The sequence below is a fragment of the Ailuropoda melanoleuca genome, chromosome X (genome assembly GCF_002007445.2).
Source record: "Ailuropoda melanoleuca isolate Jingjing chromosome X, ASM200744v2, whole genome shotgun sequence".
Taxonomy (NCBI): Eukaryota; Metazoa; Chordata; class Mammalia; order Carnivora; family Ursidae; genus Ailuropoda; species Ailuropoda melanoleuca.
The window spans coordinates 45,526,927-45,593,204 of record NC_048238.1 but is presented as its reverse complement, the minus strand read 5'-3'; the positions used below and the strand labels follow the sequence as shown (position 1 = coordinate 45,593,204).

The 66,278-nt window shown below is 40.4% G+C and overlaps 1 pseudogene; it reads right to left on the bottom strand.

Annotated features, from left to right (window-relative positions):
* Nucleotides 1–7,474: 7,474 nt before the first annotated feature.
* LOC100481893 lies at nt 7,475–36,795 on the bottom strand (annotated as a pseudogene).
* Nucleotides 36,796–66,278: the final 29,483 nt, after the last annotated feature.

Here is a 66,278-nt window from a genome sequence, read left to right as displayed (position 1 = left end):
ATGAACATCTCCAGCGCTGAGTATCGAGGTACGAAGCGGGGAGCCGTGAAACCGCGCACAGATATCGGAAGCTAAACAGAAGGGGGAGGGAGCCGCCGTCTCAGGGCTCCGGGAAGCGGTAGCCACCTGCAAGGGGGAGCGGACAGACCGCGGACCCGCACGCTTGAGACAGCAGGCTGAGAAGGGAGCTCCGGGAGCGCACGCGGGACGGCTGGCGGTTGGCGGGCCACCTGCACGGGGGAGCAGGCGGACTCGCGGACGGCACCCGCGAGACAACAGACTTAGAACGCGAGCTCCAGGAGCGCGCGCGCAGGGCGGCTGGCGGGCCACCTGCACCGGGGAGCGGGCGGACCGCGGACCCGCACTCTGGAAACGGCAGACTGAGTCCGTGAGCCGGGAGCGTGCACCACCAAGCATCTCACGGAGCTCCGGAGCTCCGGTGTGCTCACTGGATCGAGGCTGAGACCGGGAGCTCCGGGAGCGTCCGCGGGGCGGCTGGCGGCTGGAGGGCCACCTGCACGGGGGAGCAGGCGGACTCGCGGTCAGCACCCGTGAGACACCAGACTGAGACGGGGAGCTCCGGGAGCCCGCGCGGGGCGGCTGGCGGCGGGCGGGGTTGGAAACACAAAGGACAGAGACGTGCCGGCCCTGGAAGTGAGGGCTGGGACGCCGGGTGTGGGGCGCACAGCCCGGGATGCTGCAGGGTTGAGCAGCACCAACAGAAACAGAGTTAAAGTGGCCAGAACATCAGTGGAGAACGATCCGCGATCCCTCTGTTCTGAGACAGAGGCTGAATTTCAGCCGCTGCTGCTCTCTCAGAAGAGGCATAGCAAACCGCCAGGGAAAGCCGCCAGAGAACAAAAGCCCGGAAATACCGGCTCACAGGGTGCCCATCCCCATCCCCCCTCGCAAGGGACACAGAGACTCTACCCAAACAGGGTTTTCTGAGTACCTGCAGGCAGGCCCCTCCCCCAGAAGGCAGGCTGAAAAATCAAGAAGCCCACAACCCGGAGCGCCTGAGTGGCGCAGTCACCAAGCACCTGTCTTCGGATTAGGGTGTGATCACAACGCTCCGTAAGGAGTCCTTCATCGGGCTTCTCCACCGGGAACCTGCTTCTTCCTCTCCCACTCCTCTGCTTGGGTTCCCTTTCTTGCTGACTGTCTCTCTCTCTCTCAAATAAATAAATAAACTCTTTAAGGAAGAAGCCCACATCCCTAAGATCTCTATAAAACAAGGGCGCACGGCCTGGGTCCCAGTCAACACTTGGGCTCTGGACAACCCTGCAATCTCTCTTCATCAGAATGACGAGAAGGAGAAGTCCCCCCCAGCAAAGAAAAGATAATGAGTCTGTGGCCTCTGCCACAGAATTGGCCTCGGCCACAGAATTAATACATATGGATGTATCCCAATTATCAGAAATGGAATTCAGAGCAACAATGGTCAAGATGATGAGTAAACTTGAAAAAAGCATCAGAGAAAGCGTTGCTGAGAATATAGAATCCCTAAGGGCAGAAATGAGAGCGAATCTGACAGAAATTAAAAATTCTATGAGCCAAATGCAGTCAAAACTAGAGGCTCTGACGGCCAGGGTCACCGAGGCAGAGGAACGCGTTAGCGAATTGGAGGATGGGTTAGTAGAAGAAAAAACGAAAATAGAAGCTGGTCTTAAAAAAATCCACGCCCACGAATGTAGATTACGGGAGATTACTGACTCTATGAAACGATCCAATGTCAGAATCATCGGCATCCCTGAAGGGGTGGAGAAAAACAGAGGTCTAGAAGAGATATTTGAACAAATTGTAGCTGAAAACTTCCCTAATCTAGCAAGGGAAACAAGCATTCGTGTCCAAGAGGCAGAGAGGACCCCATCCAAGCTCAACCAGGACAAACCTACGCCACGGCATGTCATAGTGCAATTCGCAAATATTAGATCCAAGGATACAGTATTGAAAGCGGCCAGGGCAAAGAAATTTCTCACGTACCAAGGCAAAGGTATCAGGATTACGTCAGACCTGTCTACAGAGACCTGGAATGAGAGAAAGGCTTGGGGGGGCATTTTTAAAGCTCTTTCAGAGAAAAACATGCAGCCAAGGATCCTTTATCCAGCAAAGCTGTCATTCAGAATTGATGGAGAAATAAAGACGTTCCAAAATCGCCAATCATTAACCAATTTCGTAACCACGAAACCAGCCCTACAGGAGATATTAAGGGGGGCTCTATAAAGGTAAAAAGGCCCCAAGAGTGATACAGAGCAGCAAGTCACAACCGATACAAAGACTTTAAAGAGAAATGGCATCATTAAAATCATATCTGTCAATAATCTCTATCAATCTAAATGGCTTAAACTCTCCCATAAAACGCCACAGGGTTGCAGATTGGATAAAAAGACATGACCCATCCATTTGCTGTCTACAAGAGACTCATTTTGAACCCAAAGATGCATTCAGACTTAGAGTAAGGGGATGGAGTACCATCTTCCACGCAAATGGACCTCAAAAGAAAGCTGGAGTAGCAATTCTCATATCAGATAGACTGGATTTTAAACTAGAGGCCATAGAGAGAGATACAGAAGGGCACTATATTATTCTTAAAGGAAGTATTCAACAAGTGGATATGACAATTATTAATATATATGCCCCCAACAGGGGAGCAGCAAGATACACAAGCCAACTCTTAACCAAAATAAAGAGACATATAGATAAGAACACAGTAATAGTAGGGGACCTCAACACCCCACTATCAGAAATAGACAGAACACCCTGGCAAAAACTAAGCAAAGAATCAAAGGCTTTGAATGCCATACTCGACGAGTTGGACCTCATAGATATATATAGAACACTACACCCCAGAACCAAAGAATACTCATTCTATTCAAATGCCCATGGAACATTCTCAAGAATAGATCATGCTCTGGGACACAAAACAGGTCTCAGCCAATACCAAAAGATTGAAATTATCCCCTGCATATTCTCAGACCACAACGCTCTGAAATTGGAACTCAACCACAAGGAAAAACCTGGAAGAAACTCAAACACTTGGAGGCTAAGAACCATCCTGCTCAAGAATGACTCGATAAACCAGGAAATCAAAAAACAAATTAAACAATTTATGGAGACCAACGAGAATGAATACACAACGGTCCAAAACCTATGGGATACTGCAAAGGCAGTCCTAAGGGGGAAATACATAGCCATCCAAGCCTCACTCAAAAGAATAGAAAAATCTAAAATGCAGTTTCTATATTCTCACCTCAAGAAACTGGAACAGCAACAGAGGGACAGGCCTAACCCACTGACAAGGAAGGAGTTGACCAAGATTAGAGCAGAAATCAATGAATTAGAGACCAGAACCACAGTAGAGCAGATCAACAGGACTAGAAGCTGGTTCTTTGAGAGAATCCATAAAATTGATAGACCACTGGCAAAACTTGTCCAAAAACAAAGAGAAAGGACTGAGATTATTAAAATTATGACTGAAAAGGGAGAGGTCACGACCAGCACCATTGAAATTGCAAGGATTATTAGAAACTTTTATCAACAGCTATATGCCAAAAAACTAAACAATCTGGAAGAGATGGAGGCCTTCCTGGAAACCTATAAACTACCAAGACTGAAACAGGAAGAAATAGATTTCTTAAATAGGCCAATTAACTATGAAGAAATTGAGTCAGTGATAAACAACCTTCCAAATAATAAAACTCCAGGCCCAGACGGTTTTCCTGGGGAATTCTACCAAACATTCAAAGAAGAAATAATACCTATTCTCCTAAAGCTATTTCAAAAAATAGAAACAGAAGGAAAGCTACCAAACTCATTCTATGAGGCTAATATTACCTTGATCCCCAAACCAGGCAAAGACCCCCTCAAAAAGGAGAATTACAGACCGATTTCTCTAATGAATATGGATGCCAAAATCCTCAACAAGATCCTTGCTAATAGAATCCAACAGTACATTAAAAGGATTATCCATCATGACCAAGTGGGATTCATACCTGGGATGCAAGCATGGTTCAACACTCGCAAATCAATCAATGTGATACATCATATCAACAAGAAAAGACTCAAGAACCATATGATCCTCTCAATTGATGCAGAAAAAGCATTTGACAAAATACAGCATCCTTTCCTGATTAAAACCCTTCAGAGTGTAGGAATAGAGGGTACATTTCTCAATCTCATAAAAGCCATCTATGAAAAGCCTACTGCAAGCATTATTCTCAATGGGGAAAAGCTGGAAGCCTTTCCCTTAAGATCAGGAACACGACAAGGATGCCCACTCTCGCCACTATTATTCAACATAGTACTAGAAGTCCTTGCAACAGCAATCAGAAGACAAAAAGGGATCAAAGGTATCCAAATCGGCAAAGAAGAAGTCAAACTGTCTCTCTTTGCAGATGACATGATACTCTATATGGAAAACCCAAAGGAATCCACTCCCAAACTATTAGAAGTTATAGAACAATTCAGTAAGGTGGCAGGATACAAAATCAATGCCCAGAAATCAGTTGCATTTCTATACACGAATAACGAGACTGAAGAAAGAGAAATTAGGGAATCCATCCCATTTACAATAACACCAAAAACCATGCGTTACCTTGGAATTAACTTAACCAGAGACGTAAAGGACCTATATCCTAGAAACTATAGATCACTTTTGAAAGATATTGAGGAAGACATAAAAAGATGGAAAAATATTCCATGCTCATGGATTGGAAGAATTAACATAGTTAAAATGTCCATACTACCCAGAGCAATCTACACTTTCAATGCTATCCCGATCAAAATACCGAGGACATTTTTCAAAGAACTGGAACAAATAGTCCTTAAATTTGTATGGAACCAGAAAAGGCCCCGAATCTCCAAGGAACTGTTGAAAAGGAAAAACAAAGCTGGGGGCATCACAATGCCGGATTTCGAGCTGTACTACAAAGCTGTGATCACAAAGACAGCATGGTACTGGCACAAAAACAGACACATCGACCAATGGAACAGAATAGAGAACCCAGAAATGGACCCTCGGCTCTTTGGGCAACTAATCTTTGATAAAGCAGGAAAAAACATCCGGTGGAAAAAAGACAGTCTCTTCAATAAATGGTGCTGGGAAAATTGGACAGCTACATGCAAAAGAATGAAACTTGACCACTCTCTCACACCATACACAAAAATAAACTCCAAATGGATGAAAGACCTCAATGTGAGACAGGAATCCATCAAAATTCTAGAGGAGAACATAGGCAACAACTTCTATGACATCGGCCAGAGCAACCTTTTTCACGACACATCTCCAAAGGCAAGAGAAATAAAAGATAAAATGAACTTATGGGACTTTATCAGGATAAAGAGCTTCTGCACAGCCAAGGAAACAGTCAAAAAAACTAAGAGACAGCCCACGGAATGGGAGAATATATTTGCAAAGGACACCACAGATAAAGGACTGGTATCCAAGATCTACAAAGAACTTCTCAAACTCAATACACGAGAAACAAATAAACAAATCATAAAATGGGCAGAAGATATGAACAGACACTTTTCCAATGAAGACATACAAATGGCTAACAGACACATGAAAAAATGTTCAAAATCATTAGCCATCAGGGAAATTCAAATCAAAACCACACTGAGATACCACCTTACGCCAGTTAGAATGGCAAAGATAGACAAGGCAAGAAACAACAATTGTTGGAGAGGATGTGGAGAAAGGGGATCCCTCCTACATTGTTGGTGGGAATGCAAGTTGGTACAGCCACTCTGGAAAACAGTGTGGAGGTCCCTTAAAAAGTTAAAAATTGAACTACCCTATGACCCAGCCATTGCACTACTGGGTGTTTACCCCAAAGATACAGACGTAGTAAAGAGAAGGGCCATATGCACCCCAATGTTCATAGCTGGGAATCTGGGGATGTACTGTATGGTGATTAACACAATATAATAAAATAAAATTAAAAAAAAAAAGAAGTTGTGGTCCATATATACAATGGAATATTATTTAGCTATCAAAGAGAACGATTTCTCAGCATTTGCTGCGACATGGACGGCACTAGAGGAGATAACGCTAAGTGAAATAAGTCAAGCAGAGAAAGACAATTATCATATGATTTCTCTCATCTATGGAATATAAGAACTAGGAAGATTGGTAGGGGAAGAAAAGGATAAAGAAAGGGGTGTAATCAGAAGGGGGAATGAAGCACGAGAGACTATGGACTCTGAGAATCAAACTGAGGGCTTCAGAGGGGAGGGGGGTGGGGGAATGGGATAGGCTGGTGATGGGTAGTAACGAGGGCANCTGGTGATGGGTAGTAACGAGGGCACGTATTGCATGGTGCACTGGGTGTTATACGGAACTAATGAATCATGGAACTTTACATCAAAAACCAGGGATGTACTGTATGGTGACTAACATAATATAGTAAAAAAATATTTAAAAAATAATAAATAAAATAACTGAGGCTGAGCATTTCAAAAAAAAAGATGGTAAATGTTCTTGTGAAGACTCACATCTGACTGAGTTAGGGAAACACATTCTCGTGTCCACAGGACAAAGGATACAAAGAAGTAATTGGGGATACACTGTTATAGGGTCGTTTCACTACACATGAAGAGGGATAATATTATTTGATGGTAGATTCCAATTAATTAAAACCATGTATGATAAATCCAAGGGCAACAACTAAGAAAATAAATTAAAAAGAGGTAAAAATTGTCAGTCAATGGTTGTGAAAAAATTAAAACACAAAAAGTATTTAATTAACTCAAAGAAAAGTACACAGGGCTGCCTCTCCCATAGAAAGGACAACCAGATAGTATCTCTGTCGAATAAATAAATAAAATCTTTAAAAAAAAAATAAGGAAGTGTACAAAGAGAAAAATCACTGTAACAACCACCAAGGTGAAGAAACGAAGAGGAAGATTAGGCAGGTAGAGGAAGAAAGTTTTTTTACTGCAATTATAGAAGCAATACACAGCTCTTAACAAAAAAATGAGGTATGATCTTAAAAACACAATGAAGAAGGAAAAAAGAAACATTTTAATCACTTATAGTGATAAAATTATGGCAAAAAATGGTGCACTTATATCTTAAATCAAGGGTAACTCTTTCTATAGTTGATTTCATGACTTACATATAAGTATTGCAAACTCAAGTGTTGAACAAACAAGTTATCTTTGGATTTGGGGGAAAATCATGGCAGGGTTATTTTACTTCTCAAATTCTCTGATGAGATCACAAGATGAAATCCCAGTCCATATTATCTACATCAGAAAGCAGGTGAACCCAGAAGAAAATGTATTTTCACAATTGACGAAGGTTATTTTACTTGGTCTGGTAAAATTAGAGGAGTCTAGAGAGTAACATGGAGAAATTAAATCAGTTAAATGTCATGAAAACTAAAATATGCAACTGAACCCCTGACACAGTCTTCTAGTCACACAGAGATGTTGATCCTCTGCACAATAACCACAGGAGGGGCATCTGAGAATGGGGAGTGACATTGAAAAACCAGTCAGTGGCACCAGCATGAACACACAGGTGCTCATATAGGGCTCCTGTAGGCAACTCCCATACTCTTCTATAGGAAACTGCTTCCCACTGCCAACCAGTAAGGGAGGAGGTTTATCCTGCCAGGCTGCTTCAACAGCTGCTCCAATTATGGCACCCCATGGTGAACCAAATATCTTCCAAGGCCTCCTCCCTCCTCTCTTTTTTTGGAGTCTATACCTTTAGAACCTCCCTTGAGATATTGTGATGAGCTGCCCTAGCATTTAAATTTAATCAACTCTTCACTGGCAGGACAAAAATCAATACCAGTAGATAAACCTGCATTTTAAAATTATGTTCCTTTGAAGTGCACTCTGGACTCTGAAATGCACATCTATTTGGTATTCATGATTGAGGCAACACATCAGAAATTTCTTCAAGAGAGTGTGATATTCCCTTGTTAAGGAGTGAAACTTACTTACCTGTAGGTTACCTCAATTGAATGTTTAACTCAAAACAGTGTGATGTGTGGCTACTTCTCCTGTGCATCCTCTTTTTTCAGATTCTTGAAACTGGATCTCATCATTGATCTCATCATTGATTTCCTCTCAATAATTCAACTCTACTACACACATGCATTCTATCAGACCTAGTTCTTCTTTGTGGAGGCAGTCAATAAAATGGGACAAAAGCACACAGAAATTACAAAGAGATTCACAGGACATGAATATTTTGTGTATTTTTGACATTAAGATAAGGGGTAAAAACAAAATCTCAAGGAAGGAAGACAACTGGCATCATTTGAACCATATCATGGGGATTTAGGAATTATTGTTACACAGTCATCTTTTGTATAGACTAGCAAGCCCCAACATGCCCCAAAGGAATGCTAAAATTATCAGCAGGAAAGGCTAGGACCTTCCTGGGATTAGATCAGTTTTCACATTGATAGGATTTCCAATCATAGTTCTGTCCTTATTATTTCTCTGACTATTGCTTCCTCTTTAGTTCCCAAAAGGATTCTGTGCCCAGAATGTGGCAACATCAGCGTTTGTGCCTGAATCCATTCAGATCTCTGTCCTGTGAGGATGAGAATCTCAGCTTTCTTTTAACCACTATTTTAGGAAACTCTGAAATATTATTTTGCTTTCCTGCTGCATCTCCAGTTGGAGCTTCTCCCCCACCTCCTGCAATTGAAGCACTTCTTCTGGCAGAAGGCCAGGCCAGTTGGTATCCAGGCTAAGGGTTAAGGCACTGAGGCCCTGCACCAACATTTCCCAGAAGGAAGGATGTAGGGCTGATTTCCTGTCTGCAGGCATCTTAGAGACATTTGGCCTATGGCTCTGGCAATATCAACATTGACATTCACATCTGAAATCTATTCTAATCTTTATCACCTGTGGAAGAGATTCTGGTTTTCCTTTGACCCTGGTAAGGTGCCACATGATCTAGGTATCTTCATCTCATATGCCCCAGAAATATTGTCTTCCTCTGATTGGACACTGATCTTTCCCACCACCTCTCTTATAGGCTTTTCTCATCTCTGTACCACTTCTGGAGCAGCCTTTCTGTTAGAAGGTGCCAGGACTGGGATTCAGGTCACTGAGGCTCATAATTAGCAATTCTGAGAAGGAAGGATGACAGGCTGCTGTGATTTTCTGGGAAGTCTCTTTAGAAATCATCAGGCAAATTTTAGAAATCAACATTGAGCTTCCAGTTAAGGAATGAATAAGTCACAGGGATGAAAGGTACAACATAGGAAATATAGTCCATGGTATTGTAATAGCATTGTATGGTGACAGATAGTAGTCCCACTTGCAAGCACAACATAACGTATAGACTTGTTGAATCACTATGTCATACCCAAGAGACTAATGTCACATTGTGTTTTAACCATACTTCAGTTAGAATAAATAAATAAATAAATAAATAAATAAATAAATAAATAAAACTTCTTTATTGGAAAGAAGAAAGAAGAAGGACAGAGAAAGAAGAAAGAACGAAAGAAAGAAAGAAAGAAAGAAAGAAAGAAAGAAAGAAGGAAGGAAGGAAGGAAGGAAGGAAGGAAGGAAGGAAGGAAGGAAAGAAGGAAGGGTTAAATTATGTTTCTGCAGTGGATCCATGGAGGTCTTGTCCATGCTTACAATTCCACCTGGCCCTCGGGTCTATACAGGAAGGTGAAGATGAAGGCTATCAAAAAGCTGGAAGGAAGTGAGGGACAAGCATGGCCAGAAGAACCCAGACTGCAACAAGTGATAAAAGAAGAAAGAAAACCCAGTGTTATTTCTCTGACTTAACCATTTTGTGCTTTTGTTTCATACGTGCAAAATGGGAAAAATAATGGGACCTACCTCCTAGGTTTGAAGCATTGCATGAAATAATACATCTCAGTAGCTTAGAATAGTGCATGGCACATCATAAGCATTTCAGAAACAGTAACTTAGGTTCTGTTTTTTGCATGTCAGTTCATGCAACTGGTGTCTTGTAGGGGATGACATTAATTCCTGGCTTACATTTCCACGCTCATTCACTAGGTGTAATTGTAAGTGTACCTAATAGATAATAATATCTATTTTTCTATAAGCATTTATATAATTTCATAGGGCAGCATTTTATTGAATTCCAATAATTTGCACCCTGGATCCTCCATTCTTTTGATTTTTCACCCTCATAAACATTGGTTTGACTTGCTGTCCAAAAAGTGCTCAGCTACCTGTAGAAATCCGTCAGTGGCTTGCAGTGAGAACACAGATGCACTTACTTTTCTCTAACGAAATGTACAATGTGGTTTTTAGGATCTTGGCACATGATTCTCTAGTAAGGAGCTTTCCGTGACTATGAGGGGGTTTCTCTCCTCTCTTTCTGAGCATCCAACATACATTCCAAGAAGTGGCCAACGATAGTAAACAACCTACAACACTGTTGCTAATCTTTTCCCTGATCTATCCCTTTTTTTTTAAATTTTATTTTATTATATTATGTTAATCACCATACAGTACACCCCCAGATTCCGATGTAAAGTTCGATGCTTCATTAGTTGCGTATAACACCCAGTGCACCATGCAATACGTGCCCTCCCTACTACCCATCACCAGTCTATCCCATTCCCCCACCCCCTCCCCTCTGAAGTCTTCAGTTTGTTTCTCATAGTCCATAGTCTCTCATGTTTCATTCCCCCTTCTGATTACCCCCCTTTTCTTTATCCCTTTCTTCCCCTACCGATCATCCTAGTTCTTATGTTCCATAGATGAGAGAAATCATATGATACTTGTCTGTCTCTGCTTGACTTATTTCACTTAGCATTATCTCCTCCAGTGCCGTCCATGTTGCAGCAAATGTTGAGAATTCGTTCTTTCTGATAGCTGAGTAATATTCCATTGTATATATGGACCACAGCTTCTTAATCCAGTCATCTGTTGAAGGGCATCTCGGCTCCTTCCATGATTTGGCTATTGTGGACAATGCAGCTATGAACATTGGGGTGCATATGGCCCTTCTCTTTACTACGTCTGTATCTTTGGGGTAAACACCCAGTAGTGCAATGGCTGGGTCATAGGGTAGTTCAATTTTTAACTTTTTAAGGGACCTCCACACTGTTTTCCAGAGTGGCTGTACCAACTTGCATTCCCACCAACAATGTAGGAGGGATCCCCTTTCTCCACATCCTCTCCAACAATTGTTGTTTCTTGCCTTGTCTATCTTTGCCATTCTAACTGGCGTAAGGTGGTATCTCAGTGTGGTTTTGATTTGAATTTCCCTGATGGCTAATGATTTTGAACATTTTTTCATGTGTCTGTTAGCCATTTGTATGTCTTCATTGGAAAAGTGTCTGTTCATATCTTCTGCCCATTTTATGATTTGTTTATTTGTTTCTCGTGTATTGAGTTTGAGAAGTTCTTTGTAGATCTTGGATACCAGTCCTTTATCTGTGGTGTCCTTTGCAAATATATTCTCCCATTCCGTGGGCTGTCTCTTAGTTTTTTTGACTGTTTCCTTGGCTGTGCAGAAGCTCTTTATCCTGATAAAGTCCCATAAGTTCATTTTATCTTTTATTTCTCTTGCCTTTGGAGATGTGTCGTGAAAAAGGTTGCTCTGGCCGATGTCATAGAAGTTGTTGCCTATGTTCTCCTCTAGAATTTTGATGGATTCCTGTCTCACATTGAGGTCTTTCATCCATTTGGAGTTTATTTTTGTGTATGGTGTGAGAGAGTGGTCAAGTTTCATTCTTTTGCATGTAGCTGTCCAATTTTCCCAGCACCATTTATTGAAGAGACTGTCTTTTTTCCACCGGATGTTTTTTCCTGCTTTATCAAAGATTAGTTGCCCAAAGAGCCGAGGGTCCATTTCTGGGTTCTCTATTCTGTTCCATTGGTCGATGTGTCTGTTTTTGTGCCAGTACCATGCTGTCTTTGTGATCACAGCTTTGTAGTACAGCTCGAAATCCGGCATTGTGATGCCCCCAGCTTTGTTTTTCCTTTTCAACAGTTCCTTGGAGATTCGGGGCCTTTTCTGGTTCCATACAAATTTAAGGACTATTTGTTCCAGTTCTTTGAAAAATGTCCTCGGTATTTTGATCGGGATAGCATTGAAAGTGTAGATTGCTCTGGGTAGTATGGACATTTTAACTATGTTAATTCTTCCAATCCATGAGCATGGAATATTTTTCCATCTTTTTATGTCTTCCTCAATATCTTTCAAAAGTGATCTATAGTTTCTAGCATATAGGTCCTTTACGTCTCTGGTTAAGTTAATTCCAAGGTAACGCATGGTTTTTGGTGTTATTGTAAATGGGATGGATTCCCTAATTTCTCTTTCTTCAGTCTCGTTATTCGTGTATAGAAATGCAACTGATTTCTGGGCATTGATTTTGTATCCTGCCACCTTACTGAATTGTTCTATAACTTCTAATAGTTTGGGAGTGGATTCCTTTGGGTTTTCCATATAGAGTATCATGTCATCTGCAAAGAGAGACAGTTTGACTTCTTCTTTGCCGATTTGGATACCTTTGATCCCTTTTTGTCTTCTGATTGCTGTTGCAAGGACTTCTAGTACTATGTTGAATAATAGTGGCGAGAGTGGGCATCCTTGTCGTGTTCCTGATCTTAAGGGAAAGGCTTCCAGCTTTTCCCCATTGAGAATAATGCTTGCAGTAGGCTTTTCATAGATGGCTTTTATGAGATTGAGAAATGTACCCTCTATTCCTACACTCTGAAGGGTTTTAATCAGGAAAGGATGCTGTATTTTGTCAAATGCTTTTTCTGCATCAATTGAGAGGATCATATGGTTCTTGAGTCTTTTCTTGTTGATATGATGTATCACATTGATTGATTTGCGAGTGTTGAACCATGCTTGCATCCCAGGTATGAATCCCACTTGGTCATGATGGATAATCCTTTTAATGTACTGTTGGATTCTATTAGCAAGGATCTTGTTGAGGATTTTGGCATCCATATTCATTAGAGAAATCGGTCTGTAATTCTCCTTTTTGAGGGGGTCTTTGCCTGGTTTGGGGATCAAGGTAATATTAGCCTCATAGAATGAGTTTGGTAGCTTTCCTTCTGTTTCTATTTTTTGAAATAGCTTTAGGAGAATAGGTATTATTTCTTCTTTGAATGTTTGGTAGAATTCCCCAGGAAAACCGTCTGGGCCTGGAGTTTTATTATTTGGAAGGTTGTTTATCACTGACTCAATTTCTTCATAGTTAATTGGCCTATTTAAGAAATCTATTTCTTCCTGTTTCAGTCTTGGTAGTTTATAGGTTTCCAGGAAGGCCTCCATCTCTTCCAGATTGTTTAGTTTTTTGGCATATAGCTGTTGATAAAAGTTTCTAATAATCCTTGCAATTTCAATGGTGCTGGTCGTGACCTCTCCCTTTTCAGTCATAATTTTAATAATCTCAGTCCTTTCTCTTTGTTTTTGGACAAGTTTTGCCAGTGGTCTATCAATTTTATGGATTCTCTCAAAGAACCAGCTTCTAGTCCTGTTGATCTGCTCTACTGTGGTTCTGGTCTCTAATTCATTGATTTCTGCTCTAATCTTGGTCAACTCCTTCCTTGTCAGTGGGTTAGGCCTGTCCCTCTGTTGCTGTTCCAGTTTCTTGAGGTGAGAATATAGAAACTGCATTTTAGATTTTTCTATTCTTTTGAGTGAGGCTTGGATGGCTATGTATTTCCCCCTTAGGACTGCCTTTGCAGTATCCCATAGGTTTTGGACCGTTGTGTATTCATTCTCGTTGGTCTCCATAAATTGTTTAATTTGTTTTTTGATTTCCTGGTTTATCGAGTCATTCTTGAGCAGGATGGTTCTTAGCCTCCAAGTGTTTGAGTTTCTTCCAGGTTTTTCCTTGTGGTTGAGTTCCAATTTCAGAGCGTTGTGGTCTGAGAATATGCAGGGGATAATTTCAATCTTTTGGTATTGGCTGAGACCTGTTTTGTGTCCCAGAGCATGATCTATTCTTGAGAATGTTCCATGGGCATTTGAATAGAATGAGTATTCTTTGGTTCTGGGGTGTAGTGTTCTATATATATCTATGAGGTCCAACTCGTCGAGTATGGCATTCAAAGCCTTTGATTCTTTGCTTAGTTTTTGCCAGGGTGTTCTGTCTATTTCTGATAGTGGGGTGTTGAGGTCCCCTACTATTACTGTGTTCTTATCTATATGTCTCTTTATTTTGGTTAAGAGTTGGCTTGTGTATCTTGCTGCTCCCCTGTTGGGGGCATATATATTAATAATTGTCATATCCACTTGTTGAATACTTCCTTTAAGAATAATATAGTGCCCTTCTGTATCTCTCTCTATGGCCTCTAGTTTAAAATCCAGTCTATCTGATATGAGAATTGCTACTCCAGCTTTCTTTTGAGGTCCATTTGCGTGGAAGATGGTACTCCATCCCCTTACTCTAAGTCTGAATGCATCTTTGGGTTCAAAATGAGTCTCTTGTAGACAGCAAATGGATGGGTCATGTCTTTTTATCCAATCTGCAACCCTGTGGCGTTTTATGGGAGAGTTTAAGCCATTTAGATTGATAGAGATTATTGACAGATATGATTTTAATGATGCCATTTCTCTTTAAAGTCTTTGTATCGGTTGTGACTTGCTGCTCTGTATCACTCTTGGGGCCTTTTTACCTTTATAGAGCCCCCCTTAATATCTCCTGTAGGGCTGGTTTTGTGGTTACGAAATTGGTTAATGACTGGTGATTTTGGAACGTCTTTATTTCTCCATCAATTCTGAATGACAGCTGCTGGATAAAGGATCCTTGGCTGCATGTTTTTCTCTGAAAGCGCTTTAAAAATGCCCCCCCAAGCCTTTCTCTCATTCCAGGTCCCTGATCTATCCCTTAATCATCTGAAATGACCATCATTGAACCTCATATTTTGCACTTTGTATTTCCAGGATCTTCGTCTTTTTACTTTAGCTTGCACACCACTTCCCCCAGCCAAGCTGAGTAGTTAGAACATGCTCTGTTGTACAAAAGAATCTCTCCACATAAACAGAATATGTTAAGCATTCAGAGTGCAATAAAAGCTGTATTGAAAACTATGTGAAGATTATATGAACCAAAGAGTACAAAAGCTGGGTGTCTTTTATGGCAATGGGCATATAACTAACTCCGTTTGCAGGTGGTAATATGGATGTGGTGGAGTTCAACTCAAGCCTTGGTCTGTGTGTCAGATCCTTACCACACTGCTCACTCTTGGTCTTTATGTCAGTCCAGCAGCCACACTCAGGTCAGGTGGTCAAATTCCACCTCCTATACTCCACTCCCTTAAACTCACCCTGGTGTGCACCTGGTCATATTCTGCCAGATATCCGTGGAGTAGAGGATAGAAGCAGAAGGCATTGCTTTCTCTGTGTTTGGGTGAATGGACATTCTATTGAGACACAGAAAACAGACATAAATGAATATGGAACCACATAGAAGTGTGGAGTGATTTGCCATAGTTGTGATGCTTCCAGCCTCCAGCACTTTAATTTTAAGACCACATCAAGAGGAGGAGGACGTAAGATGGCAGGGCAGTAGTGGACCCCATTTAAACTGCACCCCTGAATTTAGTTGGATATCTATCAAACCATTTTGAACACCCATAAAATCAACCTGAGATGTAAAAGTATATATCTGGATCTCTACAAGCAGAAAAGCTGCTGTATCTGGCAAGTTAGGAAGGGTGGAGTCATGAATCTGCCGGGAGATAGGGAAGATAAACAAAAAGAGGAGGGAGCTGCCATAAGCTGGCTCCTGGAAAGTGATAGAACACCAGGGTATGAAATCAGAGCCCTTGGAGTTCTCCGAGTTGCGGGTGGCGCCACTGGTGTGTGAGAGACTCGGGGTGACGTCAGCTTCCTCAAAATCCAGTGTTTCTGAAGTCCAGGAACAGATCCTTTGTGAGGACGGGAATCAGCTTGTAAGGAGAGGCCACAGGTGAACTCAGACAACAGGAGAGAGCCTTTGAGTGTGCCTGAAAAGATCCTATTTTTTATGACAGTGTGCAGGTCTCACCTTCAGTGTCATCCCAAGAGGCCTCCTCTGATCACCCCTGGACAGCCCCTCAGGTGCTTCCTGCCACAACCTGGAATGGTCCACCTGCCCTTCTCACGAGGATGTGAAGTTTTCTGGAGGTTCCTCACTACTTGGTTTTGGAGCCCAGCATCCTGCCAGGCATGGTAGCTACAGAGGTCCCTTGTGCCCTCGGCTAGCGGCTGAGTCTGCTCCAAAGTGGTTCCAAGATGGCGAAGGAGCAGGAGACCTAAAGTTCGTCTGATCCAGGAATTCAGCTAGAGAGCTACCAAACAATTCTGAATACCTATGAACACAACTGGAGAACAAAGAAAAGAGTAGCAGAAACTCTATGAACAGAAAAGCAACCACTTTCTGCAAGGAGGAGAAAAGATGGCAGAGGAGTAGGGGACCCCTTTTTCAGCTGGTCCCCTGAGTTGAGCTGGATATCTAACAGACCATCTTGGAAAACCACGGAATCAGCCTGAGACACAGGAAGATACACCTGGATCTCTACAAATGAACATCTCCAGCGCTGAATATTGAGGTACGAAGTGGGGAGCCAGGAATCCGCGCACAGATATCAGAAGATAAACAGAAGGGGGAGGGAGCCACCAGGCTTGGGCGCCTGGGAGCAGTAGCCACTTGCACTGGGGAGTGGGCCGGACTCGCAGAATGGCATCCGCGAGAGAGCAGACTGAGACCATGAGCCTGGGAACATGCATGCGACCAGACTGAAAACGGGAGCTCCAGAGCTCTCACTCAAACTAGACTGAAAACAAGAGCTCGGGGGCGTGCACGTGACCAGACTGAAAACCGGAGCTGCGGAGTGCTCACTGGAACTGGACTGATACCAGGAGCTCTGGAGAGCACGGAAGACCAGACTGAAACAGGGAGCTTGGGAACACGTGCTGGAACGGGGGCGGCTGGCAGTGTTAGAAGCACAAAGGACAGAGACGTGCCAGCCCTTGAAGTGACGACTGGGACACCGGCTGTGGGGGGCACAACCAAGGATGCTGCAGGGTTTTTAGCAGGACCGACAGAAACAGAGTTAAAGTGGCCAAGAGAGCTCAGTGGAGAGCAGACTGCGATCTACTAGACAGAGACTAGGATACAGCCACTGCTGCTCTGACTCTCAGAAGAGTCACAGAAAACCGCAAAGGAAAGCGGCCAGAGAACAAAAGCCTGGAAATACCAGCTCACATTGCACCCGTCCCCACTCCCCCTCGAATGGAACAGGGCGACTCCACCCAAACAAGGTGGCCTGAGTATCGCCAAGGCAGGACCCTCCCCCAAAAGGCAGGATGAAAAATCAAGAAACCCACATCCCTAAGGTCCTTATAAAACAAGTGCACACTGCCTGGGTCCTGGTCAATAATTTGGGCTCTAGGCATCCCTGCAACCTCTCCTCATCAGAATGACAAGGAGGAGAAAACCACAGAAAAAAAAAAAAAGATAATGAGTCTGTGGCCTCTGCCACAGAAATGATGAATATGGATATAACCAAATTGTCAGAAATGGAGTTCAGAGTAACAATGGTCAAGATGATGTGTAAGCTTGAAAAAAATATTAATGAAAATGTTAACAAGAATATAGAATCTCTAAGGTGGAAATGAGAACGAATCTGGCAGAAATTAAAAATGCTATGAATCAAATGCATTCTAAACTAGATGCTCTGATGGACAGGGTAAATGAGGCAGAAGAACGACTTAGTGAATTGGAGGATGGGATGGTAGAAGAGGAAGCAAAAACATAAACTTGGCTCAAAAAAATCCAATCTCAAAAATGTAGATTATGGGAAATTACTGACTCAATGAAATGTTCCAATGTCACAATCATCAGCATCCCCGAGGGGCTGGAGAAAGAGAGAGGTCTAGAAGAGATATTTCAAAAAATTGTAGCTGAGAACTTCCCTAATCAGGCAAAGAAAACAAGCATTCATGTCCAATAGGCAGAGAGGTCCCCTCCCAAGGTCAACCATGGCAAACCTACACCACGTTATGTCATAGTGCAATTCGCAAATATTAGATCCAAGGATACAGTATTGGAAGTGGCCAGGGGGAAGAAAATCCTTATGTACAGAGGGAAAAAGATCAGAGTAATGACAGACCTGTCTACAGAGACCTGGCAGGCTAGGAAGGGTTGGCAGGGTATTTTCAAAGCTCTATCCGAGAAGAACATGCAGCCAAAGATCCTTTACCTAGCAAGGCTGTCATTCAGACTTGATGGAGAGATAAGGACCTTCCAGGATTGTCAGAAACTGAAGGAATGCATAACCATCAACACACCCCTACAGGAGATATTAAGGGGGATTCTATCAAGGTAAAAAAGCCCCAAGAGAATGGATATTTACAATCTCTGGAAACAAACATTTCACAGGCAACATTACATCATTAAAATCAAATCTCTCAATAATCACTCTCAATGTGAATGGTCTAAATGCTCCCATAAAATGCCACAGGGTTGCAGATTGGATAAAAATACATGACCCATCCATTTGCTGTTGCCAAAGAGACTTATTTTGAACCTAAAGATACATCCAGACTGAAAGTGAAGGGATGGAAAAACATTTCTCATGCCAATGGACCTCAAAAGAAAGCTGGGATAGCAATAACATATCAGACGGAATAGATTTTAAACTAAAGATTGTTGTTAGAGATACAGAAGGACACTATATTATTCTTAAAGGATGTATCCAACAAGTGGATATGACAATTATAAATATCTATGCCCCCAACAGGGTAGCAGCCAGATACACATGCCAACTCTTAAGGAGAATAATGAGACATATAGATCATAATACATTAATAGTAGGGGACCTCAACACTCCACTATCTGCAAAAGACAGATCACACAAGCAGAAAATCAATAAAGAAACAAGAGCTTTGAATGACATACTGGACCAGATGGACCTCATAGATATATATATAGAACACTACACCCCAAAACCAAAGAATACTTATTCTAATTGAGTGCACATGGAACGTTCTCCAGAATAGATCATATGCTGGGTCACAAAACAGGTCCCAACCATTAATAAAAGACTGAAATGATTCCCTGCATATTCTCAGACCACAATGCTTTGAAATTGGAACTCAATCACAAGGAAAAATTTGGAAGAAACTAAAACACGTGGAAACTAAGAAATATCTTGCTCAAGAATGATTCAATAAACCGGGAAATCAAAAATGAGTTTAACCAATTTATAGAGACCAACGAGAATGAAAACACATTGGTCCAAAACCTAGTGGACACTGCAGAGGCAGTCCTAAGGGAAAAATACATAGCCATCCAAGGCTCACTCAAAAGAATAGAAAAATCTAAAATGCAGTTTTTATATTCTCACCTCAAGAAGCTGACAGCAACAGAAGAACAGGCCTAATCCACGCACAAGAAAGCAGTTGCTCTAGATTAGAGAAGAGAGCAATGAATTAGAAAAACCAGGAGCACAGTAGAGCAGATCAACAGAACTAGAAGCTGGTTCTTTGAAAGAATAAATAAGATCGATAAGCCACTGTCCAGACTTATTCAAAAGAATAGAGAAAGGACCCAAATTAACACAGTTATGAAGGAAAAGGGAGGGGTCACAACCAACACCAATGAAATAGGAAGGATCATTAGAAACCTTAATCAAACTGAGGGCTTCAGAGGGGAGGGGGTGAGGGAATGAGATGGACTGGTGATAGGTAGTGAGGAGGGCACGTGTTGCATGGTGCACTGGGTGTTTTATGCGACTAATGAAGCATCAAGCTGTACATCGGAAACCAGGGAAGTACTGTATGGTGACTAACATAATATAATAAAACAACATTTAAAAAAAGAAAGAGGGGCACCTGGGTGGCACGGTGGTTAAGCGTCTGCCTTCGGCTCAGGGCGTGATCCCGGCGTTAGGGGATCGAGCCCCACATCAGGCTCCTCCGCTATGAGCCTGCTTCTTCCGGGTGGCATCCCCCTGCTTGTGTTCCCTCTCTCGCTGGCTGTCTCTATCTCTGTCGAATAAATAAATAAAATCTTTAAAAAAATTAAAAATAAAAAAAATTTAAAAAAAGAAAGAAACCTTAATCAACAGTTTTATGCCAATAAATAAAACAACCTGGAAGAAATGGATGCCTTCCTGGAAACCTATAAACTACCAAGACTGAAACAGAAATGAATTGATTAATTAAACAGACCAATTAATTATGAAGAGATTGAAGAGGTGATCAAAAACCATCCCAACACAAGAGTCCAGGGCCTGAACAATTCCCTGGGGAAATCTACCAACCATTCAAAGAAGAAATAATACCTATTCTCCTGAAGCTGTTTCAAAAAATAGAAACAGACACTCTGGAAAACAGTGTGGAGGTCCCTTAAAAAGTTAAAAATAGAGCTACCCTATGTTCCAGCAATTGCACTACTGGGCATTTACCTCAAAGATACAGACATAGTGAAGAGAAGGGCCATATGCACCCCAATGTTCATAGCAGCACTGTCCACAATAGCTAAATTGTTGAAGGAGCCAAGATGCCCTTCAACAGATGACTGGATTAAGAAGTTGTGGTCCATATATACAATGGAATATTACTCAGCTATCAGAAAGAACGAGTTCTCAACATTTGCTGCAACATGGACGGCACTGGAGGAGATAATGCTAAGTGAAAGAAGTCAAGCAGAGAAAGACAATTATCATATGATTTCTCTCATCTATGGAACATAAGAACTAGGAAGATCGGTAGGAGAAGAAAGGGATAAAGAAAGGGGGGTAATCAGAAGGGGGAATGAAGCATGAGAGACTATGGACTCTGAGAAACAAACTGAGGGCTTCAGAGGGGAGGGTGGTGGGGGAATGGGATAGACTGGTGATGGGTAGTAAGGAGGGCACGTATTGCATGGTGCACTGGATGTTACACGCAGCTAATGAATCATCGAACTTTACATCGGAAACCAGGGATGTACTGTATGGTGACTAACATAATATAAAAAAAGAAAAAAAAAAAGGAACCTGCAATTGCAAATGTACCAAATTTAGCACCACACAGCTAGCGTGAAAAGAATTTGATAAATACTTTTTATACTAATTGAAGAAATATTTATCAATTCACTCTAATGTTCAGTATCTGTTATTTTCTGGTTTATCTTTTGGAAAAAAATCTTCAAAATACTAGACTCTGAAGTGTGCAGCATTTTTTCTGTAATCTGAACAGCCTCTTATTAAAATGTTTCAGAAATTTAACACACTGTAAAAAAAAAAGAAAGGAGGGTAATCAGAAGGGGGAATGAAGCATGGGCGACTATGGACTCAGAAACAAACTGAGGACTTCAGAGGGGAGGGGGTTGGGGGAATGGGATGGACTGGTGATGGGTAGTAAGGAGGGCACGTATTGCATGGTGCACTGGGTGTTATATGCAACTAATGAATCATCGAACTTTACATCAGAAACCATGGTGACTAGCATAATATAATAAAAAAACATTAAAAAAATAAAATACCTTTGGCATTTTTCAAAGATCTGGAACAAAATCCTAAATTTTGTATGGAACCAGAAGAGACCCAGAATTGCTAAGGGAATGGTGAAAAAGATAAACAATGCTACAGGCATCATGTTACCTGACTTCAAGCTATATTTACAAAGCTATGATTACCAAGACAGCATAGTACTGGCACAAAAACAGACACATAGATCAATGGAACAGAATAGAGTCTCCAGAAATGGACCTTCAACTCTATGGTCAACTAATCTTTGACAAAGCAGGAAAAAATATTCAGTGGAAAAAAGACAGTCTCTTTAATAAGTGGTCCGGGGAAAATTGGGCAGCTATATACAGAAGAATGAAACGACCATTCCCTCACTCCATACACAAAGATAAACTCTAAATGAATGAAAAACCTTGATGTGAGACAAGAATCCATCAAAATCCTAGAGGAGAACATAGGCAGTAACCTTTTTGACATCGGCCACAGTAATTTCTTTCAAGACACGACTCCAAAGGCAAGTGAAACAAAAGCAAAAATGAACTTTGGGGACTTCATCAAGATTAAAAGCTTTTGCACAGCAAAGGAAACAGTCAACAAAACTAAGAGAAAGCCCACGGAATGGGAGAAGATATTTGTAAATGACACTACAGATAAACAGCTGATTTCAAAGATCTATAAAGAACAGCTGATTTCAAAGATCTATAAAGAACTTCTCAAACTCAACACTAAAAAAAAGCACTAATATCCCAGTCAGAAAACGGACAGAAGGCATGAACAGACACTTCTCCAAAAAAGACATAAAAATGGCTAACAGACACATGAAAAAATGCTCAACATCACTAGCCATCAAAACCACATTGACATACGACCTTACACCAGTTAGAATGGCAAAAATTAACAAAACAGAAAGCAAGTGTTGGTAAGGATGTGAAGAAAGGGGAATCCTCTTACAGTGTTGGTGGGAATGCAAGCTGGTACAGGCACTCTGGAAAACATAACGTAGTTTCCTCAAGCTGTTAAGAATAGAGCTACCCTATGACCCAGCAATTACACTACTGGGTATTTACCCCAAAGATATAGATATAGCGAGAAGAAGGGGCATGTGCACCCCAATGTTCATAGCAGCAATGTCCACAATAGCCAAACTGTGGAGGGAGTTGAGATACCCTTCAACAAATAAATGGATAAAGAAGATGTGGTCCATATACACAATGGAATATTACTCAACCATCAGAAAGGATAAATACCCACCAGTTGCATCAATACTAATGGCAACGGAGGGGATTATGCTAAGTGAAATAAGTCAAGCAGAGAAAGACAATTATCATATGGTTTCACTTACATGTGGAACATAAGGAATAGCATGGCGGACATTAAGAGAATGAAGGGAAAAATGAAGCGGGGAAATCAGAAGGGAAGATGAACCATGAGAGACTATGGAAATAGTCTGAGGAAATAATCTGAGGGTCTCCGAGGGACTAGCCCAGTGATGAGTATTAAAGAGGGCACGTATTGCATGTTGAAGTGGGTGTTATGCACAAACAATGAATCATGGAACGCTACATCGAAAACTAATGATGTACTGTATGGTGACTAACATAACATAATAATAAAAAAATACAGAAAAAAAAAAAGAAACCTCATGAGTCATTTCTGGAAACACTCCAACTCATGTCCTTATAGTTATTTCAGCTGTAAATGCATCAAAACTCTGCGTTCTTGTCCTCAAACACAACAATTTCTCTCCTGTTTGTTGTTTAAATTTGGGTTATGGCAGCAGTGGCTTTTGGCAATAAGGGGAGAACTGAAAAGGACAGAATGGATATGGAGACGTATTTACATATAGTTTGTACACACAAACCCCTCCCCCCCCACACACACCTTTTAAAAGTCATTATATTGCTGTAAAATAAACCAGGAAGCTCCTGCATTCAGAAAGTTACAAACAAGTGGGGCGCCTGGGTGGCTCAGTCGTTAAGCATCTGCCTTCGGCTCAGGGCATGATCCCGGCATTCTGGGATCGAGCCCCACATCAGGCTCCTCTGCTGGGAGCCTGTTTCTTCCTCTCCCAATCTCCCTGCTTGTGTTCCCTCTCTCACTGCCTGTCTCTCTCTCTGTCAAATAAATAAAATATTTAAAAAGAAAGAAAGAAAGTTACAAATGAGCTGTGCAAGACAGAAAATTCAAAACCATAACCAAAACCTGGCATAGGAGGAAGAAACTACTGCACAAGGGGAAGTATTGGTTAACTTTGAGTGTCATTGAAGTATTCTCTAAGCTCAGTGTTAGAGGACAAGACACCTGAGAGGGGCCTTGAGCACAGTCTGGTCACTCCTTGGGAAGCTGTGGTGCAGGAAACAGTGGATATCAGAAGCTCTTTCCCACAGGTGTGAAACCTGCCCCATGACCTCAGTGAGGTGTTTGGGACACAGTGAGGTCACTGGTTCAGGTGCTGCAATAGAAAAAAGAGTCTGGTGAGCCAAGCAGAGTGGCTCTGTTCCCCTGTAGAGGAAGAGGTGGAGAGCAGATGGCCTTGTTTCAAAGTATAAGACTCTGCATCTTTGTGTTTATAACCCTGGCTTAGGTGCTCTGGAACTGGCCCCCAGTTCATTCCCCAGTTTCCCTCACACACCAGACTTCTTCCAGAGACCCTTTCCCATGTCCTCCATCCAAGGCTGATCCCTAGACATCTTTGGGGGTTTCTCCTATGAAAAAGTACTCGCCTGTCTAAGGGAAGAGCCTGACTCACACACTTTGGACTCAGCTCCAAGGGGAAGGATTCCTGTCCTCCTTTAACTGGCTCTCTGATCCACCCAAGATAAGTTATTTAGCAGTTTCTTTAGACCGCCTCCCCACTTCAGAATAGTGATTCCCTCAGTTCTGGGTTCAATAGTGTCTCTTCATGGCAGCCATGAGAATGTGTCTCACAGACCTCCTACTACATGGAGTGTATTTTGTGGAAGGCCCCAGCTGCTGAGTTTTGCAGTCCCTAATATGCTCAGCTTTGAAATCCATCACAGGTTCTGTGTCAGTGCCAAGCCTCCTGCAGGGTGCTCTGGGCTAATGACTGAGTATTGTGGGGATACTAAGGTAGACCCAGTCCTGGGAGACACGTTGGGTCAAGCACTCCCTAAAGGCTCTGTCAAACCTTCTTTATACAATACAGCAGTCTAGGACATCTCTATGCAACTTCCTTTCCTTTTCAGGCTTGCATTGGAATCTGATGACTCTGCCTACCTTCTCTAGGTCCCTTCCAACTTCTTTCCACTCAGGTACTTTTCTTAACAAAATGCTTGCATGTTAATTTATTCTTGGCATCTGCTCCTCAGAGGACCAAGACTTACACAAAACAATCCTCTCTACAGAATTTCTTGCCATTTTTTTCTTTTCATAACCCATCCATCTCTCTTTGTTGTTCCCACTTTCCCCAAAAACATCCATCTTCTCTTGCCTCAAAAATAATTCAAATTTCCCAAATAGCTGTTTTACTTTTTAAAGCTCTTATTGGAGGGAAGGAAGTACAAAGTATTCCCTGCAACCCTACCATTACTTTTGTGATGGACAAACATTTCCGATTTTGTGAGCCACAGCTTCTCTGATTGACTTATCCCAAATGTCCTTCTCCCAAAAGAGTAATAATCACACATGATGAAGAAAGATACAGTCCAAAGCACATCTCAACATTTGAGCCACAACTTGCTTTCACAAGACTGTTGACCCACAGACAGCCAATAGGAAACACATGGAGGGGAAGACAGATAGGCACAGAACTCTTGTCTTTTGGGTTTTTTAAATCATGATCTATTTTTTTATGTCCTATTATGTTAGTCACCATGCAGTACATCATTAGTTCTTGATGTAGTGTTCCATGATTGATTGTTTGTGTATAACACCCACAGCTCCATGCAATATGTGCCCTCTTTAATATCCATCACTGGGCTAGCCCATCCCCTCACCACCTCCCCTTTAAAATCCTCAGTTTTGTTCCCAGAGTCCATAGTCTCTTCTGGTTTGTCTCCCCCTGTTTTCCACCCTTTCATTTTTCCCTTCATTCTCCTAATGTTCTCCCTGCTATTACTTATGTTCCAACAATAAATAAAACCATATGATAACTGTCTTTAACTGCTTGACTTATTTCACTAGGCATAATCCTCTCTAGTTCCATCCATGTCAATGCAAATGGATGCTATTCATTCATTCTGATGGTTGAGTAATATTCCATTGTATATATGGACCACATCTTCTTTATACATTCGTCTGTTGAAGAGCACCTTGGCACCTTCCACAGTTTGGCGACTGTGGACATTGCAGCTATGAACATTGAGGTGCATATGCTCCTTCTTTTCACATCTGTGTCTTTGTGATAAATGCCTAGTAGTACAATTGCTGAGTCATAGGGGAGCTCTATTTTTATTTTCTTCTTGCCTTGTCCATTTTTGAGATTCTAACTGGCATAAGGTGGTATCTCAGTGTGGTTTTGATTCGAATTTCTCTGATGGCTAATGATTTTGAACATTTTTTCATGTGTCTGTTAGCCATTTGTATGGTTATCATTGGAAAAGTATCTGTTCATATCTTCTGCCCATTTTATGATTTATTTGTTTCTCGCGTATTGAGTCTGAGAAGTTCTTTGTAGATGTTGGATACTGGTTTTTTAACTGTAGCATCATTTGCAAATATATTTTCCCATTCCGTGGGCTGTCTCTTAGTTTTTTTGACTGTTTCCTTGGCTGTGCAGAAGCTTTTTATCTTGATGAAGTCCCACAAGTTTATTTTATCTTTTGTTTCGCTTGCCTTTGGAGATGTGTCATGAAAAAGGTTGCTTTGGTCAAGGTGGTAGAGGTTGCTGCCTATGATCTCCTCTAGGATTTTGTTGGATTCCTGTCTCACATCAAAGTCTTTCATCCATTTGGAGTTTATCTTTGTGTATGGTGTGAGAGAGTGGTCAAGTTTCATTCTTTTGCATGTAGCTGTCCAATTTTCCCAGCACCATTTATTGAAAAGGCTGTCTTTTTTCAACTGGATGTTTTTTCCTGCTTTATCAAAGATTAGTTGCCCAAAGAGCCGAGGGTCCATTTCTGGGTTCTCTATTCTGTTCCATTGGTCCATGTGTCTGTTTTTGTGCCAGCACCATGCTGTCTTTGTGATCACAGCTTTGTAGTACAGCTCAAAATCCGGCATTGTGATGCCCCCAGCTTTGTTTTTCCTTTTCAACAGTTCCTTGGCAATTCGGGGCCTTTTCTGTTTCCATACAAATTTAAGGACTATTTGTTCCAGTTCTTTGAAAAATGTCATCGGCATTTTGATCGGTATAGCATTGGAAGTGTAGATTGCTCTGGGTAGCATGGACATTTTAACTATGCTAATTCTTCCAATCCATGAGCATGGAAAATTTTTCCATCATTTTGTGTCTTCCTCAATGTCTTCCAAGACTGATTTATAGTTTCTAGAATATAGATCTTTTACGTCTCTGGTTAAGCGAATTCCAAGGTAACGTATGGTTTTTGGTGCTATTGCGAATGGGATGGATTCCCTAATTTCTCTTTCTTCAGTCTCATTATTCATGTATAGAAATACAACTGATTTCTGAGCATTGATTTTGTATCCTGCCACATTACTGAATTGCTCTATAACTTCCAATAGTTTGGGATTGGATTCTTTGGGTTTTCCATATAAAGTATCATGTCATCTGCAAAGAGAGACATTTTGACTTCTTCTTTTCCAATTTGGATACATTTTATCCCTCTTTGTTGTCTGATTGCTGTTGCAAGGACTTCTAGGACTATGTTGAATAATAGTGGCGAAAGTGGACATCCTTGTCGTGTTCCTGATCTTAAGGGAAAAGCTTCCAGCTTTCCCTCACTAAGAATGATATTTGCTGTAGGCTTTTCATAGATGGTTTTTATGAGATTGAGGAATGTACCCTCTATCCCTACACTCTGAAAGGCTTTATACAGGAAAGGATGCTGTATTTTGTCAAATGCTTTTTCTGCATCTATTGAGAGCATGATATGATTTCTGAATTTTTGTTCCTGAATAAAATCTAAGACACTGATAGACTTGCGAATGTTGTACCACCCCTGCATCCCAGGGAAGAATCCCACTTGGTCATGATGGATAATCATTTAATGTACAGTTGGATTCTATTTGCCAGGATCTTGTTGAGGATTTTGGCGTCCATATCATTAGGGAAATAGGTCTGTAATTCTACTTTTTGTTGGGATCTTTGCCTTGTTTGGGGATCAAGGTAATATTGGCTTCATAGAATGAGTTTGGTAGCTTTCCTTCTGTTTCTACTTTTTGAAATAGCTTTAGGAGAATAGGTATTATTTCTTCTTTGAATGCTTGGTAGAATTCCCCTGGAGTTTTGTTTTTTAGAAGATTGTTTATCACTGACTCAATCTCTTCATAATTAATTAGCCTGTTTAAAAAATCAATCTTCCTGTTTCAGTCTTGGTAGTTTATGGGTTTCCAGGAAGGCCTCCATCTCTTCCAGATTGCTTCATTTATTGGCATATAGATGTTGATAAAAGTTTCTAATAATCCTTCCAATTTCATTCGTGTTGGTTGCGACCTCTCCTTTTTCATTCATAATTTTATTAATTTGGGTCCTTTCTCTGTTCTTTTGGATGTCTTGCCAGAGGTCTATCAATTTTATTAATTCTCTCAAAGAACCAGCTTCTAGTTCTGTTGATCTGCTCTACTGTTCTCCTGGTTTCTAATTCGCTCGTTTCTGCTCTAATCTTGGTCAACTGCTTCCTCGTGCGTGGATTAGGCCTACCCCTCTCTTGCTGTTCCAGCTTCTTGAGGTGAGAATAAAAAAACTGCATTTTAGATTTTTCTATTCTTTTGAGTGAAGCTTGAATAGCTATGTATTTCCCCCTTAGGACTGCCTTTGCAGTATCCCATAGGTTTTGGACTATTTTGTTTTCATTCTCGTTGGTCCTATAAATTGTTTAAATTGTTTTTTGATTTCCTGGTTTACTGAATCATTCCTGAGCAGGATGCTTCTTAGTCTCCAAGTGTTTGAGTTTCTTCCAAATTTTTCCTCGTGGTTGAGTTCCACTTTCAAAGCGTTGTGGTCTGAGAATATGCATGGGATAATTTCAGTCTTTGGGTATTAGTTGAGACCTGTTTTGTGTCCCAGAACATGGTCTATTCTTGAGAATGTTCCATGGGCATTAGAATAGAATGAGTATTCTTTGGTTCTGGGGTGTAGTGTTCTATATATCTCTATGAGGTCCAACTCTTCGAGTATGGCATTCAAAGCCTTTGATTCTTTGCTAAGTTTTTGCAAGGGTGTTCTGTCTATTTTTCTGATAGTGGGGTGTTAAGGTCCCCTACTATTAATGTATTTTTATCTATATGTCTCTTTATTCTGGTTAAGAGTTGGCTTGTGTATCTTGCTGCTCCCCTGTTGGGGGCATATATATTTATAATTGTCATATCCACTTGTTGGATCCATCCTTTAAGAATAAAAGAGTTCCCTTCTGTGTCTCTAACTATAGTCTTTAGTTTAAAATCCAATCTATCTGATATGAGAATTGCTACTCCAGCTTTCTTTTGAGGTCTATTTGTGTGAAAGATGGTACTCCATCCCTTTATTTTACTCTGAATGTATCTTTGGGTTCAAAATGAGTCTCTTGTAGACAGCAAATGGATGGGTCATTTCTTTTTATCCAATCTGCAACCCTGTGGCATTTTATGGGAGCATTTAACCCTTCACATTGAGACTGAATACTGAGAGATATGATTTTAATGATGCCATGCTGCCAATAAAGTCTTTGTATCGGTTGTGACTTTCTGTTCTGTATCACTCTTGGGGCCTTTTTACCTTTATAGAACCCCCCTTAATACCTCCTGTAGGGCTTGTTTTGTGGTGATGAAATTGGTTAATGACTGGCAATTCTGAAACGTCTTTATTTCTCCATCAATTCTGGATGACAGCCTTGCTGGATAAAGGATCCCTGGCTGCATGTTTTTCTCTGAAAGAGTTTTAAAATTGCCCCCCCCCAACCCTTTCTCTCATTCCAGGTCTGCATAGACAGGTCTGACGTTATTCTGATACCTTTGCCTTGGTACGTGAGAAATTTCTTTGCCCTGGCTTCTTTCAATACTGTATCCTTGGATCTAATATTTGCGAATTGCACTATGATGTGACGTGGCGTAGGTTTGTCGTGGTTGAGCTTAGGAGTGGTCCTCTCTGCCTCTTGGACACAAATGTTTGTTTCCCTTTCTAGATTAGGGAAGTTTTCAGCTACAATTTGTTCAAATATCTCTTCTAGACCTCTGTTTTTCTCCACTCCCTTGGGGATGCCAATGATTCTGACATTGGATTGCTTCATTGAGTCAGTAATCTCCCATAACCTACATTTGTGGGCATGGATTTTTTTAAGTCCAGCTTCTATTTTTGCTTTTTCTTCTACTAACCCATCCTCCAATTGGCTAATACGTTCCTCTGCCTCGGTGACCCTGGCCGTCAGAGCCTCTAGTTTTGACTGCATTTGGCTCATAGAATTTTTAATTTCTGCCAGATTCGCTCTCATTTCCACCCTTAGAGATTCTATATTCTCATTAACATTTTTGTTAATACTTTTTTGAAGTCTACACATCATCTTGACCATTGTTACTCTGAATTCCATTTCTGATAATATGGTTACATCCATATCCATTATTTCTGTGGCAGAGGCCACAGACTCATTGTCTTTTCTTTGCTGGGGGGGGGGGACTTCTCCTTCTCATCATTCTGATGAGGAGAGGTTGTGGGGTAATCCAGAGCCCGAATTATTGACCAAGACCCAGGCCGTGTGCCTTTGTTTTATAGGGATCTTAGGGGTGTGGGCTTCTTGATTTTTCAGCCTGCCTTCTGGGGGAGGGGCCTGCCATGCCAATACTCAGGCAAAGCTGTTTGGGTAGAGTCTCCGTGTCCCCTGCGAGGGGGGGTGGGAATGGGCACACTGTGAGCTGGTATTTCCAGGCTTTTGTTCTCTGGCGGCTTTTCCTGGCGGTTTTCTTTGGCTCTTCTGAGAGTCAGAGCCGCAGTGGCCGAATCTCAGCCTCTGTCTCAGAATAGAGGGATCAAGGACCATTCTCCACTGATGATCTGGCCACTTTAACTCTGTTTCTGTTGGTGTTGCTCAACCCTGAAGTGTCCCAGGATGTGATGTGCACCCCACACCCGGCGTTCCAGCCCTCACTTCCAGGGCCAGTGCTTCTCTGTCCTTTGTGTTTCTAACACTGTCAGCCACCAGCCGCCATCCACCAGCCGCCCCCGCGTGCTCCCGGAAAAGATATTTTATAAAAATGAGAGATATCAGAGAAGATTGGGTGCATTCAGGGTGGGTACAAAATGGAGGGTTTGAGGGATGGGGTAACCAGGTGATGGGTATTAAGGAAGGTAGGTATTAGGATGAGCACTGGGTGTTACACATGACTAATGAATCGTTGAACAGGTCAACAAAAACTTACGTGGTACTATATGCTGGCTAACTGAACATGATAAAAAATAAATAAAAATAAAAATATAAATTAAAATTAAAAAATGAGAGAGAGGAGATCACTAGCAATCACATAGGCATTGAAAGGACAATAAAGTAATACAATGAGCAAGTGTATGCCCAAACCTTGATAACCCAAATGAAATGACCAATTCCTAGAAAGACACACTCAGCCAAAACTCTCACAAGAAGAAATAGAGAGGAAATAGGCAGTACAAATAACCCTATATCTATTTAAATATTTGAATCAATATTTAATAACCTTCCAAAACAGAAAGCAACAGGCCAAGTTGGGTTGCCTGTTGAATTCTAACACACACTTAAGGAAGAAATTATACCAATTCTGTACCATCTACTCCAAAAGATAGGAGCAGGTAGATTATTTTTTTAATGATTTTTTTTATTATATTATGTTAGTCACCATACAGTACATCCTCGGATTCCGATGCAAAGTTCGATGCTTCATTAGTTGCGTATAACACCCAGTGCACCATGCAATACGCGCCCTCCTTACTACCCATCACCAGTCTATCCCATTCCCCCACTCCCTCCCCTCTGAAGTCTTCAATTTGTTTCTCATAGTCCATAGTCTCTCATGTTTCATTCCCCCTTCTGATTACCCCCGTTTCTTTATCCCTTTCTTCCCCTACCGATCATCCTAGTTCTTATGTTCCATAGATGAGAGAAATCATATGATAATTGTCTTTCTCTGCTTGACTTATTTCACTTAGCATTATCTCCTCCAGTGCCGTCCATGTTGCAGCAAATGTTGAGAATTCGTTCTTTCTGATAGCTGAGTAATATTCCATTGTATATATGGACCACAGCTTCTTAATCCAGCCATCTGTTGAAGGGCATTGCGGCTCCTTCCATGATTTGGCTATTGTGGACAATGCAGCTATGAACATTGGGGTGCATATGGCCCTTCTCTTTACTACGTCTGTATCTTTGGGGTAAACACCCAGTAGTGCAATGGCTGGGTCATAGGGTAGTTCAATTTTTAACTTTTTAAGGGACCTCCACACTGTTTTCCAGAGTGGCTGTACCAACTTGCATTCCCACCAACAATGTAGGAGGGATCCCCTTTCTCCACATCCTCTCCAACAATTGTTGTTTCTTGCCTTGTCTATCTTTGCCATTCTAACTGGCGTAAGGTGGTATCTCAGTGTGGTTTTGATTTGAATTTCCCTGATGGCTAAAGATTTTGAACATTTTTTCATGTGTCTGTTAGCCATTTGTATGTCTTCATTGGAAAAGTGTCTGTTCATATCTTCTGCCCATTTTTTGATTTTTTATTTGTTTTTCGTGTATTGAGTTTGAGAAGTTCTTTGTAGATCTTGGATACCAGTCCTTTATCTGTAGTGTCCTTTGCAAATATATTCTCCCATAGATTATTTCTTAACTCAGTCTAGGAGGCCAGCATTACCCTAATATCAGCTCAGATATAGATCTTACAAAATGAGAAAACTACAGATCAATCTCTCTCACAACACAGATGCAAAATCCTCGACAAAGTATTAGCAAACAAAATATGATAATTTATAAAAACAACCATACACCATGACCATTTGGGATTTATTCAGGTATTTAAGACTGGTTCAACATTTGAAAATCAATTAATGGAGTCTATCTGGCTAAGGAAGATAATTCACATGATCATATGTAGATGTAGAAATAGCATTTGACAAAATCCAACACCCATTATGATAAACAATTTCATCAAACTATGAACAGGGGGGAACTTCCTCAACTTGATAAAGAACACTTTATCTGGCCCACCATCTAAGCCAAAAGTCCATGAAAAGACACACTGAAGAGGGCAAGAACAGGTTCACTTTATTCACATCACTCTTCTCCAAAAACAGCACAGCTCAGTGCCAGGAGAGCTCCCCTCGGCCCATGATTTATCTCACGGGTGAAAGTGAAACCTTAGTGAGCTTCCCCATCCATGTAGGATGCTAACCAAGAGGCCCACTTTTTTGTTTGTTGTTTGTTTTTTTTGTTTGTTTGTTTTTCTTTTGTTTTATTTTTGTTTTTGTTATGTTATTTAGTCACCATACAGTACATCATTAGTTTTTGATGTAGTGTTCCCTGATTCATTGTTTGCATATAACACCCAGTGCTCCACACAATACATGCCCTCCTCAATACCCATCACCAGGCTAGCCCATTCCCCCATCCCTCTCCCCTATAAAACCCTTAGTTTGTTTCCCAGAGTCCATAGTCTCCCATGGTTCATCCCCCCCGTCCCCTTATTCATTTTTCTCTTCCTTTTCCTAATGCCTTCCCTGCTATTCCTTGTGTTCCACAAATAAATGAAACCATATGAAAATTGTCTTTCTCTGCTTGACTTCTTTCACTAAACATAATCTCCTCCAGTTCCATCCATGTTGATGCAAATGTTGGGTAATCATTTCTGATGGCTGAGTAATATTCCATTGTATATATGGACCACATCTTCTTTATCCATTTATCTTTTGAAGGGCATCTCGAAAAGGCCCACTTCTTTTTCATCCCTCCAAGAATACTGAGGTGATCAACATGTCTGAGAGGATGGGAGAATTTGGGTGCAGGGAAGAGAAATGGGTAGGTACTCAACAGCCAGGGATCAGTTTCAACAAAGGGCCATTAGTCCTACTAACTGCTTCACAGACCCCATCAGAAAGCACTTTCATGAGTCACTTGTGATGCCTCATCTTCAGACCTTCCCCCTAACTGGCCTACGGTACCTCCCAAAAGATGGCACTCCACTCCTTTTATTATGTCCGGTTCCCATTTGTGACCCCACAGCTGATGAGTGGAAACCTCCGCAGACAGCTTGAGAGAGTATGCAGATAACCATCTTGACTCTGCAGGATTGGAAGAAGGCATACAAACTTGAGCATTTCAGGACAACGATCCATGGAAAACAAACAGGGAGCTCTCAGTGCCTTGCCTGGCATTGTGGGATCAAGAGAAGTTATACAATCTTAGGAATTACCTCCCCCACTTCTATGCAGTGAATGCATCCATGGAAAATGCCTGAATGCATCTCAGAATCTTTAGCTGGGCTGATTGGTGAAGGTATTTCTCTCCCATACCCAGTCAGTACAGACTGGAGCAGGTGACTGGATCTTGAAGTATATAGACAGCAACACAAGACTTCATAGAACACGGGATATCAAGGAAACACGACACCACCAAAGGAACACAATAATTTTCAAGTAACTGACCCCAAAGAAATGGAGATCTTCAAATCGTCTGACAAAAATTCTAAATAATTGCTTTAAGGAAGCTCAGTGAGCTATATGGGAACACAGATAGATGACTCAATGTTCCAATGGTGGTCTGGAACTATGAAAGGATGCTAATTATAGCACAAAATAATATGAAAGTATAGAACTCACTGGTAAAGTTAAGTATACCGTCAAACTCAGAATATTCTAATATTGTAATGGTGGTGTGCAAATCACTTTTAACTCAATCATGAATGTTAAAAGAGAAAATAATTTAAAATAAGATAGTGATGAACACTGGGTGTTATACACAACTAATGAATCATTGAACTCTACATCCAAAACTAATGATGTACTATATGTTGGCTAAATGAATATAATAACAATAATAATAACCTATAATAATAATAAACCAAAATAGGCGTAGTGAAATAATTTAAAAATGGATAAACAAAATAAAACAATATATATTGTGTCATCAAGAACATGAATGTGAGGGGAAGTAAAAGTACAGAATTTTTGTATCAAATCAACGTTAAAGTGTAAAAAAAAACCAGTTAAAGTGTTATCAGCTTAAAGTAGTCTGTTATAATTATAAGATATTTTATGTAAGCCTCCTGGTAATAACAAAGGAAAAACCTCTAGTTGATATACGAAAGAAATGAAGAAAAGAATCATGAGGTTTGAGAGTCAATCAAGAGCTAGGGCAAAATTAAACAATAAGGTTTATTTCCTACATTACTCTGGAAGGAGGTGGCTGCTTTATTTAATGCATAGATACCAACACAGAGTTCAAGGAAAATGAAGAAACAGAAGAATATGTTCCAAAGAAAGGATGACATAACACTGCAGAAAAAGAAATTCATGAAATGGAGACAAGTGATTTAATTGATAGAGTTCAAAATCATGGTCATAAAGGTACTCACTGAGCTCAGAAAAAGAATGAATGAAAAAAAGTGAGATTTCAAAAAATATAGAAAATGTAAGTACCATACAGAAGGCACAGTGCAGAAGAATACAAAAACTAAATTTAAAAAAATACACTAAATGGTTTCAAAAGCAGACTGTGGATGAAGCAAAAGAAAGGATCAGTGAACTGGAAAAAATGAGCAATCGACTCAACCAATCAGAGCAGAAAAAAGAAAAGAGAATAAAAAGGAGTATAGATCGATTAGAGGACTTATGGGACAATATCAAGTTTACCAATAATTGAATTATAGGCATTCCAGAAGGAGAAGAGAGAGAGAAAAAAAGGCAAAAGCTTATTTGAAGAAATACCTGTTGATCCCCTAATCACTAACCCCTAAACCTAACCCAAACCATACCCTGACCCTAAACTTGACCCTTCTGAGGGGTGTCTCAACAGCAGGAGAATAGGCATATACCCTCACTCTGGCCCTAACACTAACCATAACCCTATTCTAGCCTTAAACCAAACCATATTCCAAGGTCTGATGAAATAAAAGATTTGGTATAGATGTACAATGGAATTTTACTTAGCCCTACAAAAGAATGAAATCTTGGCATACATGACAACATGGATGGAGCTAGAGAGTATTATCCTAAGCAAAAACTTCCTCCTAACCCAAATACTCACCCTAACCCCTAACTTCTAATGCCTAACCCTTATAGTAATCATAACCATATCCCCAAATTTATCCCTCCAGAGAGGTCACTGAACTGCAGGAAAATAGGTACACATCCTCACCCCAGCCCTAACAGTAACCCTAATGCTTATTTTACCCCTGTAAGGAGCCCTACACCAAAATCTGAGTAAGATAAGATTATATATATAAACGATGGAATCTTACACAGTGCTACAAAAGAATGAAATCATGCCATTTGGGATGACATGTTTAGAGCTAGAGAGTATTATTCTAAGCAAAAATCTCATCCTAACCCACACACTAACCCTAATCACTAAGCCACAAATCTAGAACCAACCATAACCCTATCCCTAAAACTCTCTCTGGAGAGGTCTCTGAACTGCAGGATAACAGGTACATATGTTCACCCTGGTTCTAAGCCTAACCCTAACCCATATTCTATTTCTAATCTGAACCCTAACCAAAAATCTCAGAAAAGAAAATATTTGGTATGGTTATACAATGGAATATTGCTCAGCCCCACAAAAGAAAGAAATTTTGCCATTTGCAATGAAATTGATGGAACTAGAGAGTGCTATTCTAAGTGAAAAACCTCGTCCTAAACATACAACCTAAACCCTAATCACGAACTCCAACCCTAACTGCAAATAACCCTAACCAAAACTTCTCCCTTCAGAGAGGTCTCTGAAATGCAGGAAAATAGGCATATACCTTCACCCTGGCCCTAACCATAACTCTAACACTTATTCCACCCCTAAACTGAAACATATTCCAAGATCTGAGGAAAGAGAAAATTTGGTATAGATATACAAAAGAATTTTACTCAGCTGGAAAAAAAATAAGAATGAAATCTTGGCATTTGTGACAATGATAAAGCTAGAGAGTATTATTTTTAGCAAAATCCACCTCCTAACCCAAACACTCACCCTAACCACTAACCACTAACCCCTAAGCCTAACAAAAACCATAAAACTAACCTTGAATTCTCCCTTCAGAGAGGTCCCCAAACTGCAGGATGATAGGCACATACCTCCTTTTTGCACTAGCCATAACCCTAACCCACATTCCAGGCCTAAACTGAACCCTATTTCAAGATCTGAAGAAATAGATACACAATGAAATCTAAATGTGCCTTACAAAGGAATGAAGTCTTGCCATTTGTGACGACATGGATGGAGCTAGAAAATATTACTCTAAGCAAAAATCTCATCTGGGGTTCCCTGGGTGGCTCAGTCAGTTAGGCAGCTGACTTTGACTCAGGTCATGATCTCAGGGTCCTGGGATGGAGCCCCATGTGAGGATCCACACTCAGCAGGGAGTCTGTTTGTCCCTCTCCCTGTGCGCCTCCTTGTGCTTGTGCTCTGTCTCTCAAATAAATAAATAAAATATTTTTAAAAACATCATCTTAACCCAAACACTCACCCACTACTTAACCATTAACCCCTAATCCTAATCCCAACCATAACTTTAACCCTCACCCTGGCCATAAACTTAACATCAACCCTTATTTTATCCCTAAACTTAACCCTACCCCAGGATCTGTAGAAAGATATGATATGGTATAGAAGTGCATTGTTCTGCCCCAAGAAAGAATGTATTTTTGATATTTGCAACAACATGGATGGAGCTAGAGAGCATTTTTCTAAGTGAAAACCTCACTCTAACTCAAAACACAACATAACAACTAACCCCTCACCATAACCCCAAATCTAAACCTCTCCCTCCACAGAGGTCTCAGAACTGCAGGATAATAAGCACATATATTCATCATGGCCCTAATACTAACAGTAACACTTATTCTAAAACTAAACCAAACCCTAATCCAAGATCTGAGGAAAAAAAAGATTTGATATAGACATACAATGGGATTTTACTCAGCCTTACAAAAGAATGAAAGCTTGTTTACAGTGAGATGGATGGAGCTACAGAGTACTATGCTAAGCAAAAACCTCATCCTAACACAGATACCCTAATTAACCCCTAACTCCAACCATGACCCTAACACTAAACTTCTCCCTTTTGAAAGGTCTCTGAGCTGCAGGCTAATAATAAGCATGTACCCTCACCAGGGCCCTAACTCTTCGCTAGCCCTTATTCTAGTTCTACACCGAACCCTAACCCAAGATTTGAGGGAAGAAAAATATTTGTAATAGATATACAATTGAATCTTACTAAGCATTAAAAAAATAAAATAAAATCTTTCCACTTGAGATGACATGGATGGAGCTAGAGAGTATTATTCTAAGCAAAAAGTTCATCCTAACCCAAACACTAACCCTAAAACATGATCACTAACCCCTAACCTTAAACCCAACCCTAACCCTAACCCCAAACTTCTCCCTCCAGAGAGGTCTCTGAAATACAGGATAACAGGTACATACCCTCACCCTGGTCCAGACTTTAACTCTAACCCTTTTGTTTTAGCCCTAAACTGAAACCTACACCAAGATCTGAGGAAAGAAAAGATTTGGTATAAATATACAATGGAATATTACTTGACCCTGCAAAAGAATGAAATCTTGCCATTTACAATGACATGGAAGGAGCTAGAGATTACTGTTCTAAGTGACAACCTCATCCTAACTCAAAACACTCACCCTAAGCACTAACTCTTAACCAAAAACCAACCATAACATTAACCTGAAACTTCAGGAGAGGTCTCTGAATTGCAGGATATTAGGCAAATTGGCTCACCTTGGCCCTAACCCTAACTCTAACCCTTATTCTAGCCCTAAATTGAACCGTGTACCACAATCTAAGGAAGGAGAAGATTTGGTATAGATATACACAAGAATCTTACTTGGCCCTACAAAAGAATAAAACCGTGCCTTTTTCAATGACATGGAAGGAGCTAGAGTATTATTCTAAGTGAAAACCTCATCCTAACCCAAAAGCTTACATTAACCTGTAGCCACTAACCCCTAACACTAAACCCAACCATAAGCTTAACCCTAAATTTCTCCCTACAAAGAAGTCTGTGAACTACAGGATAATAGTCACAAACCTTAACCATGTCTCTGCCTTAACCCTATTTATTACTCCATCCCTAAACTGAACCCTAATCCATTACCTGAGGAAAGAAAAAATTTGGTATAGATAAACAATGGAATCTTACTTGGCAAAAAAGAATGAAATCTTGCCATTTGTGATGACATGGATAGACCCAGAAAGTATTATTCTAAATGAAAACCTCATCCTAACCCAAACACTCACCCTAACCCCGAACCACTAATCCCAGACATAATCCTAACCTACACTTCTTCCTCTGGAGAAGTCTCTGAACTGCAGGAATAAAGACATAGACTAACCATGACCCTAACCTTATCCCTAAACATTGTTCTATCTCTACTTTGAACCCTAATCCAAAATCCAAAGAAATAAAGGATTTGATATAGATATATACACTGGAATCTCATACTGCCCCAGAAAAGTATCATATCTTGCCATTTGTGATGACATGGATTGAGCTAGAGAGTATTATTCTAAGTGAAACCTCATTCTAATCCAAACACTCACCTCAACTCCTAACCACTAACCCCTAACCCTAACCCCAACCAAATCCTTAACACTAAATGTCTTCCTCTGGAGAGGTCTCTGAACTGCAGGATAATAGACACATATCCTTACTCTGGCCTTGACTTTAACGCTAACCCTTATTCTAGCCATAAAATGAAACTCTCCAAGATCTGCGTTTAGAAAAGATTTCTTACAGATAAACAATAGAATGTTAATTGACCTTAAAAATATGGAAGCTTGTCATTGCTAACAACATGGATAGAGCTATAAAACAATACTTTAAGCAAATACCTCATCCTAAAAAAATACTCTCCATAACCCCTAACTATTAACTGCTAACCCTAACGCTTACTATAATCCTAAGCCTAAAATTCTCCTGCCTCAAAGGTCTCTGAACTGCAGGACAATAGGCACATATGTTTAAGATGGCCTTAACACTATCCCTAACCTTTATTCTAGCCCTAAACCAAGCTTTATTCCTAGATCAGAGAAAAGAAAAAATTTAGGATAGAAAAACACTGGAATTGTACTAGCCCTGCAAGAGAATGAATTCTTACCTTTTGAGATAACATGGATGTAGCTAGAGAGTATTATTTTAGGTGAAGACTTCATCCTAACACAAACACTCACCCCAACTCCTAACCACCAACCCCTAACAATAACCCACCACAATCCTAACCCTACCTTTCTCCCTCTGGAAGGGTCTTTGAACTGCAGGATAATCGTCACACACTAACCATGGCCCTACCATAACCCTAAACCTTATTCTAGCCCTAAACCTAACCCTAATCCAGGATAGGAAGCATGTGCATAGATACACAATAGAATCTTACTCTGCCGTAAAAAAAAAAAAGAATGAAATCTTGCCATTGCAACATCATTGATGGAGCTAGAGAATATTATTCTATGTAAAAACTTCATCCTAACTCAAACACACACCCTAACTCCTAACCACTAACCTATAACCATTACCCTAACCATAGCCCTCACCCTTATCTTCTCCCTCTGGGGAGGTCTCTAAATTGCAGGATAATGGGCAAATACCCTCACCCAGGAGCTAACCCTAACCCTAACCTTCCATCTGGTCCTAAGCAGAACCCTAATATGAAGTCTGAGGAAAAAACAGATTCGGTACATATAACCAACAGAATATTACTCAGCCAGGAAAGCAGAAAGAAATGTTGTCACTTGCAATGACATGGATGGAACAGAAATTATTATTCTGAGCAAAAACCTAATCCTATCCCAAACCCTCAACCTCACCACTGACACAGCACCAGAAGCATAAACATGACCCTGACCACATCCATAACACTAACCTTCATCTTATCCCACTAAGGAGTTCTCTGAACTGCTGGTTAATAGGCACATACCCTCACATGGGTCTTATCCCTAAATCTTACTTTTCTTCTGGCCTTAACTGGAACTCTAACCCTAGGTATGGGACAAAATCAATTTGGTATATATAACCAAAGTAATATTACTCAGCCAGGAACACAAAAATCTTGTCATTTGCATTTCCAGTGACAGCTCTAGAGAGTATAATTCTGAATGAAAACCTAATCTTAACCCAAACCCTCAGCCTAGCAAATGGTCCTTAGGCCCTGAGCCTTAAATTAAACATTGACCTTAACCATAACACTAGTCATCTCCTCAGGAGAGTTCTATGAACTGCCAGTTAATAGCACATACCCTCACCCGGGAGCTAACCCTAACCCTTCTTGTGGTCCTAACTAGAACCATAATCTTAGGTTTGAGGAAAAACTGATTTGGGCCATGTAACTGAGGGAATATTACTCAGCCAGTCAAACAGAAGGAAATCTTGCCATTTGCAATAACATGGATGGTGCTAGAGAGTATTATTCTGAGTAAAAACTTAATTCTAGCCTAAACATTCTGCCTAGACACTGAACCCTAAACCTAACCTTGACCCTAACAATAACACTAACCCTCAAGGTATCCATCTGGAGAGGTCTCCAAACTTTGGTCTAAGAGGCACATAGCCTCACCTGGACCCTAACCGTAACCCTATCTTTTCCCCCAGACCTAACCCAAACCCTAATGCTGGGTATGAGGGAAAAACTGAATTCATGCTTAAAACCTACATGGTATTACACACCCAGGAAACAGAAGGAAATCTTGCTATTTGCAACAACATGGATGGAGCTAGAGTTTATTATTCTGAATAAAAAAAACTAATTCTAGAGAAATGGGGGGGTAATCAGAAGGGGGAATGAAGCATGAGAGACTATGGACTCTGAGAAACAAACTGAGGGCTCAGAGGGGAGGGGGTGGGGGAATGGGATAGGCTGGTGATGGGTAGTAAGGAGGGCACATATTGCATGGTGCACTGGGTGTTATACGCAACTAATGAATTATAATAATATAATAAAAAACATTAAAATATAAATAAATAAATAAATAAAATAAAATGAGATTAGCATTTCAATATAAAAAAACTAGATTAGCATTTCAATATAAAAAAACTAATTCTAACCCAAAAATTCAGGCTCACTCCTGATCCTTAGCCTCTGAAACCTAAACCCAACCTTGACCTTAACCAAGAAACTAACCATCAAATAATCCCTCCAGAGAGGTCTCTGAACTGCCAGCTAATACCCTAAACCTAACCCTAATCTTTGTTCTGACCTTAACCTGAACCTTATCACTAGGTCTGAGGGAAAAAATGATTTAGTCCATATAACGAATGGAATATTACTCAGCAAGAAAAACTAAAGGAAATCTTGCTATTTACAAGGCCATGGATGGAGCTACAGAGTCTTATTCAGAGTAAAACATAATTGTAAGCCAAACCCTTGGCCTGCCCCCTGAACTCTAGCCCCTGAATCCTAAACTAAACCCTGACATTAACTATAATTCTCACCCTCAACTTATCCCTTCTGAAAGGTCTCCAAACTGCCTTTTAATAAGCACATAACCTATTCTGGGTCCTGACCTGAACACTAATCCTTGTTCTTCCCCTAATCCAAACCCTCATCCTGGGTCTGAGGGGAAAAAAAAAACTTTTTGGTATTTATAACCTATGGATTATTATTCATAAAGGAAAAGAGAAGGAATTCTTGCTATTTACAATGACATGGCTGGAGCTAGAGAGTGAAAATTAAACCCTAACTCAAACACTTAGCCTAGCCCCTGAACCCTAAACCTAACCCTGACCCTAGCTTTCAACTTCTGCCTCTGGAGAGGTCACCATACAGCTGACTACTAAGCAAAGACACTTACCTGGGCCCTAACCCTAAGCCTTGTTCTTGCCCTAAACAGAACCTAATTCTTTAGTATGAGGGGAAAAACGACTTGGTCCATATAACTGAATGAATATTATTCAGCGAGGAAAACAGAAGGAAATCTTGCCATTTGTAATGACATGGATGGCCCTAGAGAGTATTAACCCAAAACTTCTGCCAGCCCCCGAACCCTCAACTTAAACCTGACCTTAAGTTCAAGTGCACTGCTCAACTGATCCCTCTAGAGAGGTCTTCGAATGGCTGTCTAACAGGCATGTACCCTCACCAGGGCCCTAACTGTAACCCTATCCCTTGTTTTGGCTCTACACAAAAGCATACTCCTGGTTCTCAAAAAATTTTTTTTATTTGGCCCATATAACTTATGGAATGTTACCTAACCAAGAAAACATTAGGAAATATTGTGTTTTGCAAAGACATGGATGGAGCTATAGTGTATTATTCAGAGTGATACATAATCCTACCACTAATCCTCAACCTAGCCCCTGAATCCCAGCTCCAAACTCCTAACCCCTAAATGCTAATCTCAGCCATAATCCTAACCCTACATTTCTCCCTCCAGAGAGATCTCTGAACTTGCAAATGGCAAGATAGTATTCTTTTTGATGGCTGACTAATATTTCATATATATATATATATCATATATATATATATCACCATATATATATATCACCTCTTCTTTATCCATTCATCTGTCAATGGATAATATTTGGGGTCTCTCCATAATTTGGCTGTTGTTGATAACACTGCTATAAACATTGAGGTGCATGTACCCCTGTGAATCTGTATATTTTTTAATCCCTTGGGTAAATCCCTAACAGTGCAATTGCTAGGCAGTAGGGGAATTCTAATTTTAACTTTTTAAGGAACTTCCATGCTGTTTTCCAGAGTGGCTACAATAGTGTGCACCCCACCAACATCACAAGAGGGCTCCACTTTCTCCCAATCCTGACCAACACTTGCTATTTCCTCTGTTGATAATTTTAGCCATTCTGACAGGTGGGAGTATAGACTATCTTTGGGGAGTATAGATATTTTAACAATGTTTGTTCTTCCAGTACATAGGCATGGAATTTTTTCCCATTTCTTTGTACCTCTTCAATTTCTCTCATAAGTGTTCTATAGTTTCAGAGTACCAATCTTTTTCTTCTTTGGTTAGCTTTACGCCTAGGTATATTATGGTTTCTGGTGCAATTATTAATGGGACCAATTCCTTGCAATCTCTCTGTTCTGAGACAGAGGCTAGGATTTGGCCACTGCTGCTCTGACTCTCAGAAGAGCCACAGAAAACTGCCAGGGAAAGCTGACAGAGAACAAAAGCCCAGAAATAAAAGCTCACACTGTGCCTATCCACATCCCCCCCACTGGGAATAGGGCGACTCTACACAAACAGGGTTGCCTGCATATCAGCACGGCAGGTCCCTCCCCCAGAAGGCAGGCTGAAAAATCAAGAAGCCCACATCCCTAAGGTCCCTATGAAACAAGTGCACACTGCCTGGGTCCTGGTCAATAATTTGGACTCTGGGCAACCCCGCAACCTCTCCTTATCAGAATGACGAGGAGGAGCAATACCCCCCAGCAAAGAAAAGATAATGAGTCTGTGGCCTCTGCCACAGAACTGATGGATATGGATATAACCAAATTATAAGAAATGGAGTTCAGAGTAACAATGGTCAAGATGACGTGTAGACTTGAAAAAAATATTAACGAAAATATTAACGAGAATATAGAATCACTAAGGGTGGAAATGAGAGCGAATCTGGCAGAAATTAAAAATGCTATGAATCAAATGCAGTCAAAACTAGATGCTCTGATGGCCAGGGTAAATGAGGCAGAAGAACGAATTAGTGAATTGGAGGATGGGATGGTAGAAGAGAAAGTTAAAACAGAAACTTGGCTCAAAAAAATCCAATCACAAGAATGCAGATCATGGGAGAATACTGACTCAATGAAACATTCCAATGTCAGAATCATCAGCATCCCTGAGAGGGTGGAGAAAGAGAGAGCTCTAGAAGAGACATTTGAACAAATTATAGCTGAAAACTTCCCTAATCTAGCAAAGGAAACAAGCATTTGTGTCCAAGAGGCAGAGAGGACCCCTCCCAAGTTCAACCACAACAAACCTACACCATTTCATGTCATAGTGCAATTCACAAATATTAGATCCAAGGATACAGTATTGAAAGCGGCCATGGCAAAGAAATTTCTCACGTACCAAGGCAAAGGTATCAGAATACGTCAGACCTGTCGACAGAGACCTGGAATGAGAGGAAGGGTTGCCAGGGTATTTTTAAAGCTCTATCTGAGAAAAACATGCAGCCAAGGATCTTTTATCCGGCAAGGCTGTCATGCAGAATTGATGGAGATATAAGGAATTTCTAGGATCGCCAGACACTGACCAAATTCGTAACCATGAAACCAGCCCTACAGGAGGTATGAAGGGGGGTTCTGTAAAAGTAAGAAGTCCCCAAAAGTGATACAGAACAGAAATTTACAATCTATAGGAACAAAGACTTTAGAGGCAACATGACATCATTAAAATCATATTTCTAAATAATCACTCTCAATGTGAATGGCCTAAATGCTCCCATAAAGCACCACAGGGTTGCAGATTGGATAAAAAGAAATGACCCATCCATTGCTGTCTACAAGAGACTCTCAAGCCAACTCTTAATGAAAAAAGAGATATATATATAATAATATGTTAATGGTAGGGGACCTCAACACTCCACTTTCAGCAATAGACAGATCTCCTAAGCAGAAAATCAACAAAGAAACAAGAGCTTTGAATGACATATTGAAACAGATGGACCTAATAGATATATACAGAACACTACACCACAGAATAACAGAATACCCTTTCTTTTCGAATGCACATAGAACATTCTCCAGAATACACCATATGCTGGGCAACAAAACAGGTCAAAACTGATACGAAAAGACTGAGATCATTCCCTGCATATTCTCAGACCACAATGCTTTGAAATTGTAGCTCAATCACAAGGAAAAATTTGGAACAAACTCAAACACTTGGAAACTAAGAACCATCCTGCTCAAGAATGATTGGGTAAACCAGGGAATTAAGAAGGAGATTAAACAATTTTTAGAGACCAACGAAAATGAAAACAAATCCATCCAAAACCTATGGGACACTGAAAAGGCAATTCTAAGGGGACAATACATAACCATCCAAGCCTCACTCAAAAGAAGAGAATAATCTACAATGCAGTTTTTATATTCTCACCTCAAACAGCTGGAGCTGGAACAGAAGAAGAAGCCTAACCCATGCACAAGAAAGCAGTTCATCAAGATAAGAGCAGAGATCAATGAATGAGAAACCAGAAGCACAGTAGAGCAGATAAACAGAACTAGAAAATGGTAATTTGATGGTTCTTTGAAAGATAAAATAAGATCGATACGTCACTGGCAAGACTTATTCAAAAAAATAGAGAAAGGGCCCAAATTAATAAAATTGTGAATGAAAGGGGAGAGATCACAAGAAACACCAATGAAATAGAAAGGATCATTAGAAACTTTTATCAACAGCTTTATGCCAATAAATTAAACAACCTGGAAGAAATGGATGCCTTCCCAGGAACCTATAAGCTACCAAGACTGAAACAGTTAGAAACTGATTATTTAAACAGATCAATTAATTATGAAGAGATTGAAGCAGTGATCAAACACCTCCCGAAAACAGGAGTCCAGGGCCAGATGGATTCCCTGGGGAATTCTACCAAACGTTCAAAGAAGAAATAATACCTATTCTCCTGAAGCTGTTTCAAAAAATAGAAACAGAAGGAATACTACCAAACTCATTCTATAATGCCTGTATTACCTTGATCTCCAAACCAGGCAAAGATCCACCAAAAAGGAGAATTATAGACTGATATCCCTGATGAATATGGATGCCAATATTCTCAACAAGATCCTAGCTAATAGGATCAAACAGTACATTGAAAGGATTATCCATCATGACCAAGTGGGATTCATCCCTGGGATGCAAGCGTGGTTCAACATTAGCAAATCTGTCAGTGTGATAGATCATGTCAACAAGAAAAGATTCAAGAACCATATGATCCTATCAATTGATGCAGAAAAAGCATTTGACAAAATACAGCATCCTTTCCTGATTAAAACCATTCAGAAGTTAGATATAGAGGGTACATTCCTCAATTTCATAAAAACTATCTACGGAAAGCCTACAGCAAATATCATTCTCAATGGGAAAAAGCTGGAAGCATAGTCCTTGCCACAGCAATCAGACAACAAAAAGGGATAAAATGTATCCAAATTGGCAATGAAGAAGTCAAACTGTTTCTCTTCGCAGATGACATGACACTCTATATGGAAAACCCAAAAGGCTCCACCCCCAAATTACTAGAACTTATAGGGAAATTTAGTAATGTAGTGGGATACAAAATCAAGGCTCAGAAATCAGCTCAATTTCTATACACTTATAATGAGACCGAAGAAAGATAAATTAGGGATTCGATTCCATTTACAATAGCACCAAAAAACCATAAAATATCTTGGAATAAACCTAACCAATGAGGTAAAGGATCTATACTGTAGAAACTACAGAACACTGATAAAGACAATGAAGAAGACACAAAAGATGGAAAAACATTCCATGCTCATGGATCGGAAGAATTAACATAGTTGAAATGTCTATGCTACCCAGAGCAATCTACACTTTCAGTGCCATCCCGATCAAAATAAAAATGACATTTTTCAAAGAGGTGGAACAAACAGCCCTTAAATTTCTGTGGAAGCAGAAAAGGCCCCAAATCACCAAAGAATTGTTGGAAAGGAAAAACAAAGCTGGGGGCATCACAATGCTGGATTTCGAGCTGTACTACAAAGCTGTGATCGCAAAGACAGCATGGTACTGGCACAAAAACAGACACATAGACCAATGGAACAGAATAGAGAACCCAGAAATGGACCCTTGGCTCTTTGGCCAACCAATGTTTGATAAAGCAGGAAAAAACTTCCATGGAAAAAAGACAGTCTCTTCAATAAATGGTGCTGGGAAAACTGGCCAGCTACATGCAAAAGAATGAAACTTGACCACTCTCTCACACCATACACAAAGATAAACTCCAAATGGATGAAAGACCTCGATGTGAGACAGGAATCCATCAAAATCCTAGAGGAGAATAGGCAGCAACCTCTACGACATCGGCCAAAGCAAACTTTTTCATGACACATCTCCAAAGGCAAGAGAAACAAAAGAAAAAATGAACTTGTGGGACTTCATTGAGATCAAAGGCTTCTGCACAGCCAAGGAAACAGTCAAGAAAACTAAGAGGCAGCCCATAGAATGGGAGAAGATATTTGCAAATGACACTACAGGTAAAAGTGTAATGTCCAAGATCTACAAAGAATTTCTCAAAATCTGATTTAATCAGAAGGGGGAATGAAGCATAGAGACTATGGACTCTGAGAAACAAACTGATGCCTTCAGAGGGGAGGGGGTGTGGGAATGGGATAGGCTGGTGATGGGTAGTAAGGAGGGCACATATTGCATGGTGCACTGGGTGTTATATGCAGCTAATGAATCATCGAATGCACTGGGTGTTATATGCAGCTAATGAATCATCGAACTTTACATCAGAAACCAGGGATGTACTGTATGGTGACTAACATAATATAATTAAAAAACATTAAAATAAAAAATAAAAAATAAATGGTCAGAAGATATGAACAGACACTTTTCCAATTATGACACACATTAGCCATCAGGGAAATTCAAATCAAAACCACACTGAGATACCACCTTACGCCAGTTAGAATGGCAAAACTTGACAAGGCAGGAAACAACAAATATGAAGAGGGTGTGGAGAAAGGGTATGCCTCTTACATTGTTGTTGGCAATGCAAGTTGTACAGCCACTTTGGAAAACAGTGTGCAGGTCTCTTAAAAAGTTAAAAATTGAGCTACCCTATGACCCAGCCATTGCACTACTGGGTATTTATCCCAAAGATACAGACATAGTGAAGAAAAGGGCCATATGCACCCCAATATTCCTAGCAGCTCTGTCCACAATAGCTAAATCGTGGAAGGAGCCAAGATGCCCTTCAACAGATGACTGGATTAAGAAGTTGTGATCCATATATACAATGGAATATTACTCAGCTATCAAAAAGAACGATTTCTCAACGTTCGCTGCAACATGGACAGCACTGGAGGAGATAATGCTAAGTGAAATAAGTGAAGCTAAGTGAAATAAGTAATGCTAAGTGAAATAAGTGAAAGGCAATTATCATATGGTTTCACTCATTTATGGAACTTAAGAAATAGGAAGATAGGTAGGAGAAGGATGGGAAGAATGAATGGGGGCTTTTAAACAGAAGGGGAAATGAACCAGGAGAGACTATGAACACTGCGAATCAAACTGAGGGCTTCAGAAGGGAGGAGGGAGGGAGACTGGGATAAGTCAGTGATGGGCATTAAGGAGGGCACATATCGCATGGTACACTGGTTGTTATATGCAAATAATGAATCATGGAACACTACATCAGAAACTAAGGATATACTGTTTGGTGACAAAATAACATAAGAAAATATTATTATTAAAAAATAATTAAAAAAATAAAATCTGGTGTTTCTGATATAAGGATGGCTACTCCAGCTTTCTTTGGTCTCCATTTGCATAAATGGTTTTCCACTCTTCACTTTCAACCTGGAGGTGTCTTTGGGTCTAAAATGAGTCTCTTGTAAGCAACATATTGATGGTCTTTTCTTTTATTCATTCTGTTATCCCGTGTTTTTTGATTGGAGCATTTAGTCCATTTACATTTAGAGTAATTATTGAATGATACGAATTTAATGCCAGTATATTACCTGTAAAGTTGATGTTTTGATAGATTGTCTCTGTTCCTTTCTGGTCCTTGTTACTTTTGGGTTCTTTCTGCACATAAAGGATCACCTTTAATATTTCTTTCAGGGCTCGATTAGCATTCACATATTCCTTTGGTTTTTGTTTCATTGAAACTCTATCTCTCCTTTATACTGAAATGATAGACTTGCTGTTTAAAATATGCTTGGATAGATTTTTGTCCCATTTAGCAGGTTGATTTTCTCACGCCAGTCCTTTCTGGCCTGCCAGGTCTCTGTGGACACTTATTCTGCCAGTCTTATATGTCTACACTTGTAGGCTAAGGACCTCTTGTTCCAACCTGCTTTTTGGATGTTTTCTTTATCTTTTTAATTTGCGAGCTTCACTGTAATATGTTGAGGTGTTGCCCTAACTTTGTTTTTTTTTGAGGGGGATTCTCTGTGCCTCCTGGACTTGAATACCTGTTTCTTTCCCAGGATTAGGGAAGTGATCCTCTGTAATTTGTTTAAATAAACTTTCTGCCCCTTTCTCCTACTCCTCATCTTCTGGGATTCATATAATACAGATAATATTTTGCTTTGTGGAATTGCCAAGTTTCCTAAGTCTTCCTTCATGATCTAAAGTTTTCATTCCTTCTTTTCAGCTTCATTATTTTCCATAATTTTATCTTCTATATCACCGACTCACTCTTCTTCACATATCCTCATTTTTTGGCCTCCACATGTGTCTCATGCCATCTCAGTAATAGCAATTTTAATTTTGGCCTGACTATATTTTAGTTCTTTTATCTCTACAGTAAGGGATTCTCTACTGTCTTCTATGGTTTTTTCAAGCCCAGCTAGTATCTTTATCATCATTGTTTTAAATTCTAGTTCACTCATCTTACATATATCCATATTGATTAAGTCCCTGGCAGTGAGTAGTACCTCATGTTCTTTCTTTTGGGGTGAATTTCTCCATCTCATCATTTTGTCCAGAAAAGAAAAGAAGAGAAGAAACAACAATACCAACGACAACAGCAACAACAACAAAAAGCAAAACTAGATCCTGTGGTGTTTTTGTCTACTTGTTGAAAGAAACTAAATCCCAAATAAGAATAAAGAAGGATGGGTGCCTGGGTGGCACAGCGGTTAAGTGTCTGCCTTTGGCTCAGGGCATGATCCCGGCATTATGGGATCGAGCCCCACATCGGGCTCCTCCGCTATGAGCCTGCTTCTTCCTCTCCCACTCCCCCTGCTTGTGTTCCCTTTCTTGCTGGCTGTCTGTATCTCTGTCAAATAAATAAATAAAATCTTTGAAAAAAAGAAATAAAGAAGAAAAACATATATATAACAAAATATAATGAAAGGAATCAAAAAATAATATATTTATAAAGTATATACAAAAATTAAAATTAAAAAAGAATAAAGTAACACTTGAAAAAATAAGAAAATAACTGAAAAAATCATAATAAAAGACTAAAGAATAAAAATACAAAGAATGCTACATACTTTTTTTCCTTAACCCTGAAGCTTTGAAGTCATCTATGATCAGTAAACTTGGTGAGAGCGAGTTGTTTGTGTGGGTCTTCTGTGGCAGGTGCCTCCTGTGCTGATTCTCAGGTGGACTTGCCCTAGTGGAAACATGCCTCCATTGCTCAGGGAAACAGGCCTTGGTGTAAGAGGCTCCAGACTCCACCAGGTGGTGCTGTTTTGTTCCCTGAAGTCATTCAGCCCTGATCATGGGGATTAATATTTCGGTGCACTGCTCTCTAGCCCAGAGCTGAAAATTTGTGTCCCCCACTCTTCAGTGAGACCTCACAGAAGAGCAATCAATTACTCTTGTCTCTCTCAGTTTCTGTCAGAACTGTGTTCACCTTACCCATGTCCGAGTGTTCTTATCTCCGGCACGTGACTGTGTTTCGAAACTCAAAATTTAGGGACTCCTATAGCACAAACCCATGCTGTTCCTTCCAGGGAGGGTCTCACCTGGCTTCTGCCGTTTTCTGGACCCATCCCAGGAAAGCAGTTGTACGACTCTGCAGTGGTTTGCAATTTATGGAAACAAAGAGCAGAAAGCTGCCACCTAGACTCACTGTTCTCAGTCAGCATCCACACTCCTATGCCTGGAAACTGGGCTGCATGTAGGCACCACCCATTCTTCTTGCAACTCCAGAGATCCTCAGAACATTCTGTCACACCTCGGATTCAGCCCCACTTCACCACCTGAGCACATTTAAGCCAGGCACATCCTCCACTGTAGCAAACTTCTAAAAGTTAAAATTTTGCATTCTGCAGCTTATAATACTTTGCATTAGCCTCCTTAAGTAGCCTCCCTCCCCACTACCAAAATGGTGGTTGCTTTTCTACTTGTAGATTTGCAACATTTATTTTCTGAGACATCCAACTGATTCAATTGTACATGATGGTTTGATAACTATCTAGTTGTATTCGAGGAACGAGACAAACTTAGGGTCCCCCCACTCCTCTGTCATCTTAAATCTTACTGTTTATAACTTTATATCGATATTAATTTAACATTATAAAATATGCTACTTTTTCTCTAGCAACACTTTTTGCATTAAAGTCTATTTGTCTAGTATTACTATAGGCACTTCATTTCTCTTATGGTTATTATTTGCATTCTATATATTTTTCTATTGTTATTTCAAAACATTTATGTCTATGAATCTAAAATCATGTCTCTGATTGATAGTATATTGGAAATCACGTTTTTATTATTCTGCAATTTTCTGCCTTTTAAATGTTTAATGCATTTAATGTAATTATTGAAAAGGTAAAATTTATATCTGCCATTTTGTTTTTTGTATGACATCTTTTTTTGTTGTCTAAAGGGATCTTCAATAGACAATCTACATTACTTTTTTTAAAAGATTTTATTTATTTATTTGACAGAGAGAGAGAGAGACAGACAGTGAGAGAGGGAACACAAACAGGGGGAGTGGGAGAGGAAGAAGCAAGCTCCTAGGGGAGCAGGGATCCCAAAGTGGGGCTCGATCCCAGGACACTGGGATCATGACCCGAGCCAAAGGCAGATGCTTAATGACTGGGCCAAAAAGGCACCCCAAAAATCTACATTTCTAAGTTTCCTTAGAAAGCTGTACCAAATATGAATAATGAAATCTAAATTTCTAATATTATTCTAATAATAAATATTGTTTCCTAGTGTACTATTTTTAATTTCCTTGCTCTCTTTACTATATTCCTGGGGGTTTTTTATATTATGTTAGTACCATACAGTAAATCCCTAGTTTCTGATGTAAAGTTCCATGATTCATTAGTTGAGTATAACACCCAGTGCACCATGCAATACGTGCCCTCCTTACTACCCATCACCAGCCTATCCCATTCCCCCAACCCCCGCCCCTCTGAAGCCCTCAGTTTGTTTCCCAGAGTCCATAGTCTCTCATGGTTCATTCCCCCTTCTGTTTACACCCCCTTTCTTCTTCCCTTTCTTCTCCTACCGATCTTCCTATTTCATATGTTCCATAAATGAGTGAAACCATATGATAAGTGTCTTTCTCTGCTTGACATATTTCACTTAGCATTATTTCCTCCAGTCCTGTCCATGTTGCAGCAAATGTTGAGAAATCATTCTTTTTGATGGCTGAGTAATATTCCATTGTATATACGGACCACATCTTCTAAATCCAGTCATCTGTTGAAGGGCATCTCGGCTCCTCCCATGATTTAGCTATTATGGACAATGCTGCTATGAACATTGGGGTGCATATGGACCTCTCTTTATTATGTCTGTATCTTTGAGGTAAATACACAGTAGCGCAATTGGTGGATCATACGCTAGCTCTACTTTGAAATTTTGAAGGGACTTCCACACTGTTTTCCAAAGTGGCTGTACCAACTTGCATTCCCACCAACAATGTAAGAGGGATCCCGTTTCTCCACATCCTCTCCAAAATTTGTCCTGCCTTGTCAATTTTTGCCATTCTAACTGGCGTAAGGTGGTATCTCAGTGTGGTTTTGATTTGAATTTCCCTGATGGCTAATGATTTTGAACATTTTTCATGTGACTGTTCGACATTTGAATGTCTTCATTGGAAAAGTGTCTGTTCATATCTTCTGCCCATTTTATGATTTGTTTATTTGTTTCTTGTGTATTCAGTTTGAGAAGTTCTTTATAGATCTTGGATACCAGTCTTTTATCTGAAGTGTCAATTGCAAATATCTTCTCCAATTCTCTGGGCTGCCTCTTAGTTTCTTTGACTGTTTCCTTGCCTGCGAATAAGCTTTTGATCTTGATGAAGTCCCACAAGTTCATTTTTTCTTTTGTTTCTCTTACCTTTGGAGATGTGTTATGAAAAAAGTTGCTGTGGCTGATGTCAAAGAGGTTGCTGCCTATGTTCTCCTCTTGGATTTTGATGGATTCCAGCCTCACATCAAGATCTTTCATCCATTTAGAGTTTATCTTTGTGTACGGTGTGAGTGGTCAAGTTTTATTCCTTTGCATGTAGCTGTCAATTTTCCCAGCACCGTTTATTGAAGAGACTGTCTTTTTTCCATTGGAAGTTTTTTCCTGCTTTATCAAAGATTAGTTGCCCAAAGAAACAAGGGTCCATTTCTGGGTTCTCTATTCTCTTCCATTGGTCTATTTGTCTGTTTTTGTGCCAGTACCATGCTGTCTTTGTGATCACAGCTTTGTAGTATAGCTTGAAATCCGGCAACGTCATGCCCCCGGCTTTGTTTTTCCTTTTCAACAATTCCTTTGTGATTCGGGGCCTTTTCAGGTTCCACACAAATTTAAGGGCTGTTTGTTCCAGTTCTTTGAAAAATGTCATTGGTATTTTGATCTGGATGGCATTGAAAGTGTAGATTGCTCTGGGTAGCATGGATATTTTCACTATGTTTCTTCTTCCGATCCATGAGCCTGGAATATTTTTCCATTTTTTTGTGTCTTCTTCAATGCGTTTCAAGAGAAATTTGCAGTTTCTAGAATATAGATCCTTTACGTCTCTGGTTAAGTGAATTCCGAGATAACTTATGATTTTTGGTGCTATTGTAAATGGAATGGATTCCCTAATTTCTCTTTCTTCAGTCTCAGTGTTTGTGTATGGAAATGCACTGATTTCTGAGCATTGATTTTTGTATCCCGCCACATTACTGAATTGCTCTATAGCTTCCAGCAGTTTGTGGGTGGGTTCTTTTGGGTTTTCCATATAGAGTATCATGTCATCTGAGAAGAGAGGCAGTGTGACCTCTTCCTTGCCAATTTGAATACCTTTTATCCATTTTTGTTCTCTGATTGCTGTTGTAAGGAATTCTAGTACTATGTTGAATAATAATGGCGAGAGTGGGCATCGTTGTTGTGTTCCTGATCTTAAGGGAAAGGCTTCGAGCTTTTCCCCATTGACAATGATATCTGCTGTAGGCTTTTCAGTGATGGCTTTTACAAAATTGAAGAATGTCCCCTCTATCCCTACACTCTGAAGTGTTTCAATGAGGAAAGGATGCTGTATTTTGTCAAATAATTTTTCTGCATCAATTGAGAAGCTCATATGGTTCTTGACTCTTTACTTTTTGATATGATCTATCACGCTGATCGATTTGCGAATGTTGAACCACCCTTTCATCCCAGGGATGAATCCCACTTGGTCATGATGGATAAACCTTTTAATGTACTGTTGGATCCTATTACCTAGGATCTTGTTGAGAATTTTGGTGTCCATATGCATCAGGGATATCGGTCTGTAATTCTCCTTTTTGAAGGGGTCTTTGCCTGGTTTGGGGATCAAGGTAATACTGGCCTCACAGAATGAGTTTGGTACTTTTCCTTCTGTTTCTATTTTTTGAAACAGCTTCAGGAGAATAGGTATTATTTCTTCTTTGAATGTTTGGTAGAATTCCCCGGGGAATCCATCAATCCCTGGACTCTTGTGTTTGGGGTGGTTTTTGATTATGGCTTCTATCTCTTATAATTAATCGGTCTGTTTAAATAATCAATTTCTTCCTGATTCAGTCTTGTTAGTTATAAGTTTCCAGGAAGGCATCCATTTCTTCCAGGTTGTTTAATATATTGGCATATAACTATTGATAAAAGTTTCTAATGATCCTTCCTATTTCATTGGTGTTGATTGTGACCTTTCCCTTCTCATTCATAATTATATTAATTTGGTCCTTTCTCTATTCCTTTGAATAAGTGTTGCCAGTGGCTAGCGATCTTATTTATTCTTTCAAAGAACCATCTCCTAGTTCTGTTGATCTGCTCTATTGTGCTCCTGGTTTCTAATTCATTGATCTCTACTCTAATCTAGAGCAACTGCTTTCTCCTGCTTGGGTTAGGCCTGTTCTTCTGTTCCTGCTCCTTCTTCTTGAGGTGAGAATATAAAAACTGAATTTTAGATTTTTCTGTTCTTTTGAGTAGGCTTGGATGGCTATGTATTTCCCCTTAGGACTGCCTTTGCAGTGTCCCATAGGTTTTGGACTGATGTGTTTTCATTTTTGTTGGTCTCCATAAAATTTTTAAATTGATTTTAATTTCCTGGTTTATCCAATCATTCTTGAGCAGGATGGTTCTTAGATTCCAAGTGTTTGAGTTTCTTCCAAAAATTTTCCTTGTGGTTGAGTTCCCATTTCAAAGCATTCTGGTCTGAGAATATGCAGGGAATCATTTCAGTCTTTTGGTATCGGTTGAGACCTGTTTTGTGACCGTGTATATGATCTATTCTGGAGAAAGTTCCATGTGCATCTGAAACGAATGAGTATTCTGTTGTTCTGTGGTGTAGTGTTCTCTATATATCTCTGAGGTCCATCTGGTCTAATATGTCATTCAAATTTCTTATTTCTTTGTAGATTTTCTGCTTAGGTGATCTGTCTATTGCTGATAGTGGAGTGCTGAGGTCACCTACTATTAATGCATTTTTATCTATATGTCTCTTTATTCTGCTTAAAAGTTGGCTTGTGTATCTTGCTGCTCCCCTATTGGGGACGGGGATATTTATAATTGTCATATCCACTTGTTGGATACATCTTTCCAGAATAATATAGTGTCCTTTTGTATCTCTAACTACAGTCTTTAGTTAAAAATCTAATCTGTCTGATACGAGAATTGCTACCGCAACTTTCCTTTGAGGTCCGTTGGCATGAAAAGTGAATTTCCATTCCTTCACTTTCAACCTGGTTGTATCTTTAGTTTCAAGATGAGTCTCTTGTAGACAGGAAATGGATGGGTCATGTCTTTTTATCCAATCTGCAACTCTGTGGCGATTAATGGGAGCATTTAGGCCATTCACTTTGAAAGTGATTATTGAGAGATATGATTTTAATGATGTCATGTTGCCTGTAAAGTGTTTGTTTCTATAGATTGTAACTTTATGTTATGCATCACTCTTCGGGCCTTTTTACTTTGATAGAACCCCCCCTTAATATCTCCTGTAGGGCTAGTTTCGTGTTTACAAATTTGGTCAGTGTCTGGTGATCCTGGAAGGTCACTATCTCTCCATCAATTTTGAATGACAGCCTTGCTGGATAAAGGATCCTTGGCTGCTTGTTTTTCTCAGATAGAGCTTTAAAAATACCCTGCCAACCCTTACTCTCATTCCAGGTCTGTGTCGACAGATCTGACGTCTTCTGATATTTTTGCCTCTGTATGTGAGAAATTTCTTCACCCTGGCCACTTTCAATAGTATCCTTGGGTCTAATATTTGCGAATTGCATTATGACATGACATGGCGTAGGTTTGTTGTGGTTGAACTTGGGAGAGGTCCTCCCTGCCTCTTGGACATGAATGCTTGTTTCCTTTGCTAGATTAGGGAAGTTTTCAGCTACAATTTGTTCAAATGTCTCTTCTAGACCTTTCTCTTTCTCCACCCCCTCAAGGATGCCTATGATTCTGTCATTGCAACGTTTCGCTGAGTCAGTACATTCTTGAGATTGGATTTCTTTGAGCCAATTTCTGTTTTAAATTTCTCTTCTACCATCCCATCCTCCAATTCACTAATTTGTTCTTCTGCCTCATTTACCCTGGCCATCAGAGCATCTAGTTTTGACTGCATTTGATTCATAGCATTGTTAATTTTTGCCAGATTCACTCTCATTTCCTCCCTTAGTGATTCTATATTCTCGTTAATATTTTCATTAATATTTTTTTCAAGCCTACACATCATCTTGACCATTGTTACTCTGAACTCCATTTCTTATAATTTGGTTATATCCATATCCATCAGTTCTGTGGCAGAGGCCATTATCTTTTCTTTGCTTGGGGGGATTTCTCCTCCTTGTCATTCTGATGAGGAGAGGTTGGGGGGTTGCCCAGAGCCCAAATTATTGACCAGGACCCACCAGTGTGCACTTGTTTCATAGGGACCTTAGGGATGTGGGCTTCTTGATTTTTCAGCCTGCCTTCTGGGGGAGGGGCCTGCCGTGGTGATATTCAGGCAACCCTGGTTGTGTAGAGTCTCCCTGACCCCTGTGAGTGGGAAAGGGGATTGGCACAATGTGAGCTGGTATTTCCGGGCTTTTGTTCTCTGTCGGCTTTCCCTGGCAGTTTTCTGTGGCTCTTCTGAGAGTCAGAGCAGCAGTAGCCGAATCCTAGCCTCTGTCTCAGAATAGAGAGATCACAGTCTGCTCTCCACTGACTCTCTTGGCCTCTTTAAATTTGTTTCTGTCAATGCTGCCAAAAACCCTGCATCATCCTGGGTTGTGCACCCCACAACCAGTGTTCCAGTCCTCACTTCCAGGGCCAGCACATCTCTGTCCTTTGTGTTTCTAACACCACCAGCTGCCCCTGGTTCTCGTGCATGTTTCCGAGCTCTCTGTTTCAGTGTGGTTCGTGACTCCAGAGTGCCGGTTTTCAGTCTGGTCGTGCGTGCGCTCCCGAGTTCCCAGTATCAGTCCGTTTCCAGTGAGTGCTCTGGAGCTCCGGTTTTCAGTCGGGTCCCACATGTACTCCCGAGCTCTCGGTTTCAGTCTAGTTCAGTCTGGTCACTCCCACATTCCCGGGCTCATGGTCTCAGTCCACTCTCTTGGGGGTGCTGGTCTGTGAGTCTGGCCTGCTCCCCAGTGCAGGTGGATACTGCTTCCCAGCGCCCAAACATGGCAGCTCCCTCCCCCTTCCATTTACCTTCTGATATCTGTGCGCGGATTCACAGCTCCCCGCTTCATACCTCAATACTCTGTGCTGGAGATGTTCATTTGTAGAGATCAGATGTATCTTCCTGTGTCTCAGGCTGATTCTGTGGGTTTTCAGGCTGGTCTGGTACATATCCAGCTCGACTCGGGGGACCAGCTGAAAAAGGGGACCCCTACTCCTCCACCATCTTAACTCCTCCCTTCTCTATATCACTAGGGTTTTTTACTCTACGTTAAAATTTTCTGAATGTGAGAGCAATCTGGCTGTGACACATGTCACCCCACTGATCACCAGGGTTGATTCACCTGATCTGACTGGCTAGGCAGGTGGCCTCTTCCTACCTCATTGCTTCATGTGCAGCGCTCCCAAAGCAGCATGCTCAAAGAGAACAACCTTCCCCAATAGAGAAGGATGTTCTTTGGTCAAGGTTATACAAGTAGATGCACTCCCCTGCTAGAACCTCCAAACAAGTACCCAATGTCCATTTTTAGGAGAACATAAGGTAGTCAGGATTCCAAGACACCAGACACTTCCAAATAAGGTGCTGCATATAGCAGTTTACCTTTCTTTATTTTCTTTCTTATTGGTTGGCCTGGTGATAATTAAAATCAACATCTTAACTTACAGCAATCTTGTTCCAACTAATGCCAATTTAATTTTAATTATATACAAAAACAATTGCCCCATCTCTCAGCACAGCTGCCTGCACCATTTTGTTAGTATTATTATATAAATCTTATACCTTTTATGCTATCAACACAGATATAGATATATATATAGATATATATATAAAATCTTGTTTTATGCAGTTTTCTTTTTTTTTTAATTTTATTTTATTATATTGTGTTAATCACCATACAGTACATCCCTAGATTCCGATGTAAAGTTTGATGCTTCATTAGTTGCGTATAACACCCAGTGCACCATGCAATACGTGCCCTCCCTACTACCCATCACCAGGCTATCCCCTTCCCCCACCCCCTCCCCTCTGAAGTCCTCAGTTTGCCTCTCACAGTCCATAGTCTCTCATGTTTCATTCCCCCCTCTGATTACCCCCCTTTTCTTTATCCCTTTCTTCCCCTACCGATCCTCCTAGTTCTTATGTTCCATAGATGAGAGAAATCATATGATAATTGTCTTTCTCTTATGCAGTTTTCTTTTTAATCAAATAAGATGAAAAAAGAATTATAAAATTACATCATAAAATATTTTAATATTTGCAAGGTAATTACCTTTACCAGAATTACTTATTTCTTCATCTGGATTTGTGTTACCGTCTACTGTATTTTTATTTCAACCTGAAGGACCTCCTCTAGCATTTTTTGTAGGGAAGTTCTGCTGGTGATAAAATGTCTCAGCATTTATTTTGGAACCCATAAATTTCTTCTTTACTTTGAAGCATAAGTTCACTGGATATTGAATTCTTGTCTAACAGTATTTTCATTTCAACATTTTGAATATATCATCCCATTGCCTTCTAGTCTCCAAGTTTTGTTTGTTTGTTACTTTTCAAAATTTTGATTCCAGATCATTTTTTTTTCTTTTTAATTCCAGCTCAGTTAACATACAGTGTTATATTACTTTCAGGTGTATAAAATACTGATTCAACAATTCCATACATTACTCAGTGCTCAGCAAGATAAGTGTACTTTTAAACTTCTTCACTTTTTTCACCCTGGTCCCTACTTACCTCCCCTCTGGTAACCATCAGTCTGTTCCCTATAATTAAGAGCCTGTTTCTTGGTTTGTCTTTTTTTTTTCTTCATTTGTTTTGTTTCTTAAATTCCACATGTGAGTGAACTCATATGCTATTTGTCTTGCTCTGACTGATTTACTTCACTTAGCATTATACTGTCTAGCTTCATCCATCTTGTCGCAAACGGTAAGATTTCATTCCTTTTTATGAGTGAATAATTATATATATATATATTATATATAACATCTATCACATCTTTATCCATTTACCTATTGATGGACACTTAGGATGCTTCCATAATCTAGCTATTGTAAATAATGCTGCAATAAACATAGGGGTGCATATATCCCTTCAAATTAGTGTTTTTGTATTCTTAGGGTAAATACCCAGTAATGTAATTACTGGGTCATAGGGTAGTGCTATTTTCTATTATTTTAGGAACCTCCATACTGTCTTCTATAGTGGCTGCACCAGTTTGCATTCCTATGAACAGTGGAGGAAAGACCCTATTTCTCTACATCCTCTCCAACACTTGTTATTTCTTGAGTTTTTTATTTTAGCTATTCTGACAGGTGTGAGTTGATATCTCACTGTAGTTTTGATTTGCATTTCCCTGATAATGAGAGAAGTTGAGCATCTTTTCATGTGTCTGTTGGCCATCTGTATGCCTTCTTTGGAAAAATGTCTGTTCATGACTTCTGCTCATTCTTAATTGGATTATTTTTGTGGGTTTTTTGTTGTTGTTCTTGAGTTTTATAAGTTATATATGTATTTTAGATTTAACAACAAAGTGCACACAATGAATGGGGGGGTAAACAGAAGGGGGAATGAACCACGAGAGACTATGGACTCTGGGAAACAAATTGAGGGCTTCAGAGGGGAGGGGGTGTGGGGGATTGGGATAGGCCAGTGATGGATATTAAGGAGGGCACATCTCGCATGGAGCACTGGATGTTATACGCAACAACGAATCATGGAACACTACATCAAAAACTAATGATGTACTGTATGGTGACAAACATAATAAAAAATTTTTTTAAAAGTGCACACAACACACATAGGAGATATCAATGAAGCAGCAGTTTCTGGTGAACATGGGACACTCCACTGCAGGGCACTATAGGATCTCTTCTTCATAAGACCTTCACTTTCAAAAGCAGAGATGTAGCTGACATTTCTAATACAGAGAAACAGACATAAAGAGTTAGGCAAAATGAGGAGACAAAGGAATATATCCCAAATGAAAGAATAGGACAAAATCATAGAGATTCAAGCAAAATGGGTATAAGTAATATGTTTGATACAGAATTTAAAGTAATAATCATAAAGATACTCACTGGACTTAAGAAAAGAGTGGAGACATCAGTAAGACCCTTAAGAAAGAGATTAAAAAATAACCAGAGATGAAGAACACAATCAACGAAATAAAAATAGATGGAATTCCACTAGATGGAATAAGTGCCAGGCTAGAAAAAGCAGAATAATGTAATAGTGACCTGAAGTACAGAGTAATAGAATGTAATCAAGCTGGGCAGGGGAGAGAAAAAAATTATGCAAAATTAGAATAGTCTTAGGGAACTCAGAGACTCCATCAAGTGTAATAACATTTGCATTACAGAGATCCCTGGCCTCCATACTTTTGATGAAATAGCTCTTAATCATCTGAGGATACACTGTTCAAAATGAGTCATTTCTCCCTATTTTGAAGATTTTATTTGGCTTTGGCTTTTGACAGTTTGATTGTGATGTGTTTATGTATCAATCTCTAGTTTATTCTACCTGGAATTTGTTGAGATTTGTTTTAAAAGATTTATTTATTTTAGAGAGAGAGAGCACAAGTGGGAGGCACAGAGGAAGAAGGAGAGAGAATCTCAAGCAGACTCTGTGCTAAGCATGGAGCCTGACACAGCACTTGATCTCAAAAGCCTGGGATCATGACCTGAGCTGAAACCAAGAGTCAGACACTTAACTGACTGTCCCACCCATGCACCCCAATTTGTTGACTTTTTTGAATGCCTAGATTGTCACAAAATGTAGGAAGTTTTTTGCCAATATTTATTCAAATATCCTTTCTGCATTTTCTCTCCTCTCCTTCTTTTACTACCATTATTCATATTTGGTACACCTTTATAAGCAGAGAATTATCTCCAGTTGGTGTCACTAGGGGAAGTCAGATTTGAAGCGTAAGAACTTGATGAATGGTCACTGGCTTGAGGATGGAAGAAGCCATCTAATGAGTACCATGGGTAATTTCTAGAAGCTAAGAAATGTCTCCACATGAAAATCAAAGAATTGGTTATTTTCACCCTCTTACTACAAGAAACTGATCTTTCCTAATACCAGGAATGAACTTAGAAGATTTCAAGTGTAGACGAAGATGGCAGTGGAGTAGGCGGACCCAAGGCTTGCCTCATCCAACAAACACAACTATATAACTATCAAATCATCATAAATACCCCAGAAATTGAACTGAAGAATGACAGAACAAAGTCCACAATTAAAGGGAGAGAAGAAGCCACTCCAAGAAGGAAGAAAGGTGAAGATATGATTTAGGGGAGAAACAGACTGTGAGTTCTGCAGAGGGGAGAGAGGTGTGGTCGTGGAGAAAGCTGTGAGAGAGAGAGCACACAGGGGAGTGAGCAAGGAGAGCATTTCCCTAAAGCCATTGATTTGGAAGATAAAAGGGGATGAATTTTGTGAGTTCTTGCAATCAGGGGGACTTAAAATCTATATTTTTAAAGGTCATCAGGCTTGAATGGAATGGAGCCCTGAGGGCACTGCATTGCTTCTGGAGAGAAGGCAGGCAAACAACCTGAGGGAAGATAATATGAAAACAGTGATCTGAAGAGCACCTGGGGCATACAGTAGGGACAATATTCACTCTCCTCAGTACATTCCTGAGAGGAAGCATGCACAGAGACAGCACTTTGGGAACAAAGGAGCTGGCCAGAGCTAATTCCACTCCCATCACCATAAACATAGAGCCATCTGAGGGAAAAGCTCAGCACTGAAACTGGCTGCCTAACTTGCATACACTGAGCCCCACTTCCCAGCACTCTGTTGGAAATGCCCTTCTCAGTAATACTTGCCTCAGTCCCAACAACTTAAGTCCTTCCCCCATAAGACCAGCACAAATCCCTGCCCACACCAAGTCTCCTGAACAGAGTTCTACAGGGCCTCAGTTCCAGTGGAGGTGGTAACAGGTCTCACTTCACAAGCAGATCAGAGCATACCTACTTAAAACTCAACACCTTCAGGCCAGGAACCAAACATTGCCCACAGCTGGTAAGGACATCCAGTGCAGATGGCTGGCCTGAAGGATACAACAGCCAAAATGCAACAGCAGAGCACACACAGCATACATTAGAAACACTCCCTGAAGTGCCAGGCCCTGGGCACTACATGACCTCTTCTTTGTAAGGCCATTACTTTCAGGAGCAAGAGATATAACCAGACTTTCTAACACAGAGAAGAAGGCAGAGACTTATACAAAATGCCAAGATGGAAGAATTTATCCCAAATGAAAGAATAAGATAAAGACATGGCCAGAGATCTAAGCAAAACAGATATAAATAATGTGCCTGCTGAATTTAAAGCAACGATCAGAAGGATACCCACTGGATTGAGAAAATAATAGAAGACATCAGTGACACCCTTACCAGATATAAAAGAGTTAAAAAAGAATCAATCAGAGATGAAGCGTGCAACAAATGGAATTAGAAACACACTTGATGCAATGAACAGCAGGCTGGAAGAAGCAGAGGAATTAGTGACCTAGAATATAAAGTAATGGAAAGTAATGAAGCTGAACAAAAGAGAGAAAGAAGACTCATGTAACACAAGAATATACATAGGGAACTCAGTGACCATCAAACGTAATAACATTCATATTTTAAGAGTCCCAGAAGAAACACAGAGAAAAGGTGGCAGAACACTTATTTGAAAAATAATAGCTGAAAATTTCCCTAATCTGGGGAAGGAAAGAGACATCCAGATCCAGGAGGCAGAGAGAATTCCCATCAAAATTAACAAAAGCATGCCAACACCAATACCCATTGTAATTACATTTGCAAAATAAAGTGATTAAAAAATCTCAAAAGCAGCAAGACAAAAAAAAAAGTCCTTAAGTTATAAGGGAAAACCCACAATATGTCTAGCTGCAGATTATCCAGAAGATAGTGGAGTGATATATCCAAAGTGCTGAATGGGAAAAATCTGTAGCCAAAAGTACTCTATACAGCAAGGGTATCATTCAGAATAGGAGAGATAAAGAGTTTCCCAGACAAACAAACACTAAGGGTGTTAATGTCCACTAAACCAGCCCTGCAGAAATAATAAAGGGGACTCTTTGAGTGCAAAGAAGAGACCAAAAATGACAAAGATAGGAAAGGGTTAGAGCAAATCTCCAGGAAAAAAAATGACAAAAAAAGTAATAAAATGACAATAAACACACATATATATCAACAATTATTTTAAATGTAAATGGAATAAATGCTCCAATCAAAAGACATAGGGTGAGGGTGCCTGGGTGACTCAGTCAGTTAAATGCTCAAATATTGGTTTCGGCTCAGATCATGGTCTCAGGATCGTAAGATCGAGTCCTGCATCAGGCTCCATGATCAGTGGGGAGTCTGCTTGAGATTCTTTCCTTCTCACTCCCCATCTCTCTCCCCCCCCGGCCCTCCCCCTGCTCACCCTCTCTCTCTCTCTCTCAAATAAATAAAATCTTTAAAAAAAAGACATAGGGTGTCAAAATGGATTTAAAACAAGACCCATCTATATGCTATCTACAAGAGACTCATTTTAGGGCTAAAGACATCTGCAGATTGAATGTAAGGAGATAGAGAGAAACTTACCATACAACTGGATGTCAGAACAAAGCTGCAGTATCAATACTTATATCAGACAAACTAGACTTCAAAATAAACACTGTAACAAGAGATGATGAAGGACAATATATAATAAAAAAGGGGGACAATCCAATAAGAATATCTAACAATTATAATTATTTATGCACCCAACATGGGAACACCAAAATACATAAAACAATAACAAACATAAAGCAACTAATTAATAATAATATAATAGTAGTAGGGGACATTAACACCCCACTTACAGGGAAGGGGAAAGATGGTGGAGGAGTAGGGGACCCTATTTCAACTGGTATCTTGAATCGAGCTGGATATCTACCAGACCATTCTGAACACCCACAAAATCAGCCTGAGATATAAGATGATATATCTGGATCTCTACGAACAGAACATCTCCAGTGGTTGGTCTCAAGGTATGAAACGAGAAGCCGTGATTCTGCGGGCAGGTATCAGAAGATAAACAGAAGGGGAGGGAGCCTCCATGCTCTTGTGCCAGGAAGGCAAAAGGCTCCCGTGCTGGGGACCGGGCACAGACTCATAGGTTGCAGCAGGGAAAGGACTTTAGGACAGCTGCCCAGACTGAAACCTGGAGCCACGGGGGTGCATGTGCAAACCGGGGAGGTTGGAGGTTTTAGAAGCACAAAGGGCAGAGACGTCTCCAGTCTTGGGAGCAACGACTGGGAAAGTGGCTGTAGGGTGCACAAATCAGGGTGCTGTGGGGTTTTAGCAGCACAGACAGAAAAGGAGTCTGTGATCTGGAGAGCTCAGTGAAGAGCAGACAGTGATTTTTCTGAACTGAGACAGAGGTTTGGTTCGATCACTTCTGCTCTGACTCTCAGTCAGAGACGCAGAAAGTTGCCATGGAAAGCAACCAGAGAACAAAAGCCCAAAAAAGTGGTTTTCACTGAGCCCAACCCCAACCCCGGAAAGGGGGCAGGGCAAGTCTGCCTAAGCATGGGTGCCTGAGTAACAGTACATCAGTCCCCTCCCCCAGAACACAGGCTGGAAAAACAAGAGGACGACAACTCCAAGGTCCATATAAAACAGGTGTTATCTTGCTTGGGTCATGGTTAATACTTTGAACTCTGTACATTCCCTCAACCACCCCCTAACAGAATGACTAAGAGGAGGAACTCCCAACAAAGAAAAGAATCAGAGACTGTGCCATCTGCCACAGAACTAATGGATATGGATGTAACCAAGACGTTAGAAATAGCCTTCAGAGTAACAATTATAAAGTCGATATCTATGCTGGAGAG